The sequence below is a fragment of the Poecilia mexicana genome, unplaced genomic scaffold (genome assembly GCF_051168715.1).
Source record: "Poecilia mexicana isolate PSO_F unplaced genomic scaffold, ASM5116871v1 scaffold_19, whole genome shotgun sequence".
Classification (NCBI taxonomy): Eukaryota; Metazoa; Chordata; class Actinopteri; order Cyprinodontiformes; family Poeciliidae; genus Poecilia; species Poecilia mexicana.
The window spans coordinates 17,289,729-17,361,817 of NW_028263388.1; the positions used below are offsets into that span (position 1 = coordinate 17,289,729).

Genomic DNA, 72,089 nt, shown 5'->3' on the forward strand with positions numbered 1-72,089 from the left:
TTTAGTGTCATTTTTGTGAATATACAATGCTGAAAAACACTGTTAAAAACCTAATTGTGTCATTATATCTGTTTAAAACATTAGCTGGTTCCATTTAATTTTTAGCTAAAGTTATTAAGAGCCACTTTGGAGGGTCCGAACCCCTGGCCTATCCGATAAAATATCTTTAAAATAAATTATTTTTTCTTGTAATGTGAATACTTTTGACTAAAGGAAAATAAAAAGCGCAGTTTCAATTAACCATACAATTTATATTAATGTGTAAGTTTTGTTTTTACTCCGTAATTATTATGGGAGGGTAAAAATGGAGGTCAGGGATTCCCCCCTAGAGGGCGCCAGAGATCTCAGTTTGAAACCGGGACTGTGAGTAAAACAATAACGCATTAAATCAAATATCTTGGTGAATTATTCGAGAGTGATCAACAAATTACAGCAAATTATAATGTGGAATTGATATAACTGATAAATCATCGGACTTGTTCGTGTTTAGATGACATTTGTCTCAATGTATATGTATATGTTGGATCAGTTGAAAGCATAGGCGTAGGAAGCGGGGGGGACGGGGGGGACATGTCCCCCCCAATATTGGAGAGAGTCACATTCGTCCCCCCCAATAATTTCACCGCAGTTGCGAAGAATTTTAAAATCTTCCACTCGCGTGCTTTTATTTTGAAGGCGCACAACAGCACATTCAGCGGAGCGCTTCCTGCCCCTCCCCCCTCTGAACGGCTCAGAGTAAAGGCAACAGCAGAGAAACTCCGTTTGAAGGAGGTAAACTGTCTGTCAGGAATGTTGCCATGAATATCGCTCGTTTATAACGTCTTGTTGTCAGTTTACTTTCATATATAGAACTAAATCTTTTTGGTTAAGCCGTTTTAATTCTGGAATAGTCACATGTCCAAAATTTTACTGCTAACTTTGTTTAACAGTTAGCTAGTCTAGTTACAATGATTTATTTAATCAGAATGAGACTGAAACAGCAGCGAAATTAGCCTTTTTATTATTTAAAGTGAGCAACATCTGATCATACTCTACCAATTAACATGTATTTATATATTATATTATATTATATTATATTATATTATATTATTTAGATATTTAGGAGAACAGCAGTGATAGAATGATGTTGAAAGGTGAAGAAGCTCTGGTGAGGTCTTCATTTAGTTTATTGAAATATGTATTAACTGTTTTTAATTTTTAAATAAACTGTTTTATTATGAGAGGAGCAGGTCAGGGAAGACATAGGAGAGCCAGTTGGAGTTTCAGAGTGTGAAGATATAAAACTTATATTAATTTCAATAAAACCAGAAAGGAGAACAGGAGGAGACTGATGTCAGGTTGATTTCTTTCAAAGTTTCAATATTTTTTTCATTATTTCCACACCATAGGTTAATGGTTAGGAGACAATAAAAAAGTGCTTGAGGAGAGATTTAAAAATAAATTAATGAAAATTTGTGCTACACAGTAAATAGAGTTGAGATGAATAATAATGTATACATCTGAAAATTAAGTTGTGTAAATTCTCATTCTGTATGATAAAAACATACTTTTTATATTTAGTTCACATTCTGACACTGTACATTACTGTAGTGTCTGTTATAAATCCATGAATCCATGCAGGAACATCAGGCTGCAGAGAGTCAGAGGGAGGCAGAGACAGAAACACATATCTGTAGATATTTTAGTTAAATGTTTGCGGGTGAATATGACAGGGAAATAAACATTTAGGCTTTTTGCCTCAGTGTTTTTAATGGATCTTTGGTAAGTTACTGAATGCAGGGATGGAAAGTGAGACTGAGTTAACAGTGAGGAGCTAAGGTGTCTGTTAGACGTGAAAAGTATAATTTTTATTTATTTTGTAGATCAAACTGTTGCACTGATGTAGAGAGATGTTCAAGAAGAACAAAACTTGTTTAGATTTTATTTTTGTTGGTCAAACTGCTGTATTGAGTTTAAAACTGCTGAGTCCTATTTTATGAGCTGTTTTCTACTTTGGTTTTAGAAAGAGCTAGAACCAGTTCAATTACCAGTCAATTTATATCAAATCTGTTAGCCTGTCTGTGCTACCAGAGTATTTAGCTTGCTAGTTGTGAGGCAAATGCTAAAGTGAGTGTTCATCCTGGAATGACGGTCATTATACTGCATAACTTTAATCTGATTATTGGATTGTAAATAGTAACATGTTAGAATACTTGTTACTGAAACAAGGGTCAGATTAGAGTAACGCGTTACTGATATGTTGATGGCATAAATAGTTTGACATTTCTGCTTAAGATATTTACTGATCTGTCAGGTTTCCGATATGCGTCCCCCCCAATGACAGACTCGTTCCTACGCCCTTGGTTGAAAGTATCAGTGCTTAGTTTATCTCTCCAGATTGAGTCACAGTGCGGCGTCAGAACTGTAATGATCTAGCTCCACCTAGTGGTCAGATGTAGCCACTGAAAGCTGCATTTGTCGAGATTCACAAATTCTGGAAACCCGGATGCAGAATAAACAAAGTGTTCATCTGATGAGCTTCATCTGGCTCCTCTTGGACAGCAAAGGTACTATTTATTTAAAGATTTGTCTAAAAAAAATTGAATTTGCTAATTTGATTTGATTCTTGTAATAAATCTGTGTGAATTAAATTACTGGAGTAAAGAAACCTGTTTCTGATATTCCAGTTTATGAAGATGCACCTGTAGTAAATAAATGTATTCTATTTTCTGCTATATTTTGCCATCTTTTTTCAAATTAACAATGCTTTTATTTGTAGAGATGAATGATTTATCATCTGCACAGTTATTGACAGAATACTATGACACATTAGAAACGTGTGGCGGTAATCTCCTCGCCCTTTGGCTTCTGCTGCTCAGCAGGTAATTCTGCAACGTAAAGCCATAAAATTAAACATATGGCCTTCTTTTAAAAAAATATGAAATAGAAGTTGTATTGAGTAGAAACGGCATCTAGGAATAAGTTTAAAACAACAAAAGTCTGGTCCTTTAATTATTTAGAGGAAGGGTGTCCAAAGTGTGGCTTGGGGGCCATTTGTGGCCCTTGAATTAAATTTTGTGGCCCCAACTGCAACTCAAAAATGATACACATTTACTTGTTGAACTTTAAATTTTTATTCCGGGTGTAATTATTGTTGACATAATTTACTTGCAATGGAAAATGTTAATTATAACACAAATCATTTGTCTTTTCTCAACAATTTTTTTTATAAAAGCTTTTATCCAGACACTTTTACTGAAAACCAACTTTCTAGTACCGAAGTCAGCTTTTATTTCATTTATTAAACTAGGCTAAATATAGCAAATGCTTTGAAAGAAAGTGATTTGAATTTATTTTTTATAACAGAGTTTGAAAATTATAACTTTTATTTTGTGTAACAAAATGTCCAAAATCCTTTTTAAGTGTATGATCTGTCATAACATCCCTTTCTTACAAAAAAAAAGTACAATTTCAGTGATTTCAGTTTTTTTAATTATTTTCCCATGATTATTTTTGACTAAATGATTTTGAGACTAAACGTTTGGACACGCCTACTTTGGAGGCTTTGGACTCATTTGCAAATTTGTGCAGAATCATCAAGTGTGACTTTTTTATTTAGGAAAAACTTACAGGACCTTAATCTGATCCAGATTTTATTGTGCAGTTATTTCTGTGCATTTAAATGATCTCAAACCTCTTGTTGTGTTTTCTCTGAAATAACTAAAATTGTCAAACAATTATTGCAGGTTTTGTGCATGAAAAGGCCTGATGAGCACAAGGACGGGGTGCACAACAGATGAGGAAGCAGCGGTTACTCTGACAGCTTCAGGATGTAAAACTGAAAGAATAAAATGCCAACATGAGCAGATTGTGAGGCAAAAACCATTATTAAGCAAGCAGGAAGACACTTTCTGTTCCACTTTAAACATGCATGTAATTCTGCTGAGCAGGCCTTTATTTTATCATTCACACCACCCATCACCTGTTTTTATGCTGACCCCTTCCCTCTCCGTCACGCCCCTCCGGCTGGGTGGGAGTTGTCCGGCTGTCGGCCAATCAGAGGACGGTGTTCACCCTTTAACGTGAACCCTGATAAATTAAAGTGTGTCAGTGAGAGAAAAACAGAGAGAGGAAACGAGCAATAAGATTAAAACCAGAGCAGACAAGGAGGGGGCTCTTGTTCTGACTGGAGTGATTTTTCTAGGAGTTTGTTTTTGTTTGCTTTACATTTCAGAAGCGTCTTTTGAAATATGGTTGCATATTTATAGAAACCTTTAAGCCACTTTAGTTCATGCTCAGCAGTCAGAGTCTTCATGAGTTCAAACTTTCTGCTAGTTATATTGAGTTGTGATTAACATAAATAATTTCAGCTTGTATGACAGCCTCTCACAACCATCAGTGTGTGAATGTCGTGTAAGTCGCTTTGGAGTCCACTGACTTGATAAATCACTATATAAATGGAAATTGTTTATTTATATAGAGCCAATGCATAGCACATGTCATCTCACTTAGTAAAAGAAAGTCATTTTAATCTATGGGTGGGGGACATGGTCTTAAAATGTCATCACGATATTTTGTGAGATTATTATTATTATATCAATAAAAATGATTATATCAACTATTTATTAATTGTTTTTTAGGCAAATGACCACAAACACAAATGTTGCTCTTGAGAAACATTCCCATTTGTAATATGCTGCATAAAAATATGATTTGCCTCACTAAGCTGCACGCAGTAACAGCATTTGATCCTATTTTTCAATTTATTAATATTTATTGATATTCTCGTTGAGCAAACAGTGGAGAAAATAATAAATATTTAGACGGATTTGGGGTTAAGATTTTTTTTAGTCCTCCTGATGTCACAGCTAAACAGAACGCCTAACCAGATGTAGCTTCTACGAAGGGTGAGGATTTATAAACTGTACACTTCTGAGAGCCAGTGTGTGCATATATTTGGGGCTGTATGAATAATTATGACCCTTTGTGAAGGCTTGTGAATGCAAACTTGAATAAAACCATACAGGTTGTTATAAACTCCTGCTCTCAGTGAATGCATTTAAACGTCTCGCGTCTTCCTGACGACTTTCTACATCATTGCATCTTTTTGCATCTCTGCAGGATGCGCTCACCCCTCGTTCCCTTTACATGCTGTTTGTCAGGCCTCACTTTATCTTTACTGCTGTTTACTTATCTGCTTGGAAGAACAAAGAGAACAAACACATGAATGTCTGAAATCTATGTGCTTTCTCTCTTGGTTTTCATAAGAAAAGTAAATTGTGTGGTTGTTTCATCTCCGTCTAAAGTCAGGTTATCAGCTTTTAGAGCCGATAACGTTTATGATCACTTGGACGGGAGATAAGCATTATTGCATTAATTTAATGAAAGACTCGTTTGTACATGAATGACTGGACATAAAAGATGAACTTCAAACAGATCTGAAGCCTGCATGTAAAAGTCCCAGCTGAGCCATGAAGCCTCTTGTGTTTCATACAGTGTTGTGTAATTGTGCACTTGTTCTGCTGTTTAGCCACATGGGCTGATATTTGCACTTGCATCCCAGGAAATGAATCTAATCTTATCGCGTGTGCAGAGTCCACAGGTGCAGGTCTGGGGTCAGGGCCTCATGCCGTCGCGCTCAGCACTCAGCGCCATGTTGACCAGTTGACGACTTATCCACAGGGTTGTGCTTCAGCCTGAATGAATAACTCCATGTTCAGCAGCATGCATGCACTGTCTGTTACGCTGTTGCTCAGTCGGTGTCTTTGTGAAGCTTGTTTTTATTTCTGGATGATTACAGGCAGGCCGAAACAGATAACACTGATCTACCAGCATCTGCAATTATATGTAAAAATAATCTGCACCTACAATTCTCCAGAGCCAATTAAAAAGCTTACTGACTGATCTACTGAACTACTGCAAAGATCAACTTTGCTTTATCGCTGTAAAAATGGCATGTATCATCAATCGCTTCTCTTATTCACACAAGGAACCCAATTTCTTGCTTTTGTTGCTGTAATGTTTCTTGTGCGATTATTTTTTAAAGGATTTTACATAAAATCAAGAAAATTATGGACCACCCTCTTCACCAGATTGTCTTAGAAAAACTGTGTCTTTAGTCAGAGGCTTCTTCAAATTTGCTGTAATACAGACTGCTACAGGAAATCTTTCCTACCCAGATCCATCACCATCAGCTCATGGACTAGTTGTCCCTCAAGCAGGTTTTGGATAGAAATCAACACTAATGCGTGTTAGGAAAAATATCTATATGCGAGTAGCCTTTTCCAATGAACATTTATGGTTTCAAGTCCAACATTTAATTAACTTTAGGACTCCCACGGTTATAATAATTGAAGTGTTTGACCCGAACTAACAGTGTGTCCCCAATGTAGTCACAACGGACAGAAAGCTTCATGCCATCACAACAATCAGATATCAGTTTAGCTCCTTCAATAATCATTTGTGCTAAATAGAAAGTTAATGACTGATGAGTGAAATCTGGACCTCTGCAGATCCAATCTAGCTGTGCCATTCACCCAACAAATCAAGGAAGTGCTGATGACAGCAGGCCTCACAGAGACCCTTTGATCAAACCACAAAGTACAAAACTTTTACCCTGTTGTTGCTCTAAGTAAGCTAATGAATGACCTGGCTACGGTACAAATAACAGCAGAAGGCCTTTGCCCTCAAACGCAGTATCTTGATCCAAATCCATATTCATCATTCATTGAAACATGAGTAATATTCAATAATTTGATGGTTTATGGCCTTCATGTCTTTTAAGGGAGACTTACTGCATCTATTGATCCCCCTCTAATCAACAATCATGTAATATAAAGGCCACGTCAATATGGAGTGCCTTTTTGTAAAGTTACAGACAAAAAGCTGTCATTTTGGCTATTTAGTCATAAAAGCAAAACATTGAGGTGTATTTTTAAAATCTTATTTATTAATTTATTGATATCAACATTTCAAACTAAGTATTAGCAATTAAATTGCTAATAATTGCTAATATAAAAGTTACTAAGATATTAAAATTTGAGATAAATATTTAGTTAGCAAGCTAAATATTAAACTTAAAACAAAATATGTAGTTAATAAGTTAAACATTTAACTTCAAATTAAATATTTATCTGCTTTTAGTTCTTTTTTATTATTATTAATTTTATCACTGGGTAAGAGGATTTTCGTTGAAAATGTTTTGTTTTGGAAAACGTCGATCATGACTGCTTGAATGTTATTGGTCCAAATTTGACGCATCTTACGTATGGGGGCGGGGCATCAGTCAATATTTTCTTGTTATGGCGGACAACAGAAAGTTTGACAGGGAAGCGCAGAAAAGAAAGGAAAGGGGAAGAAAAAAAAAGACAAACGCGGCAAAGATGGTGATGAAGAAAATGCCCGAGCTTACGGGCTTTTTTAAACCTCTTAGCGGAGATGAAACAGAACCATCGTCCTCAAAACGTTAGCATTGCTAACAGCGGCACTACGATCCCGCCAGATCCTGGAACTGTGGCTGATCTGGCAGTGGAAACGTGATCTTCTTCGTAAGCTGCGGGCTTATTTGGGCTGAACAAGGACCGGGGATCTGTCAAAATATGGATGTTAACTTTCAAGCATCTGAACGGGTGTGCAACTCTTCTCCAACTCGCACTTCAAACATAGGCTCGCAAAACGCGCGTACATCCAAAGTCAGTGGCTGCTAGTCATCATTCATGATTTCAAACGGGTATCAGCGTCCTGGCGCCGTTCAGTTTGTCACCTACTGCCGAAATCGACCCAAAATCTTCTGCGATCGACGTATTGAGCACCCCTGCTCTAGCATAACACGAATGGTTCAGAAACAATATGAAATGGGACGGGGGAGAGCTATTTATTAACTAATTAAGTCGCGTTTGACTTAATCAAACACGATTAAGTGTTTGATTAAGTGCTAGAACTGATTAGTTCTAGAAAAACTAATCAGTCACGGCTAATTCGTGGGTGCACCCACTGATTTTTTTTTACAGCAGAGAGCCGCTCCCCTGTACCCGCTTACTTTTACCCCTGATCTTATATAAACAAAAATTGTTTTAATTTGATTGATAAAATAATATCTAAGTACACAACTGTTATCTTAAAGTTAATTTTATGTGGCCGTATAGAATAGAGTTACAGCAGGCATGATTTGACCCGCAGACCTTATTTTGACATCTGTGTAATAAATAATGAAATATTATTTTGTTTTGGATTCTTTTGTTTTGTTCACTCATTAAAAAAATGCTTCCGCCCTGGTAGATTTGGTGTAAGCCGTTGGGTGATTGGGGCATTTTTGGGCTGTTTAAAAGCGGGAGCGCGCGCTGTCAGTGGACGCGTGCCTGCGCTCCGCGTGCGTCTGTCTCGCGGTGCCCTCTCTCCCCTGGCTCGCGCTTCCTTTTAAAGCAAACTCTCACAGCATGCTATTTTCCCACTCGGCCAGACGAAGGGACACGGTGCGGAGCTGCTGTGTGTTTCATTCAACGCCCCCTTCCTCTCGTCACCCCCATCGTCCTGTTGTTTAGTTTAATTCTTTAGCAGTTTGTTTACACAGTTAGCTTGTTTCAGTCATGTATCGCTATTTCGGAGAGCTGTTGAGCCGCTCTGCGGGAAGTGCCCTGGCCTCGGGATGCGTTGACTCCGCTCTCCCGGTGTCGTCCTCCCTGATGCGGGTCCGCCGTTATGCCGACGCGGCCGAGCAGCCCGACGACCCGAACTTCTTCAAGATGGTCGAAGGGTTCTTTGACCGCGGTGCCACTATCGTTGAGGACAAGTTGGTGGAGGACCTGAAGACCAGGGAGAGCTCCGAGCAGAAAAGGCACCGTGTTCGCGGCATCCTGCGCATCATCAAGCCGTGCAATCACGTCCTGAGCGTGTCTTTCCCGATCAAGAGGGATAACGGAGAGTGGGAGGTGGTGGAGGGGTACCGCGCCCAACACAGCCAGCACAGGACACCATGCAAAGGAGGTAAGAACCGAGTCAGAACCTGCTCTTCTTCTGGCGCTGCTAGCTTTAGCAGGCTATGTAGCATTAGTTAGCAGTGACGTTAGCTTTTTCAACAAACTTCAACACAATCCAGCAGGTGTTTATGGTGCTTCACAAATTCATATATTTTATTTGTTTTAAGTGAACACAACAGTGGTTTTTAGAATAATTAGCAGTGTTTTCGTTCTAGTGTCATAGTTTACAGTGACCTTACAGTGCTTGTATGTAGCTACAACAAGCTGTGAATGAGTTTGAACTTTAACTCTTATTATAAAGATATTCGAAGGAAAAAAAAAATCCAAAGTTGTAGGATCTGTTTGAAAGAGCATTAAAGACATTTCAGGCGATGCCAAGATCATTTAAGTAGATTAAACATAAACATTGTTTGCACATTTATAAATTTGACATTCTTGGGTAATTTATACTCTTCACTTAATATTAAAATGTGTTAAAAGCTGTGTCCCACAACTGAATCACTAAAAACTAGCATAATGTCTACATTTATTTACATGTTGCCATGACAATTGTAGCCAGAGGTGGGTAGAGTAGCCAAAAAATATACTGAAGCAAGAGTGGCAGTATATTTTTACTCAAAGTAAAAAGTAGTCTTCCAAACATTTACTCAAGTAAAAGTAAAAAAATATATTTTGGGAAAAGCTTTTCAAGTACCGAGTAAATATTTGATTTGAACATCTTATTTAATTTGTGAAAATTGTCATCAGAAACAAAAATATAACATAATGTGCAACTTCTATCATTTTGAAGATTAAAATAAAAAAGTTTTTTTTAATTTTTTTTGCAACATGAAGCAAATGTTGAAGCAAATTTTGATTTTTAGAGCAGATTTCATACAGTCAGTTCAGAAGTAATGCCTTCTAATAGGTAACATATATCTTGGAGGAACAGCGCAAAGTATTTCCAGTGACTATCTACCATTTACTGTATATTCACTTGACCTTCAAATGGTACAAGGGGGTGAATTGAATGACAATGACAGAACAACTATGTTTATTGACATGTGTAAGAAAACTCTCTGTAAGTTGTGTATCTGATGGATTTTCGACTAAAACAAGAAACTTTATGTGGGTAAAGTATGCAGGAAGTGCACTCAATTAAAGTCTTTTTTTGAAATAGAGTTAAAAAAGGTATGTTGCTGTAAAACTACTTATGTACAGAGGGTGGAATAAATATTAATAATGTTACTAATAATTACCTTTTTAGAGCCAGAAAGTTGACTTTGCAGCAATTGAACAGTGAGAATATCAACCGTTGGCATCAATGCATTATGCGGGGGATTAATTGTTGCTTTCATTTTGACTTTTACTACATTTTTAGCATGTCGGATTCCAGTTTTTCAGGTTGACAAAGCATGTGCTCTTATGTCAGATCAGGACGTACATTAATTTCTGCTCCAGATAAATCAGACATTCCTAATTTGTCAGATCAGAATTTGACTTTGAGGCTATGTCTACAACACAAAGTAAATAAAACGGATTACAAAGTGAATTCTGGGCATGTTGTAACTCAAACAATGGGGATTTTTAAAACTTCCACCCACATCAGCAAATAAGAAGCTGGTCGTGAATAAATTGTTCCGCCCTTACTGTAGTTATAAATCCAACAACTGGAACAAAAATGTGAGCTACAGAAACAAAGGTAGTAACATACTTATTCATAATGTCTTCAAAATAACGCTTTTCATAAATGAATGCAAATATACTGTTAACCTGATAAAATATCTTTAAAATACTAACTTACCAAAGCAACTTTATTTGAAGCCGATTTTAAGTAAGCACATTAAGATGCCAAAATCTTCTCCTGAATCCTTTCATGCATGTTAAGGTTGTGAGCAATTATGAGTTATATGTATCAAAGAGTAATGAGGTTTTAAAAACTTGTTTTAAAAATCTTTTTAACAAAATGCCAGTGTCTCTGGAGTTTTATCCTGCTGCATGGAGCATAAAGTAATGCTGCTCTGCTGGTTTAAAGAGGGCTCATACATGTTTGTGTTTCTGACTAGAAAGACAAAATTGGCTGTCTGGAAATTTTTCCACTTGCAAAAACACAGAGGGTCATGCTGTGGAAACTAAAGCGCCTCCATTTTTAAGCTAACATTGTTTGAAAATACAGTTGCCAAGCTACAAGCAGCCCTTGTGTTTTAGCTGCAGGCTTGATGCAGGAACAGATAGCCTGATTAATAAACCAGCCAATATCAGCTTGTTGTACCACAATGCTTTATGAAGAGTCAAAATAATCTAATGTGATACACTGAAAGCTAAACTAAATGTAGGTGTTTGTTTTATATTCTTGCTTCATGCATCCTGGATTATTGTGCCAGTATGTTTTGTTGCTATCACCAGCTTACAGTGTTGCATATTTTTATGCTGGCCCATGATTTCACTCATCAGGCACATCATTGTTAACACATGACTCACTGAGAAGTACTGCTAGTGATCAAAGTGGCTCTGTTTGTAGGTTTTGCCTCATGGATGCTTTGTGGTTTGAATTTTGAGTTTCAAAGCAGCAGTAATTTGAGCTGGACTAAATGAAAAAAGAGACGTGACGTATGAGGGTGGGTGTTTATATAGGCACTACTATTTGTCAGCAGAGTTGCTGGAGGGGAGGCAGGGAAAAGGGACACACCTTTGTGTTTGTTGGCCTTTCAGAGTAGAAGTTTCATTGCTGCGGAGAGAACCTAAAGTGGTGTAAATTTCTAGGTTTACTCTATAAAGCATTAGTATCAAAGCTGTTCTAAATTGCCAATTAACTATTAATGCCACAAGGCAGAAATCTAATGTTTTTCTCTACTAAATGACTGAGTAGTAATGGGCGATCCTTTTGAATAGCTACCACTTCAATTGTCTGTCTGTGTCTCAAGGTAGTCTATAAAAATCAGTGGTGTTAGAATAAATCTGTCTGTATTGTGAAAACCTACAGTGAGCTGGTTGTGATCCTGGTTTACATTAGAAAACCCGTTTTAAAGCAAAATATGTGGTTTTCTGTATCCCATGTTTTTCTGTTTTTCTGTTTTCTGTATTCTGTATCCCAGTAAGCTAAAGGTTAATGGTTGCAGAGGCAGGTCGAACCAATCCCCATAAGTTTTAACTTTCCTTTCTCACCAATTTGCTAGAGATGTAGAGAATTTGGTGACTGATCGGCCGGGAACTCAAAAATGCGTAATCTGATCAGTGAAAATCCCATACAGAGTGTCACCGGGTCACACTGACGCTGCTTAGCATTGGGAGACCCGAAGTTAGACATGTTCAGCATCAGTGCGATGTATAAAAATGAAGCTTGAGGAAGTACTAAAATGTGATGATCTCATGTTGACACATTTCTGTGGTCTATTCAGGCTGTTTCTCATAGAGTGAGTCTTTACAGGAAAGATAATAATTATTTATTGAGGAAGTTTGATTAAAAACTTGGTTTACCATTTTTGATAACCAAAAAGTGTTCAGAAATAAAGTTGAAGGAACTATGGAGATGTAAGAATACATTTTAAACAGTTTTTTTCTACAACCAGTTGACATTTCTGGGGTTCTTTCAGGCTGAGAGAGAGTGAGAGAGAGCAAGACGTTTAGTGAACAGAAAATCTGGACAGTGTAGAAAATTTCCTCTGTATTTCTTTTGAACTATCAAAGCCTAATTTCTGTAGTAATACTTAATTGCTAATAAAAAACACTAAAGCTAGCTTTGTAGTGCCAACCGAGTAAATTTGTATTTGTTTTAAATCTCTAAGATTTACAAAATGACCTAAAACAGGAGAAGTGAGGTGTCAGATAATCACTTTCTTTTACAGAACATTGGTTCCTGCACTCATTAAACCATTATTACTGGAAATAAATCCTGTACTTTATGTAGGACTGCATCGTCTAAACAAATTTTTTTTTTTTACTCCCCTGAAGTAGCCGACAGTTTGTTTCTGGTTCGCCCAACTATCAAATTGAGATGCAATAGCATGACTTTCATAGCAGATCTGTTGATAATAAGAACATAAGCAGCAGTTGTTATCTTTCATATGGTTTAATGATTGATGCATTGTGCAGACCCTTGGCTAAGTTCAGAGCAAACTGCAAAGTGCAGAGGTTGTTTTTGCATTTCAGTGCAGGTGTATGCGTGCAGTCACCCGTCCCTTTAAGATCCAAGGTGACTGATGGATGTCAAACTGGACAAAGCCACTTTTTACCAGACCTGTAGGGATCTGGATGCATGTTCAGTTTTACATGGGCTGGAAAATAATATAATATATAATATAATAATCAATAAATCTGTGGGATGTTTTACATTTGTCGCTCAAGAGGAGTGGGTTTATTCTAGTTTGCTAGAAAAACATAGAAAGTAGATCTAGATGGGCATCAAAGATCAGAATTGGATCAGCAGGTCGGTCCTGCAAAATCTGAATTAGTTTTCTGACCAGCAAATGCTAAAGCTGGAAAAACTCCCACAGTATCTATGTAGTTTATTCCAGGTATTTCAATTAATTTGAAAAAATTGGCGATATATATTCGTTAAATATTTTTTCTCCCGTTTTCTTCACTATTTAGAAGACGACAAATCAAAAAGAGCCATAAAATCCTGATAAAGTTCCTCTTGACTTCCAATTTAATCAAAGTTTGTCTAGAAGAAGCATTACCCTTTTAAAATAAGTTATTATATCAGCATTTTAGCTTTATCTGGGTGAATTATGCACCCAGATAAAGCCAATAAAATATCCCTTCATTCTTTTTGTACCACAGCTATGAGCAACACCTAAAGTTGTAGACAATATAAAAAGGAAGACCTTTAACCTCTCAACAGGGACTTAATAAAAAACAACCCAAAGAACAGAATCAATGTGAAATGACACCAAAAATACAAAACAATCCCTCTGAAACCTAAACTTTAATGTACCAAAGATTAAATTATTTTTTTCATAATCATTGCGGGGATATAAAATTTATTATTTAATAATTAAATTTGGTAAAAGTGTTGCTGCAAGAATATGATGATGAAAGTGAAGCAGTAGTGATAAATAAAACCCCACAGCAAGTAACACTGGATACAGAAATTATGTTTAATTAAAAAATACTGCATTAATCCCAGAGGAAAACTAAAAGTTGTAACTCATAGAGATTATAGAGAAGTGAATTTGTTTCATGTGGGTTTGAAGTTCTTATTTCCTCTATTTGCAATCTGTGAGTTTTGGTTTCTTTGTCGAATCTCCGTCTGCAGAACCAAATACTGGAAGATATTTCAGTCTGACTTGGTTAGATTTCGACCTTCATAAATTTCTATTGCTTTCATTTATGAAGGATCTCCGGTAGCACTCTGTGTTGCATCATATCTGAAGAAGCCTCTGACTGAAGTCAGCCTGTTGTTGCATGACACCTTGATGAAGAGGATATTTAGGTTTAGGTTTGTCTGTAATTTTCTTTTTTTTATGAAGAATCCTTCTTTGCACAATAATAATCCGTAGATAAACTGTTGGAGTCAGCACATCCATAGGCTGAGCTGTCAGAGTCTAGCTATAGAAATTAATTTAATCAAAGTACTGAAAGTACTTTCGATTCTGATATGAGAGATTTTTTTAACAGCCAGATTCTGTTCTTTATTTTAGAAGAATGTTTTCAGATCTGTTTTGGTTTCTGTTGCTATGGTGGGCTGCATGTTAGGTGGATAAACGGATGGTTGGATGTGTGGGACCCATGTTTTTTTTCTTCTTCTGCCATTTAATTTGATCAGCGATCTCTAAACTGTCCTCTGGCCTCAGTCTGATCTGCTGATCTTTGGATGAAAGGAAAAGAAGAAGGAGGGAGAGCTGCAGCTGCTGTGCTCTGAGAGATGGTGCTTTGTTTCTGATGCTTTTCATTCTTAAGCTTACAACTTTAAACTGTTTTCCAGTAATGGCACACAAGGAAAGAGGCTCCTACAGCAGCAACGCATAAATATGTAATTACTTGAAGCCTTTTCTGGTTCTGAACGCACATAATCAACTCTTGTAATCCTGATAAAACGACGCGCTGTCTCCTGTCCGTGCAGGACGTCCTTGGATTTCGCTCTGGTTGTGCTATTTTTGTATCTGCTGTTAAATTACACTCACACAGGCAATGTGCCAGTAAGATGGAGTAGTTCGAAACATCCACCCTGGTTTTTTTATGATCTCATTACAGGGCATTTGTTTCCATAGTAACAGTAGTAAACGCCAGACAACAGGAAGCGACGAGTGTAGCTTGAGGGATGGGTTTGGAACGGAGGGCAGTGATTGGTTCCCTCAATCTCCACCCGTGCAGCAAAGTACACCCAAGTGTCGACTGATTTCTGACCCCTATATGTTGTTGTGTAATCATTGGCACCGCAGGGTCCTCATTCTGCCTTCACAGCTTCCTGTCAAGTCTGTTTGCCCTTTTTTTTTAAGGAAAGTTTCAGGAAAAAAAGTAAAATAATTTTCTTGTTTTAGAGCTTTGAAACAGTTTCATCTCATTAAGCACAAGAACTGATATTGATCTCCTCTACCGATGGTCTGTGTTGTCGTCAGGTTTTCCCTTTATGGTGGCTCTTTCTGTAACTCCCTCCTTGTTGTTTTTACCTCAGGTATCCGTTACAGCACCGACGTGTCTGTGGACGAGGTGAAAGCCTTGGCCTCTTTGATGACCTACAAGTGCGCTGTCGTTGGTAAGAGTTCAAGATTAACCTCTGCTGATCATCACCTACAGCTCCATATGTTACATATGTTTCATCACTACTATTTTACATCACTGGTTGTACCAATTATGCTGCTCCGTACGTAGTTTCCCTGCTTTGTTTCTTGCTCTTTACACTTTCTTTGGTTTTCCAGATGTGCCATTTGGAGGTGCCAAAGCTGGAGTAAAGATCAACACCAGGAATTATTCTGTAAGGCAGCCAACACTTCCTTTTCTTATGTCTGTAGAAATAAAAGTGTTCAAATGGCAGGTTTTACAACTTTTTGTATGCAACTCTGCTGGGGTTGTAACTGATAAAGGATGAAGTAATTTCAATGTAGTTGAGAAATTTGTCAAAGAACAAATGGAGACAGGAGTGAAGGGCATAAAACTGTCAAACATGTGGGACAAACCTGCCAAAGAGTTATGATGTTACATTAGAAACATGAAAGTCAAAGTTCAAAGCATAACACGATGTGAAACAAAAGTGAAAATCTTCATCAGGTGAAGACTCAAGACTATTTGTCTTAAAGCAGTGTCTTGGTGACCTAACAAACCAGCACCCTTTGTAGGAATATAAAAAGTAGTGATGCCCCGATCCGATCACAGAAATCGACCCTGATCACGTGGTTTCAGACTCAATTGGAATTGGGCGTTATATATATTTTACTGACTCTTTTTTTCCAAAAAAGAGACAAATCTAGCAGGTTTCTCTAGTTTATTAGAGACTTTGGCGACATAAAGATGTAAATGTAACTTTTTACTGCAGGATAATGAGCTGGAGAAGATTACCAGGAGGTTCACCATTGAACTGGCCAAAAAGGGTTTTATTGGTAAGTTTTTGAAATCTTTTGCTCTGGAATAAGATTTGCTGGGTTCAAATCTTAGTGTGAAGGATGTGAATAATATTTCCATTTTCTTCTGGCTCTCTGCTCATTCACGATAAAATCTAAGTTTGAATGAAAACTTCAATTAGATTTTCAGGAAATTTACAGGATCTCATCCTTAAAGATTTTTAGTAAAGAAGCGTGAGCCTGCTGAAAAGTGCTGCCTAGTAAATTCACCTCTTTTTGCATGAATTGCTGCATCAGTGTGTCGTGGCTTTGCGGAAAAGCGTCTCTGTCTCTGCTGCGTCATTGAGTCTGGTGTCTCATCTTTCCTTTGACTCCATAGATTCTCTGTTGGGGTTTATATCGGGTCCATTTGCTGGTCCATCAAGCACATTAAACCGGTCATAAAAGTTTAAAGTGTTTGCTGTCAAAAGGATGTTAAATCCTGCTGATAAATAAAACCATCGTCTCCACCTGGAAGGAGGATCTTTGTGCTCTGGGCTGAAGTTTAGTTCAGATGTTTTGCATCTTCTTTTATTCATTTAACTTTTCAATAATCAGTCCCTCCAGGAAGTTGTGATAGAAACTATTATTGCAAATTCACTCATCATTCGCCAATTTTCCGTAAACTTAGGCCGTTCACGATAACATATTTTGCTGGATGATAAATTGTTCCAGTAATTATTTCAATAAACAATAACATTGCTGTTTAGAGACCATTTACAAGTAATATTTTGATACAAATTCACTCTCTGATAAACTTTAATTTCTTTAGAGAACACTTTAACTAGAATACATTTTAAATATCCAAAATAAAACAATAAATGAAACAGAAATAAACTATTTCTTGAAAGCTGGACCTGCAAGATGAAAGCATGTGTGCAAAAATGGTAACATTTGCCTGGTTAAATGCTGCACAGTTAATCAATCTCAGTGCATCATACTGAGCTTCTTAACAAGATCATTACCTATTTCACATCCCTTGCTAGCTAATTAATAGCAGAAATAAACCCAATCATCATTAATTTTTGTGCAGAAGTTGTGCTCACTTTTGCTTTCCACATATTTAAAGTAAATCTTTGTCACGATAGAAAGAGCAGAGAGGAGACATTAGACCAGAGGCCAGCAGCAGGACGATGGTGGAGGGGCTTCTCAGGTACGGAGGGATTATAACATGCTGAGAAAAAGAGAAGGAAAGGAAAAGTTATGTGGAGCAATTTTAACTTTTTTGTAAAAACCAAAAATAAAGCTGGAAAAAATCACAACTTGGATTGTAACTTTTTGAAAAATGTGCTTAACATCAGTAATTTTAGGTCTCAACAATCATAAACATTGCAAACACCCTGGAGAGACTGAATGATATTTAACTTTTTAAATAAAATTACTAAAAAGAATCGACTTTTCATTGATGATCAGATTTAATGAGGTGGGCCTGTATGGTAAATAAATTTACTTGGTCAAAGTGGAGAAAATCAAAAACCTGTGAGACGGAGATTCAAACGTGAAAAACAAATAGAAAGGAACATGCCTTCGTTTTTCTTCTCCTTAAATGTTCTTTGCTCCAACATATACAAACAAATCTGGTGCGCCGGTTCAGCCTGGGGATTGCTTCTACGCAGCTTCACTGAATACAGGCAAATATTTGCTGTGTTCAGTTCAAACACAGTGGAGTGTTTTGTTGTTGGTTGTTTGCATCCATTTTGAAATGTGATCATTTTCACTGCAGTTTAAAGCATGCAGGCCATCTTTTCTCCACTCTGCTATGAATCAAAGCCTTCCTGCACCATTTACTGAAGCTCCACTCCTCCTTCCCTCCCTTCTTTTCTTCCTTCCTCTTCATTCCTCAGGGCCTGGCATCGATGTCCCGGCGCCAGACATGAGCACCGGAGAAAGGGAAATGTCCTGGATCGCCGACACTTACGCCAACACCATCGCACACACTGTGAGTTCTCCAACATGCACAACTGACCCTGTCTGACTTGGATGGAGAGTGTGGTGGAAACCTTTTAAAAATAGGCTAAATTAAAAACAAGAAATGAGTCACATGTAAACCACGAGCGCTAATTTCCTGCCCCTCCCTTCCCAGCTCACCAAACAAGTCATTCCTCCTCTTTCTTTCTCCCTTACAGCAGCTTCTGAAACCGAAGCCAGAGCCTTTTTCTGTTCCCCGTTTATCACAGTTTCCCTAGAAATAATCAAAGAAAATCTGATTTCACTTCTTTGTTTTCCTTTTCTTTCTTAAATACTTTTAAGCAATAGTGCATTAGATAGTTTTTGAACTCTCCTAGTATTGAACTTGTTTATGTATGATGGGAATTTCTGCATGTTAGGAGCTGCAAGCAGCAGCATTTCAGGTCAGAGGTCAAATACTTGAATCCACCCAAACTTCTTCTGTTTGTAGCTCTAAAATAATAATTTGCTGCTTTTATCTTTAACTATGCATGCTTTATTTTTTTTAAATGATGTATTCATGATTCAACATTACGGGAAAGTTCGAGTTTCAAACCTCATAACACTGTTCCTGAATTATGACGTATTTTTCTAATAAGTTGCAAAAATAAAACCAGAGTGATTGGAGGCAACTGGCTGAAAGAAGGTTACTACACTTTCTTCTCTCTAACATTTCAATTTGCAAAACTTAGACCTTTATAGCATGGAGAGTTTATAGAAATCACTCTCTCTTTTTATTAATATGTCAAAAATAATTGTAAATGGCAATAAGCAGGCAAAATCTTTTAAACTTTGAATTATGAATAACTGTTTAACTTTTCTCTCCTTTAAGCCAGTGCACTCCTGCCCCCTTTGGCCTAGTTTCCCCCTGACTGAGTTTGTAAAGGTGACAGATTCTTGGGCAGGATAGCTGAGAGCAGAGGATTGTGGGTAGCTTGTATTGATGTTTGTTGAGCTTTCTGCACAGATGGCAGTGCATTAAATAGAGCAGCAGCCTCTGTATGCCTAGCGTGCGGCACCCGAGTCAGAGCTAATCCACAAACTGCAGAAAAGTCCTTAAAACTGAACAGTTTCCACCAGTTGTTCTAACTTCTGTAACATTTGGTCCATATCTGTATTTATGTAAAGAGGGAAATGTAATTGGATCTTCCTTGTGTGTTCGCAGGACATAAACGCCCATGCGTGTGTGACAGGAAAACCCATCAGTCAGGGAGGAATCCACGGCCGCATCTCTGCCACCGGGCGTGGAGTTTTCCACGGGATCGAGAACTTCATCAACGAGGCGTCCTACATGAGCATGGTGGGCCTCACGCCGGGCTTCCAGGACAAGACCTTCGTCATCCAGGTACGCCGACGTTTAGGGTTTTTATTGCTGCAAGTTAGTGTGGGGACATGGACTTATAGTTTTATTGTGACGTTTGGTGGTGCTGGTGAGATAACTATAAACATTATGATTTAGCAAAAAAGCATATTTGTAGGTAACTATATGGAATGAAAGAATTAAATTTTATCATATAGGAAGCCGTTGTTGAAATAAAATTCATAAGTCTGCTACTATGAAATCTGTGAACATGCTTGAATTTCAATTTGGTGTTTTCAAGGTTTTGAAAATGTTTGATATTCAGTTTTGCAATAAATTGAAATGTAACGTTTGATTAAAAGCCTAAATTTGGAAAACATTGTTTGATGTTGAAACCAGATATTTTCATACACCTAATAAAAAGATGCACATTTTTTTTCTCCTTATTTGAAATTAAGAAGTCAGACGAAATTTTTCTTGTTTTAGATTACTTAGAATTACCAAACTTATTTATAGTTGCTAAATACCAGAAAACGTAACTGGAACATTTTTTTTTTTAGTTTTTTTGTGTGACTTCATTTTTATTTTTTAACACCAAAGTGCTACCAGAAAAGTTTTTGAAAGCTTACCTTCAAACATCCATCTGTGTGTAATTAATCTATATAACGTGTTTCACTTAGTGATAGTTTTTGAATTGGTCTGTTTTTATGCGTTAAACGGGTCTAGTCAAAGTAAAGTCCTAAATCTAAAGGAGATGCTGCAGCATGACTGATGTTCTCCATCCAGTCTGAGCTGGAGTTTGGTTCAGTACCGACTGGGGAAAAGTTTCAGTCTCTAGTTGCAAACAGCTGGTAGATGCTTGTAGCTAACAGTGTTTCTACAAAGTTTTGTTGGCTGATTGAATCAGACCATCCAGGATTTCATTAGTGAAAAGATTTAGAAACGAACACATTCTTTACTTCCTTCTCTACAGCATCGTGCTACTTCCTGTTATATAAAATTTCCCTTAAGCACATTGGACTTTCTGGTTGTGATGAATGCCTGTGCAGGGCAGTGAAGGCAATGGATTGCTGAAAACCACAGTCAGACGTTTCCCTTCTCTGCTCATGGAAAACGATGACTCAGTAAGAGAGGAATGAGTAAACAGAAGGAAGAGCCTCCCTCTTCAGCTTTCTGCAATTTGAGCCAAAATCTGTTCTTTGGTTGAAAAGCCATCCAGTTTAAAATGCATTCAGTAAACTCACCGCTCTGTCTGAAACAGACACACCATTGTATCAGGTGTGAAAGGAGGAGTTTCTGCAGATTCAAACAGTGAAAGAGCAGCGTTCTCCATGAATCCCAATTTTATTCGTCTAATGAGGGTTTCTCACACACAGACCTGCTAAACATCAACACGTGGGTAGAAAACCCCTCAGCAGTGGCCTCTGCTGTTTTCCCAGAATGCTTTCTATAATGATCGGCTCTCTAGAAAACAATGCAACACGATACGCCGCCCTGATGCATTTCACTCAGTAAAATGCCTGCTGGGTGGCTGCAGCTTTACTTTGTCCATACAGACTTCTGGATTCAATCAAATATCAGTTATCTGGTTGATGGATTCTACAGTTTTTACACTTTTATTTTTACAACATCAGTGAGGAGGGATGAGGTTTGCAGACAGGCTGTTTCAGTGAGGAATAACGGACAGGAAGTAAAGTCGGGGAGACCACAGCTGAATCCTAATGTGGATTTTTTAAAACCTAATCCTCTTGTTTGTGTCTGAGGATTACGTCGCTCTTAGATTAGTTTTCCTAGAGATTTAACATGAGAATTAACAGAGCAGATCTCTTGTACTGTTAAGTGAATCTTTTTCTCATTCTTTTTCTTTTTTAAAATAATTTTGGAATTATATGCCTCCTTTTACTGTATGCACAGTATACAGTATTTCTCAAATAAAAATAATGTTAATATTATTTCGGGCTGCAACAATTAATCTGGTTAATCGTAATAAGTCAATTATTGAAATGACTGTCAACTAATTTAGTAAGTGATTAATAAGTAAAGTGTATAGACTTTAAAAAAGCCCATTTGCTAAAAGAAAACGTACTCGGATTAGTAATTAAGCCAAAACTGCCATAAAATACAAATTTTTTCTATTTGAGGTAAAAACACCTTTTTCTGTAAATATGTTTGACCTAAAACTCCTCAAGTGGCATAACTTTAGATTCATCTGATTCAAGTTCATTAAAGGAATGCCAATGTTTTGGATTTTGGCAAATAAAACATTTATTTTCTTATTTAAAAAAGGAATTGAACTGTTTATTTTCATCTTTAAGTGTATTTCTAATATAGCATAAAAATATTTAGTTGGTTAAATGGAAAATCTGCAGATTGTGTCAAATTTTTTTTATTCTATTAATGGTCAGAATAATTGATTACTAAAATAAAAATGGTTGCAGCCTTAGTGTTTTGCAGCGTTGCAGCAAGTCGATGCATTCTGGCATCACTGATGCTTTAAGTGGGTGCAGGTTGCTTTGATAGGGGCCTTCATCTGCATGACTGGGTGTGGCGTCTCTCCTCTTCCTCATGACGAGTCGCCATACCGGTACCTTTGGCAGTGCAGGAATGTGCCAAATACTGCAGGAAAATGAGATCAGGATTTCTGTAAAGGAAGCATGAAGTGCTCTAAACCGTCCTCAGTGGTTACATAACTGATCCAAAGCTGAGAAAAAGTAACATCTGGCTGAACAGCATCCAGAGAGGCTGGATGGACAACAAACGCCTCGTTCTGTTCCCAACAGAAGAAAAGGGCACAAAAGTTGTAATTTTATGAAAACAGTTGATTGAAAACCGATGACCAGCACACAATCTATTCAGAATGACTGAAATAGATTCTGGACGTTACGAGTCATTTGTTATCTGTTATCTGTGGCTCTTTGAATGGAGTTGAGCCGGATGATTGCTACGTTTGAAAATAAATTTATTGAAACAACTCTTCACTGATATTCTAGCAGTTTGAAATGCACCTTTTTTATTAAGCTGGTGTTGTCAAATTATTTATGTTGTAGCTGGAAGCTAAATTAAAAAAAAAAACATTTAAGTCTCAGTACTTAAAAGCACTGTGTTAACTGTATTAAGCAGTAGAAGAATGTGGAACCAACTTTGGCCACAAGAGGGCACCAAAGTATTTGAATTTAGTTAGGCTGATTCAAGCTTCAGTGATGTGAACTTGTTTTCTGTAGAAGGGAATTGAATTTTTTTAAAAATGTCTTACCTCTGTATCCATCAGCTATTTATTTATTTTCTCCTCAGGGTTTCGGTAATGTGGGTCTCCACTCCATGAGGTACCTGCACCGTTTCGGTGCCAAGTGTGTGGGCGTTGGAGAGATTGATGGAGCCATCTACAACCCAGACGGCATCGACCCAAAGCAGCTGGAGGATTACAAACTGGTGCCAGCACCGCCGCCTTACCTTCCTTTACTTTAGATCTACCTTTTATTGTGAATAAACATCACAAAATATCTGTTCTCCCCTCTTTGCAGCAACACGGCACCATTGTGGGCTTCCCGGGAGCCAAGCCCTACGATGGGAACATCCTGGAGGCGGACTGCCACATCCTGATTCCTGCTGCTGGAGAAAAGCAGCTCACACGCAACAACGCCCGCAGGATCAAGGCGAAGGTGAACACTCGTTTCCACTAACAGAAGGTGGCTGATAGTTTATGTTTCCTTTTGAATTTACATTAAAGATGAACTTTTGTTTCTGTCAGATCATTGCTGAGGGAGCCAACGGACCCACCACTCCAGAGGCAGACAAGATCTTCCTGGAGAACAACGTCATGGTTATTCCTGTGAGCAGGCTTCAAATTCACAGATATGTTATTTAAATTAAACAAAAAAAACAAACTTCATATATGAATTTAAATTTAACTGGTTCATCACCTGTTGAGGTTTTACCCTGATGAGTTCATTCATGTTTCCCTGTTCAAATATTCAAACAAACCACAAACCGCTGCCTGCATCAGACATGAATTTATCTCGACTCAGATCAACTGTGATTTAGCTGAAAATAAAATGAAAAGACATAAAAACTTAAACGTTAAAGTAAAAACTCTGCATGAACTGAAAGTTCCCTGAAGGTGTTTTCTTTAAATGGAAAACTTAAATACGTCTTTTTGTCACTGGTTTACATAAACATATATTAACCCTGTTAATGTTGAGAGTTGCTGTGAAAGCAAAGATATTTAGACACAAATTTTTTTGTGCTCTGGATTTTGATTTATTATTATTTATCTAAGAATATGCAGGATATTGAGCCCAAGAAATGTTTTTGTATTCACTTTAATTGCTTCTTTTTATGTCTTTAAAATGCATTTACATTGTTTTATAACAGCAGGTGACTTTTTCGAGTGTTTGTTTTATTTTTAATGCCAACTTTATTATTTATATATGCATATAAACAGAGACAAACTCATGAAGAAGTGACTTTTTTATTGTATTTATTTCTCTTTAAAGCAGAGTGTTTTTGTTTTAAGCTCCTGTTTGTAGTTTTAAATAATTTACAGACAAAAATTTCACAGGAAAATTTTTATTGAACAGAAATCAAATCAAATTTTGAAGCACAGTTTTGGTTGCAGGAGACATTTTGTTCTCAACAAGTAGCAACGATCAGGACTACATGATGTTGTTCTTCCTTGCAGGACATGTACCTGAACGCTGGTGGTGTGACTGTGTCGTACTTCGAGTGGCTCAAGAATCTCAATCATGTCAGTTATGGGAGACTGACCTTCAAGTACGAGAGAGACTCAAACTACCACCTTCTCAGTGAGTACAAAACGCTCTGCAGTCCTAACATGACCTCCAGAATATGGTTTGGGGAAGAGGGTGAAGGGAAGGAAGGGTCAGGAGACGGAGAGAAACGATCTCAGAAACAATTGAATTAATCCTCTATAGGTGATTGTTTTCAAACCATTCTAAAAATCTTTGCCTTGTTTGCTCATCACCATGTATCACACACATCCCAGTTGTCTCATATAACATAATGGCACCTGGCTCTGTATCCCATTTGTAACAGATTATTTTTTCAGGTCCTTTGCTATATTTATTATGTATGCGTTTACGCATTGCTTCAGGTTTTTCTGTGTAAAACATGTACTTGTCTTCCTGTCCATCTCTCTCAGAGACAAACAGAACCTCTGGCTTAGCTTTCATTTGTTTTTCCCGTTCTGTTTTTCTACGCCATGCTGTTTCACCATTTTGAGTAAATCTTTGCGGCATCTGCATAAAAAAGAAAATCCAAAAGAGACGTATTAATAAAAATTTACTTAGGACGTTGACATGATAAAAAATCAATCGGGGTGTGATTTCTGTTAACATATTACGCATTTGGAGGGAAAGTTCACATAAAAACTACCTTAAAAGGGATTTTATCTGTTTCTTATTTTTCATCAACTGATCCTTCAGACAGATCACAGTAAAAGTTAGTTTGTTTACCTCTTCGGCCATCTTTCACTGGTTTTATGCTTCAAACAGTAACTGGTGGTGAAAACAAACAGGCTGACTGGTGTACCAGTTGTTTCCTAAAAACACAGAATAACAACGGTTGTTAAATATTTTACTGCTGCTTCGCTGGTCGTATGAAAAGTTCTGCTGTAAACACATCTTTATAATTTTCTGGCAAAATGTGAAGCATTTGTGTTATTTTTTTATTTCTTTAAAACAGAAGATGGTCTGTTTTGATCTGCACTTGTGTCATGAAGAAAAGAAATAAAAGTAATGATAATGTGATTAAAAAATGTGAAGGCAAATAGAAATCTTACCCGGTTTAGTGGCTGAGGCGGCACTGATGTGGTTCTGCTAGCAGCTTCCAACAGTGTTTGTGTTTCTTTCCTGCCTTTTCCTGCTTATTTATACCTTCTCTGTATTTCACAGCAGCCAATCATATAGGGGTAAATTTATTTTTCACTATGTGTGATGGAGAAGAATAAAATGTACTTTGTAGAACCAGTTTGCCTTGAACTTCCAGATTTAAAGTACCGACGTTTTGCTGATATGTTTTCGTTGAGAAGACAATGACTGTTATAAAAAAATGCAGTCCTGGGTTGGGTGACCAGATGATCCACTGTGTGTTTCCGTCCTGCATTTTGATTCACATCTGTCATCCCAGAGATGAGTTTACCAACATTAGTACTGATTTTAGGTTTCAAAGTGAGCAATGTGGGACAAATGTTTCTACTGTGAAGCATGTGAGGTACTTTTCTGTTTTATTCAGGGATAAATGCTGCATCTTTGGCCATTTCTACCTTTTAGTCTTTGTTACATGTCTCCTTGTTATGAAAGCATCTTAAAAAGCTCTAAACGAATCCACACGTCTGTCTTCTTTCCCTGTTGCCTCCTTCCAGTGTCTGTGCAGGAGAGTCTAGAGAGGAAGTTTGGGAAGCAGGGAGGACCCATCCCCATCGTTCCCACCGCCGACTTCCAGGCCAGAATTGCTGTGAGTATCGTCTGCTCTCCTCAGCTAAAGCAAAATCGATACAAGATCTGTACCAGAAAGCACTGCCTCCAGAAAATAGCCACGTTTTCTACAGGATAAACATCATTCATTACGATGTTTTAGGTTTAGAAAACTGATGCATCTCCATGATTTGGTGTTTAATAATCCTCATTTGCAGGGCGCCTCGGAGAAGGACATTGTTCACTCTGGTCTGGCCTACACCATGGAGCGCTCCGCCCGGGTGAGTTTGGCACCAAGTTAGGAAGGCAGAAGTTATGAACTAAAAGCTGCTCAGTTAATGCACCAATTTAAAAAACAGTTTTTAAATTAAACGCTTTATTGCAGCTTCACATTGCAGTAAGATGTTTTTTCCTTCTTCTGGTATTTCTTTCCTCCTTCCTTTGTCTTTGTGTTTGTGTGTTTCTTTCCCAGCTTGCACAAGAAGTTCTAGTTGTAAATTTTTGGTGAATTTGAGTGTTTTCTGTTTTGAAATGAGTCCAGATGAGTCGAGGACTCTGGAGATTTGAGTCTGTTTCATTTTTGTTAGACGTGTCCAAACTTTTCGTCACATGGGCCAAAATCGTTGAGTCAGAAGTGGGCCAAGAAAATAAAAATAAAATCAAACAAGTAAAGTTGTCCAGTTTTTGCTGTAGACCCAAAACTTAAAAATATTTTTTTTATTTATTTATTCAAATCTTCTGAAATAAAAGAAAGTTAATCTAGTTTTCTTTTTTTTTGGGAGTGGGGGGCTGATTGAACAAATTTATTCTGTTTATAAAAAAAATAAAAATTTGGTCACCATCTTTCAAAACACTTGCTTTATTTAACCACGTTTAATAAATTAAATAAAAGCTGATATGGTGCAGCAAAGTCTTTGTGTTATACTTGACATTTCCCAATATTAGAAAATTATATTGGTAATAATTTCACCCTGAATAAAATTAAAGTTTGCACAGATCAGATTTATTTCCTTCTTGAATTACAGTTGGGGCCACACAAAATCACTCAAAGGGCCACAAATGGCCCCCGAGCCGCACTTTGGACACCCCTGATTTATGAAGTAGAAATGTTCTAGCAAATCATTTCTGCTGTTTCGCAGTACAAGAGAGTAACATTTCTGAAGCTGCTTATTAGTTGATTTTGCACCAATTAAATCAATAGAAACATTATATACTGTAGGCGATTCTGTTTTTCCCATTTTAAAAATAAATAAGTTTTCTATCATCTGCCTTTGCAGCAAATCATGCGCACAGCAAGCAAGTACAACCTGGGTCTGGACCTGCGGACGGCCGCCTACGTCAACGCCATCGAGAAGGTCTTCAAGGTCTACAACGAAGCTGGGCTGACCTTCACATAAACGCCAACCTGCACTGCTCTCCGTTCCTCCGCTCTCCCTGCTAGTCATCCCTCTCTCCGGCTCCCCTCTACCTCCTCAGACAGCCTTCTGAACATATCACCGTTTACCGCAGCTCCCCACACGCGCAGCCACAACCTCACAATTTCCTCTGCGATATCTGTGCAGCCGTCGACACGCCGCCCTGACCTCGGAGTTGGAGCAGACATCGGTGTTTGTGAAGAGAGAGAAGACTCTTTCCCTCCCTCTGCAGCCCTGTAGGTGTTTGTGTTGTGGCAGCCATGTTTCACGGCGCTCCTATCGTAGTAGCTGAATGCATGTGTAGCCGTTTCTGATGCCTTATTTCGGGATGAGGTGGCGCCTCGAAGGGAGCCGGCCACTTCAGTCTAACGTTGATTAAAAGGGATTTAGATTTAACTCCATGTGAATTAGTCGGATTAGTTGTTTTTAATCTTTCTGGTGAAAAGATTAGCGATTCTAAATTTCAAGGACTCAAGTGTCTTTACTGTCCTCTTCATATTTCTGCTTCCCTTGTTGCTTTAGCTTAACGCAGCTTCTCTAGACGCCGCCGGCCTCTAGAGAGGAGCAGAGGTTTGGCGAGCGCGTTGTGATCACCTTGTTAATTCTCGTCTGTTTAACCGTCCTATTGCTGCATTGAAACAAGTTTTTTTTGGAGGAAACTGCTTTTTATTTTTATTGTATTCAATGTTTTTTTTTTTGAAACGACAAATAAAATGTTCTTAAAAAGGCAAGTGATTTCTTTAAACTTCTTTACGACATCTTTACAGGAAACCAGCATAACGTGTACAAACGATGAGGTTTTCATGTGGATACTCTGAGTTTTATCTAGGGGTTAATTGATAAATCAACCCAGATTTTCTTAATTTTAGGGGATTGAGGATCAGTCGATACATCTGAAGTCGATCTTATTGATCGTTGTCCTCTTTTGTTCTGCTCTGAGAGATTTTGACTGACAAACGCACCAAGTCATGTCGGCACGTTCAGTTAGTAAACCCTCTGTTGTCAACTCTGACTTTCTTGCTATATTTAGCAACATTTCAGACTTAGGCGATTTCAGTTGACCTCAAATCGCCTAAGTCTGGAAAAAATATTTGCTATTTCTACACTCCATTTTCCAGTTATCAAGAATCAAAAATTGGGATTTTTGAGTAAATTCCAAAAATCTGATTTTGGAGTGAGAAATGAGTTTCCCTCACAGTAGAATCCTTTTTATTGGTTTCTATTTCTTGGACACCAAAGCTGCTTGTGAAACCAAGTTGATCCAATGATGTTGCCTTTGATTCCCATTGACAGTTGTAGGCACTGTGTAAGATACTGATTGCACATAAGCTCTCCACATGACTCCACTTGAAATAATGTGCCTATCCCTTTACAGGAAACGATTACTCCAGAGTTACCAGTTTGCTGCATTTCTGCTTGCAGCTCCAAATTAAATTTACTTTAAGTCTGTTGACTTTATTATTCCTCCACAACAAATAAAGACATAAACACCATAGTTGGATTCAACAAAACCTTTTTTATTTTCACATTTACGGTTTATAAAATCAGCGAATTTGATGTGATGCCAACTTAAACACAGTGCGTGACTCAGGTTGGTTGTGTGTGTGTGTGTGTCGTGTTGGTTTGTGTTTCTTTTTCTCTGAAGTGTGTGTGATTACATGGGTGTGTCGTTCTGTAAGGAAACATGCAGTCGTCGGTTTCAGTTGACCTCAAAGTAAAACGTAAAAAAAAAGAAAATGCACACACACTCTTCTGGTTGAACCTCCTCTACTTGAACACACGTACACACACTCTTAAAGCGATGGCTGATGGCGTGATGCTCGGCGGCAGGGGAAGGGACTATCCGACCGGCCCAGACGGCAGAGAGGGAACACGTTCAGCGTAGATAACCACACAGAGCTTAGCTAAAAACGAAACATAAAGCCTTCATTCCTCTCCTTTTCATCAAACTGGACTCACTGGTACATCTGTGGTTTAGATGAACCCAGAAACTCAGCTGGATGTTTCCCGTAATTGCACGCAAACCGGTTTCCCAAAGCTCGACTCGCACACGAGGGGAAAAGATGAATATTTCTTTTTTTCTTTAATTTTTAGCATTTTCTGTTAAGTATTTTCTGTTGAAACAAGCACATCTATGTCTAGAAGTGAGCATTTTTTCCTTCTTCTGCCAAAGGGATTTTAACACCAACCTGAAAATATCCTGACAAAAATTTAATTTGTCTGTAAAGGAGATTAACACGAAAAACCAGCCATCTCGCTACTAATACAACTGTTTAGTTGTTTTAGCTTTGAAATAATTTTATTTTGCAGAAACAGAGGACAGATGTAATCTGCAATCTGATTCAGTGATAGGTTTTGTTTTTACTTCTTCTTGTTGCTTTTGGTGCACAGAATTTAAAATCCAATTGTTCATCATTGGTGCAAATTTGTAAGTGTTGAATCAAAAGGCAACTGGACTTCTTGTCTTTTCCAAGAATTTCTCACCCCTCATCCAAAAGGCTTCTTCAGTTCATTGGAAGCAGCTTTTATTGCCTTTACATTGCAGCCAAAGGCAATAACAACCACACGACTTTCTGACCTGAACCTCCATCCGGGTCAAATATTTGGGTTGTTCTGGTCACGTTTCAAGGTGTGAAACTGGTTCAAGAGGGAAGTGAAAACTGTAAAACAGTTACTTTGTTCAGGCGGTTAATTGTTTCACACTTGCTGGTTTTCGTTTTCACATTAAAGGTGAGACAGAGATTGTCCGGTTGTTGTTGGTACGAACTGTAGGGACTCTTCCTCTTCACCCAAATCCAGCCAAACGAGCAATAACTGATTGTTGAACGCTCTTTCTTCCTACCCCGACTTTGCGGACACAAACACGTCACGGCATAGTACAGACATCTGAAAACGCTCATGCATAACGTCACGTTGCACTTGCTCACCACTTCTACTGCGCTAACCCTGTTTCTAAATGCTGAAGCGAACACACACACACGAAGCCGGCGTTTTTGCAACACATAACAGCCGCCCTATAGAGAGAGAAAACACCACGGGGAACGTCAGCTCATGCATCCTACTGCCACAAACTGAAGCACAGGTCTTTAATGCGTGGGTCCCTGCTGACAACACATGCACACAAGCTTGGACACGGACACACGGCCTGCAGCACACGCACAACCTCTCATGCAGCTCCTTCGGTTTCACGATGACTTCTGTTTCTTCTATTAAGACAGGTTTCTCTGTTATCTCCTACGGCTACTTGTTTGCCCTGTGTGTGGTCTGCTGGTTTTCATGGTATGTTCTGTATGTGCGTGTGTCATGCTGGCACCTTCTTGAGGTGTGTCTTTTTTGTGTTTGGGTGATTTTTGAAATTTCTCAGTCGGGTGGCAATGACACGGGAGCCGGGGGGGCGGCGGAGGGAGGGTTTATCTACACGAACACACAGGTGAGGCCGGGGAAGCAGAGGGGGCGCTACAGGCTGCAGGGGGGGTTAGACGGTGAGGGGAAAGCCGAGGTGCGGCGTCTGGAAGAGTCTGTTCTGATTTTGGTTCCGAAAAGTCACAAAAAAATATGCTGAACATCTGGAGTCGGGTACGGCGAGGCGAGGAAGGCAAGGGGCAGCTGGAGGGTCTGGAAGGAGACTAGTACCCCTAGAAATGAGAACAACGGATTTAGAGCATCACATGACTGCTAGAACTGGTTGACCTGTTGACCTTTAAACTTTCAAAGCCAAAGCAGCACAAACAAAAAAAAATTGCTGCACAAAAACCAGCCCAATCAGTTGATTGCCACCAATTTTGATTTGCACAATGTGGGGCGGCTGGTTGACCTTTCATGACCTCTGGAAACATTTCTTAATATCTTTAAAATGAGAGCAGCACAAACAAAAATGTTGCTGCACAAACATTTAACAAAAAATTGTCTGATTTGAAGAATGTGTTTCTAGTGCAAATATCTTATTTCACTTCAATTAATTACTTAACATTGATTAAAAAGTGTTAATTCCAGATAAATTTACTCATAATAAGACAATTTCCCCATAATAGCACTTTTTCATCAATATCAAGGAAATATTCACTTAAATTTCTACAACTGCAGAAAAGTTGCTTGTAAGTTAGTTTTCTTATTTCAAGTATATTTCCACTAGACTTAAAATACTTTGTAAGATTGTGTTTTTGCAGTGATCCTCTTTTTCTTCTCAATCCTGTCAATTTTTGTCCTAAGAAAAACTTCCATAGTTGATGATACTGATGGGGAAAAATATGTAAAATACATACAAAAAGCTGTGCAACTTGTTTATCTCTATCAATAAGTCAGTACATTGTTTAAATATTACAGAAGGAGCACAGAAAAAAAGAGAGATCTTAGACCAGGGGTGTCCAAACTTTTTGTCACATTAATCAAAACATTTCCTTCAAACAAACTTCTTTTAATTATTTAAAATTGTTTGTCTCAATCAGAAATAAAACTTTTTCCAAGAAAGCATCTGGCTATTCTATGTTCATCATAAAGTTGTTGACCTTGGAGCAGGTTTTCTTTTTTTTTTTTTGATTGCAGTGTAAAACCGGTTCTACTGTTCAGTCATATCAGCGATTCAGATATTTCCAGTTCATTGTGGTGGCCTGCAGCTGGATTTCCTTTCATTTTACTGATTTTGTCTTCTTCCTCAAGTTGTTTATCTTATACTTAAAGATATTAAACCAAGAAAATAAGAATCTGCAGTATTTTTAAAATTGCTTTAAACCTCCTAGAACTACAGTTCTCCATTTTAGATCTTCATTGATCAGTCTGATTAGTGACACTTTGATGACCGCAAAGAGAAAAATGACCTGCTGTAGGCAGTTCAGGTGTTTAATTAAACAACTGATATTAATATTACAGATGCAGAATCGATTCAAATACTCAAAAATGTTTTTTTTAAATAAGTCTTTGGCTCTCCTATTTGCGAGCATATATTGCATCACACGTCCACAGCTGAAGGGCGTCTCGTCCGCTGTGAATGTTTAGAATAATTCTTTGATATATTTTTATTTAAGAGGAAGCCATGCAGCTAAGCTAACCTAAAGCTGGTAATTTAAGTTGCAGAATTTGATGCTCAAACATGCTTTTGTTTAAATATAAGCTGAAGGAATAGTCTTGTACAAAATTTCTCAAAAACTGTTATTGAATCAGAAATTGTTTCTGAAATGAATTGTGACATAAAAATCGTAATCGAATTGTTAGATACTGAAAGATTCACATCTCTAATTAATAAAGTAACTTCAAATAAATTAAAATTAAATCAAAACCTGAATATCTGGGAAATTTTTATTTATTCTAGATTTTAAAATCCCCCAGATTTTTAAGTTTTTGTTTAATTTTGATCTTCTTTTATCTGCAGGCACTTTATTAATATGCAGTTATTTTTATTTTATATATTTTTATATTAAATGGGGATACCTTGTTGCTCTGCTGCTGTAACAAGTTAATTTCCCCACTTAATGCAGGACTATTCTATTCTATTCTATAAACTGGACCTTACAATAACCAACCAAATAATTTATTATGTTATATGTAACTGAATTAACTCTGGCTTCCTGTCGAGGCTGAAGCGTTGCTCATCGTTTGATGGTTTGTTTTCTTACCTCTCCTCCTTCCCCTCCTTGCTCCATTCCTCCATACTCTCCCTGCAGAGGAGAAAACAGCATAAATGGTTCAAAAACATAAAAAAAACAACATTTGGAGTCGATTATTACTGTCTGTCACAATGAGATAGTGACAGTGAGAGGATCTCGGCATCAACAAATGTTTAAGTTTTGATTTCACTAAGACATCATTTTACAAACTGGTTTGAATGGAAAACATGCTGGGAGGAACAAATCAACATGCTGAGGGATTTTTAGGCTGTTAGTTTGTTATAGTTCTTAAGTTTGCAAACCAAAAGGGGGGATAAAAATATCAATAAATACTTTCTGCGTCGTTAACTACCTGATCTGGTAAGCTGGAGGAGAAATAATGATTAGAAATGAAAAGATTTAGTATAATTTAGTAAAGTGTTGCCTTACACCAAAGTGAGCAGCAGAAAAGAAGGTGAAAGAAGCAGAATACAATACCTTGTGAAAGTATTTATGCATTTTCCCCTGTATAAAGAAGAATCTGAAAAGTGTGGCGTATATTTCTCTATAGCCTAAAGGTCAGTAATCTTTTAGAACCATAAGCAGAGTTCATGGGTTTGAATACTTTCATAAGGCACTTTAAAAAAAAATAAAATGTCAAACTTTCTCCTCTTTTCTTTGTAATTTGCTTCCAATTAATCTGAATATTTTGGAATCCTTACAAATTAAGAGCATCAATATGCTTTCAAACCTTCAAAAGGCTTTACTGTTATTTTATTATTTTACATTATTTGTTGTTTTAAACTCAAAATGCTGTAATGTGACCAGCAGCTTTCCAACCATCCCTCCTGATGCTCACCTGCTGCAATAAACCTTAGATTTAAATTGATGGATTAGACCCGCAGCTATCAGTTAGCATGCAAGGCTTCGCCTCTTTATCTCCCAAAGCCAAACCAAACCCAAACCAGGTAGAGCTAAAACCCCCATGTTGCTGTCCAGTAGGTACCTCATATATGGGCTCCTCCTATCAGAGAAACACAAATGAGACACAAACAGCATAAAAAAGAAAAACAAATAAAACAAACAATGAGAACAACAAAACAACAACAACAAATTCTGGTCATTTCGCCCTTTCACCATTTTGAATGTTTGTCTTTTTGTTCGCAGAATTTCAGGTACAAAATGTTTCCATTGATTATTTCAAGTAATTTTCTATAATACTGTAAACTGGTAGATACTAGAAGATTTTCAAAAGATCCTAAAATGTTTGGTGAAACACAAACTGTTACAGTTTTTGTGTGTCCTCCTGATCTTTCCTAATTCAGAAAGGTGTCCCTCAGGGGTCCATATTTGGCTCCTTTTTTATTTATTATTTAAGTAAACTGTATTAAAATGTAGCAGACACAAGTTTCACTTTTATGTGGATTTTGTAAACTTCTGCTTCATCTTTTGCCTTTGATTAGGCAAATATCTGCCTACAAATATTTTTGGATTTTTCTAAAAAGAAGTGTAGTTTGTAACTTCAGAAACAAACTTTCTTCGTGTGAGAAAAAGATTTATAAATCTTTAATCAACAAATGACTACAGTTACAGTTTAAACACCTAATTCGTGGTTGAAAATATTAGGCTCAGTGTATCTGCAGGAATATGATTCGTAAATAATTCTGGGTTTAGTTCTTATTTTTGGAGCTTATAAAGCTCTAATCTTGCTATTAATCCAATTAATCCATATTTCAACTTGTGTTTTCAAAGTGGAACGATTATGTTGCTGTTTTGGCCAATAAGACATTTTAGATCTTATTGAGATTATTCTGGGTAAAATAAAGAATAAATAAAATCCTCTACTTATAGTATATTTGGATTATTAAAATTCATTCAATTCATTTCAATAGTTCAGAACCAAATAAGCCTGATACTAAGTGGTTTAGTACATGAGTACGAAACATCTATGAATGTAGATGGGAAGAAATGGTAAAGGGGCGAATTGACCTGAAGTACAACAACAACAACAACAACAACAACGCACAAGACAGGAGACATTTATACCACAATAAAATAAAATAAAATAAAATAAAATAAAATAAAATAAAATTAAACAACTTCTTGCATTCAAGCTCAAAAGTCACAACAAGAGTTAAATGTGAGAACATTTAACGTCTGTCAGATAAGTTAACATAAAAGCCAGAGAAAGGGTGAACAGATGTCAGGAGTTCACAAGTTAAGTAAATAACTGCACAGATTTATATTCAGAAATGCAAAATTGCTCCTAAAATGCAATGTGTGGATTGTGCAATAATGAACATAAACAATAAATATAAAGGAATGGAGTCTGAATAAAGAAAAATCACTAGACCCTGATCCTCGTCTAATCACAATAATTATTACTGAAAAACATTTTTCATTTCAGTAATTAAGTTCCAAAAGTTTGTGTCCCTGCTGCAAAATTTTCCTTCCACTTAACTTTCCTTCAACGTGCTTGGATCCAGGCCTCTGTGAACAACCAGTTTTCTGAAATGTAACCTTTTCTGCCTCCAGTAACTCTCTACTGGACGACTGTAAAGTCAGTAACATTCAGCATAATTGTGCGGATCATAACTTAATATTTTGCATTACGAAGAACTTTTTGAATTGGTCTTATGTAATATTAATTACATTTTTGGACATAATAATTTAAATTACCCCGAATAAACACTTGAAATATATTGCACTTCTTGTAAAAATAACATCTGGGTTTCACCTTTTGAAGGGAAAAAAAAAATCCGTAAAGTTTTTATGTTTAAGATGGATTCAAATTTACAGTCGGAAAAAAATAAACTGCTATAAAATCTGGAGAAATTTAGATCAGAATAAGTCTTTCTTTAAAAATAAATAAAAAAATAAAAACTAAAAATTCAACACCACGTTTAGAAATCGATTTAAGTAGTTATGTAATAAACGACACATTTCCAGTGTCGCAGCGTTACAATGATGTAAATAGCTCCATCTAGTGGCTACAAACCAAACAGCAGTTAATATTGTTTCTTCAGTTTGATCCAGGCTGCTGTCGCCATAGACATCAATACGTATTAATGTCTATTTGAGGTAAAAACACCTTTTTCTGTAAATATGTTTGACCTAAAACTCCTCAAGTGGCATAACTTTAGATTCATCTGATTCAAGTTCATTAAAGGAATGCCAATGTTTTGGATTTTGGCAAATAAAACATTTATTTTCTTATTTAAAAAAGGAATTGAACTGTTTATTTTCATCTTTAAGTATATTTCCAATATAGCATAAAAATATTTAGTTGGTTAAATGGAAAATCTGCAGATTGTGTTAAATTTTTTTAATCTATTAATGGTCAGAATAATTGATTACTAAAATAAAAATGGTTGCAGCCTTAGTGTTTTGCAGCGTTGCAGCAAGTCGATGCATTCTGGCATCACTGATGCTTTAAGTGGGTGCAGGTTGCTTTGATAGGGGCCTTCATCTGCATGACTGGGTGTGGCGTCTCTCCTCTTCCTCATGACGAGTCGCCATACCGGTACCTTTGGCAGTGCAGGAATGTGCCAAGTGCTGCAGGAAAACGAGATCAGGATTTCTGTAAAGGAAGCATGAAGTGCTCTAAACCGTCCTCAGTGGTTGCATAACTGATCCAAAGCTGAGAAAAAGTAACATCTGGCTGAACAGCATCCAGAGAGGCTGGATGGACAACAAACGCCTCGTTCTGTTCCCAACAGAAGAAAAGGGCACAAAAGTTGTAATTTTATGAAAACAGTTGATTGAAAACCGATGACCAGCACACAATCTATTCAGAATGACTGAAATGGATTCTGGACGTTACGAGTCATTTGTTATCTGTTATCTGTGGCTCTTTGAATGGAGTTGAGCCGGATGATTGCTATGTTTGAAAATAAATTTATTGAAACACTTTTCACTGATATTCTAGCAGTTTGAAATGCACCTTTTTTATTAAGCTGGTGTTGTCAAATTATTTATGTTGTATCTGGAAGCTAAATTTAAAAAAAACATTTAAGTCTCAGTACTTAAAAGCACTGAGTGTTAATTGTATTAAGCAGTAGAAGAATGTGGAACCAACTTTGGCCACAAGAGGGCACCAAAGTATTTGAATTTAGTTAGACTGATTCAAGCTTCAGTGATGTGAACTTGTTTTCTGTAGAAGGGAATTGAATTTTTTTTAAAAATGTCTTACCTCTGTATCCATCAGCTATTTATTTATTTTCTCCTCAGGGTTTCGGTAATGTGGGTCTCCACTCCATGAGGTACCTGCACCGTTTCGGTGCCAAGTGTGTGGGCGTTGGAGAGATTGATGGAGCCATCTACAACCCAGACGGCATCAACCCAAAGCAGCTGGAGGATTACAAACTGGTGCCAGCACCGCCGCCTTATCTTCCTTTACATTAGATTTACGTTTTATTGTGAATAAACATTACAAAATATCTGTTCTCCCCTCCTTGCAGCAACACGGCACCATTGTGGGCTTCCCGGGAGCCAAGCCCTACGATGGGAACATCCTGGAGGCGGACTGCCACATCCTGATTCCTGCTGCTGGAGAAAAGCAGCTCACACGCAACAACGCCCGCAGGATCAAGGCGAAGGTGAACACTCGTTTCCACTAACAGAAGGTGGCTGATAGTTTATGTTTCCTTTTGAATTTACATTAAAGATGAACTTTTGTTTCTGTCAGATCATTGCTGAGGGAGCCAACGGACCCACCACTCCAGAGGCAGACAAGATCTTTCTGGAGAACTTCCGGTAGAGCGAATGGCGGGGTAGGACGCGTGTAGCTGAGCTCCCGCAACTATTAGATATAATTGTTATTTTAGGCACATTTTTGTTAGCTTTTTACTCCTTCTCGGTGTGTTTTTTGTTCACTCGTCTCAAGTCCTTGCTTTTTTTTCCTCAATTAAAATGCCTCCAAAAGTCAAACCGTCTGCACAGCAACAGAGGCCTGCTTCTCATGCTACATCCTCGCCTCGTGGTGACTCTCCTACCTACACGGATGAACTTGCTGACATTTCTCCTTCCTCGGCCTTTAAGTCTGAGCTGCTATCGGCTCTTCGGGTTGAAATGGCACTTATCTTCAAGACTGAACTCCAAGCAGCTCTCACTGAAAATTTGTCGAGTATAAAGGCTGAGCTCCTAGCAGTGAAGTCGGAATTGACTAGCAAAATTACAACTGTTCAGCTGGATGTGCGCGCCCTGAAGGACACCGTGGGCGAGTTGGAGACATCATGCTCTACGTGCGCCGACGATATCACTACTCTACAGGCTAAGGTGCAGCAGTTGTCCACGGATTTGAAAAAATTGGACAATAAATGTGATGACCTGGAGGCCAGATCTCGTCGCAACAATTTGCGTCTGATAGGCATTTCAGAGGATTTTTCCACCACATCTATAGCCATTTCCACTTTGCTTAAGGAGGCTTTTCAGCTGGAGAAGGAGCCCTTGGTGGACCGTGCCCATCGTACTCTCCAACCGAAGACGAAACCTGGAGAGCGACCTCGTCCTATAGTTGTTCGTATGCACTATCATTCGGACTGTGTGGACATTTTGCGCCGAGCTAGGACCCAACAGCGGATCACGGTTAGAGACATGCGCGTCTCTGTTTTCCCTGACCACACGCCGAGGACCGCCCGGGCCCGTGCTGCCTTCACTGAGGTCCGCCGTCAGCTTCGCGAGATCCCCGGGATCCGTTTCGGTCTGCTCTATCCAGCACGACTCCGGGTCACACACAATGGTATGGAGAAGGAGTTTAATTCACCAGATGAGGCCAGCGTCTTCATCAAGTCCCTCAAAGCATAAGAGAACTTTGCAAAGGTACACGGCTTTGATTAAGCAGCTACGTGTCACATTTACTGACTATTATTATTATTCTCTTTGCCTTACAGAGCTTATGTTCTCTTTTTGTAGTTTGTTATATTTTAGTCTCAACTAGATGTGCCATAATGACGAATATTGTTGAGCTTGCGGGAGCTCGGACTGCAGCTTTTCTGCTACTACGTTGCTAAAAACCGTAAGCATCCAATTTAGGGATCTGACTCCTTTTGGGGTCTGCACTGGGTTCCCCATCGTTTGGGGATGGGGTCGTTGTAAGTGCTGCGGGGGTGGGGTGTGGGGGGGGGAGTCGTTGTTCTATTTGTCAGGGTTCCCTTTTTTTTGGGTTTTTTTTTTTTTTTGTTCTTTTTTTTTGTTTTTTTGTGGTGGTGGGGGTCGGTACACCATACTCAGTTTTCCTGTCTCTACCGTTGCAATTGTCTTGAAACATGTCTACTAAAGATAACAATGTGATCATCCCACAAACGGGGTCTTCTGTGAGATTTTTGAGCTGGAACATCAAAGGTATGGGGAGCCCACTGAAGAGATCAAGGATTTTTGCCCATTTGAAACATCTTAAAGCTGACCTAGTGTTTTTACAGGAAACCCATATGCGCACCAAAGATCAGGTCAGACTAAAATGTCCCTGGGTTTCTGATGTATTTCATTCAAATTTCAACTCTAAAGCCAGGGGGGTTGCTATTTTAGTTAGCAAATCAATTCAGTTTTCAGCTTCTAAAATTATTTCGGATAAAAATGGCAGATACTTAATTGTTATTGGTAAATTATTATTTATCAATTATTGTATTTATTGTTTGCTCTGGCTATAGAGCCTCTCTCAGTCTTTTTAAGGTCCTCTAACACTTTCACCGGAATTTCCCGATTAGGTACAGAATTCAAACTATCTCTTTATGCTGACAATTTATTGCTGTACGTTTCAAACCCTAGTCTTTCCATCTCGTCAATTTTATCTGCTTTTCGAAGATTTGGATCTTTTTCTGGTTACAGAGTAAATATTGCTAAAAGTGAATGCTATCCTATCAACGCGGCTGCATTAAAGCTTTCACACTCTGACATTCCGTTTAAGTTGAGCTGCTCTGGTTTTAAGTACCTGGGTGTCAGTGTAACAAGATCATTAAGCTCTCTTTTCGCTGCTAACTTTTTGCCTTTAATTTCTAAAATTAAATTGGACCTCCAAAGATGGAATAGTTTACCTCTTTCACTCATAGGTAGAATCAATGCAATTAAAATGAATGTTTTACCTAAATTCTTATTTTTGTTCAATAGTCTTCCACTGTTTCTGCCGAAACATTTCTTTAAAATGTTGGATCAGGTTATCTCTGGCTTCCTATGGTGTGGTAAATCACCCAGAATCCGCAAATCCACTCTTCATAGATGCAAATTCAGCGGTGGTTTGTCACTTCCAAACTTCCAGCTGTATTATTGGGCGGCCCATATCCACAAAATTTCATTTTGGTTTGGATCCCTGAACTTCCCATGGTGCAAGTTGGAAGCACAATCATGCTCCCAATCCTCACTAATTGCTCTTCTCACTTCCCCCATTACATCCAACCCCTCTGGCTTTACGAACAATCCAGTAGTTCGCTCTGTCTTAAAAGTTTGGTGCCAGTTTAGGAGGCATTTCAAACTCTACTCGGCATCTACACTAGCTCCTTTAATGAGGAACCACTTGTTTCAACCAGCACTCACAGATCCTGCCTTTTTGTTATGGGCTAATAAAGGGCTGTCATGTTTTAAGGATTTTTACAAAGGAGGTATTTTTCGCAGCTTTACAGACCTTGCATCAGAATTTCATCTTCCCCCTTCTCATTTATTCCGGTACTTTCAAATTAGACACTGTGCCAGGGCTCTGTTTCCCGGTTTTCCTGCTAGGCCACCAAACCTGTTCTGGGAGTTGTTTCTGAGTTGGGATCCTCTCCAAAGGTCATATATCTCTAAAGTTTACAATCAACTTCTGTCTTTTAATTCTTCACCCATTACTAAGATTAAGGCTGCTTGGGAACTCGAACTTGGTCTAAATTTGGGAGAGGATTGGTGGAATAATGCTCTTAAGAAAATTCATTCAAGCTCAATCTGTGCTCGACTTTCTCTTATACAGTTTAAAGTTCTCTTCAGAGTTCATCTCTCTAAAAATCGATTGTTGCAATTTTTCTCTGTTTCTGACATTTGTGAGAAATGTCGTGCGCCTACCTGTAATTTAACTCATATGTTTTATTCCTGTTCATCACTTCATAGTTTTTGGCAGACCTACTTTGTTACAATGTCAAAGATACTCTCAGTGGTTATTAAACCTTCTCCCCATGTTGCCATATTTGGGCTTCCAGTTAACTACAAACAGTTCACTTCCAATCAATTGGACGTCTTAGCATTTACTTCCTTATTGGCAAGACGCCGTCTTCTTTTCCACTGGAAACTAACTAAACCACCCTCTAGCAATCAGTGGCTAAAAGACACCATGTCTTTTCTAAAATTGGAGAGAATTAGATATTCAGTGAAAGGCAACTCTGCAAAATTTTATAACTTATGGCGCCCTTTCATGACATTTTTTCACTCTCTTCAGTCTCTTCCCTCAGATTGAGTGCTACACCCCATTCCACCCTCCCCCTCCCTCCCTTTTTTTTTTTTTTTTTTTCCCTCTGTTTTCATTATTTATTATTATAATTTTTTTTTTTTTTACTAGGTTTGTTCTTGTGTCTTGTTCACTTAAGAAAGAAAAATACTCATAGGAGGTAAATTGTATGCCTTTTGTCAGTTATGTACTGTTTACCTCTTCTACACCTGTATCCTGTTCGTTTCTATCGTTGCCACAAAGAAGGTGTGTATCACGGCATACTATGTTAAGAGTAAAAATTTTGCCTGTAATGTCTCCTTCCCTTCTAATAAAAATATTAATAAAAAAAAAAAAAAAAAAAAAATCTTTCTGGAGAACAACGTCATGGTTATTCCTGTGAGCAGGCTTCAAATTCACAGATATTTTATTTAAATTAAACACAAAAACTAATTTTTCCTTCATATATGAAGTCAAATTTAACTGGTTCATCACCTGTTGAGGTTTTACCCTGATGAGCTCATTCATGTTTCCCTGTTCAAATATTCAAACAAACCACAAACCGCTGCCTGCATCAGACATGAATTTATCTCGACTCAGATCAACTGTGATTTAGCTGAAAATAAAATGAAAAGACATAAAAACTTAAACGTTAAAGTAAAAACTCTGCATGAACTGAAAGTTCCCTGAAGGTGTTTTCTTTAAATGGAAAACTTAAATATGTCTTTTTGTCACTGGTTTACATAAACATATATTAACCCTGTTAATGTTGAGAGTTGCTGTGAAAGCAAAGATATTTAGACACAAATTTTTTTGTGCTCTGGATTTTGATTTCTTATTATTTATCTAAGAATATGCAGGATATTGAGCCCAAGAAATGTTTTTGTATTCACTTTAATTGCTTCTTTTTATTTCTTTAAAATGCATTTACATTGTTTTATAACAGCAGGTGACTTTTTCAAGTGTTTGTTTTATTTTTAATGCCAACTTTATTATTTATATATGCATATAAACAGAGACAAACTCATGAAGAAGTGACTTTTTTATTGTATTTATTTCTCTTTAAAGCAGAGTGTTTTTGTTTTAAGCTCCTGTTTGTAGTTTTAAATAATTTACAGACAAAAATTTCACAGGAAAATTTTTATTGAACAGAAATCAAATCAAATTTTGAAGCACAGTTTTGGTTGCAGGCAGTGTTGTGGTACTCGAGATCGGTCTTGGTCTCGAGTCCGGTCTTAAGACCGTTTTCTGATAGTCTCGGTCTCGTCTCGGACTCGACCGCATTTGGTCTCGGTCTTGTCTCGGTCTCGGGCTCTGAGGACTCGGCAATTTATTTCAAGACCAGTCGAGACCGCAACTGTGAAAATATCACTAAACGTACAGCATACTGTCCTGTTTATTTGTTAACATCTTTCTTTTCAGTGGATGCAAAACGCACCGATTAAAATCCAGGCGACTACTGTTTCTGTTACTCCCCCCTCCCTCCTCCGCTCCCCTCCCCCTCCCCACCTTCCACTCACGCGCGGCGCTCCAGGACATGCGCAGTGGTTTCCTCTCAGCGGCAGAAAATGTTTGTCTAATCGTCAGTAATATAATAGCGCTACATAAATAGTAAGAAATCCGATAGCCACAGCTAACTCAGCAGCGCTTCGCTTTCACAGACGGTGGGAACAACGTCTAACTTTTTTCGTCACTTAGAAAAGAAGCTCAAAGAAGGTAAGCTCTGCTAACGTGATGTTAGCAAAGCTAGCTGTACAGAGACACATAAGAATTTGTGATGAAAAAAAGTCACTCACTGTCTGAGTTATTGTGCGGAGGTGTTGATTGCCTTGTCGCACATATAGGACAACGCTGTGTCCAAAAGTCTGCAATATAGTGATGTGACATTCAGAAACAGTCGATTCTTCTCCACGGCTCTTTATTTATTAGATAGGACTGGAGTGTCACTCACTGAGAGCCGTTGTTCTATCAGGTAGCCATACGCTGTCAGAATAGCATACGTGCAGAGTACCATGCCTGCGCATGCGCATTAAGAAGTCCGATCGTCAGAGGAGTTGTCAGTTCACCATATGCAGCAAGTTATGACGAAAATAAGTCATTAAATTGTTTATAATATGACATAATATGATAACTAGATGGATATACATGCGTTGTCATGGTTTCAAAGTGTATTTAAAGCAGGTCTGGCTTTAGCTGGATGTCATACAACTGTTAATAACCAAGTGTATGATGATCTACGTCATGATTCTATGTTGCTGATTAAATAAAATCATATGGTAATGACAGCGTATGCATGTCTGAGCTAAGCATACCACTATCTGACAACGTATGCTGATCTGACAGAACACCGTGAGTTCGTGTTAAACCCGTTTTTTGTTCTAGTAATGCTCTGTGTACACTGCATCATTATTTAATTTAATTATGTACGTTGATATTTAAATTAACAAATAACTAAAACACAAGAAAGAAAGAGCATGCAGAGCATGCACATTGCTCTTTGATTGTTTTTGTTCAAAGTGGCAGCTGTAATGTCTGCCATGGTGTCAGACTACCTGGCTTCATGTACTGGGATAGAGAGTGAAAACAGTCACGATGAGCGCCTTCTGTTTGGTTACTTATTGCTTGTTGCTCCTTGGTCAGTGTTCATAGTTGAGCGTTATTTACCATCAGGGCATTTCCTCAATTGCTATGTTTAATGGTGCAACAGTGGTGGTTTCTTACATGAGCAATATGGGCAAATGTCCAGGGTGTTATGTTTTTAGGGATGGCACGAGACCATCACACATTGTAACACAGAAATGGAATATTTAATATTGGTAAAATGTATTAAGTATTTAATATCTAGTTGTTTTTATGGGAATATGGATCTTTCAGATTATTTTGAGAAGCAATTTTGATCATATTTCACATTTTATCATATCATGTAGAGCGCGGTGCTGGTCTTGGTCTTGACTCGGTCTCGACTTTCCTCGGTCTTGGTCTTGACTTGGTCTCGGACCCTAAAAGTCTTGGTCTTGTCTCGGTCTCGATACACTCTGGTCTTGGTCTTGTCTTGGTCTCGGGTTAGGTGGTCTTGAACACAACACTGGTTGCAGGAGACATTTTGTTCTCAACAAGTAGCAACGATCAGGACTACATGATGATGTTGTTCTTCCTTGCAGGACATGTACCTGAACGCTGGTGGTGTGACTGTGTCGTACTTCGAGTGGCTCAAGAATCTCAATCATGTCAGTTATGGGAGACTGACCTTCAAGTACGAGAGAGACTCAAACTACCACCTTCTCAGTGAGTACAAAACGCTCCGCAGTCCTAACATGACCTCCAGAATATGGTTTGGGGAAGAGGGTGAAGGGAAGGAAGGGTCAGGAGACGGAGAGAAACGATCTCAGAAACAATTGAATTAATCCTCTAAATGCGATTTTTTTTAAACCAATTAAAAAATTTTTTCCTTTTTGTCTTACAACCATGTATCACACACATCTGAGTTGTCGGATAAAACATAATGACACCTGCATCTGTGTCCCATTTGTAACAGATTTCTTCAGGTCCTTTTCCATATGTATTCTCTATGCGTTCAAGCATTTCTTCAGGATGTTCTGTGTAAAACATGTACTTGTCTTCCTTTCCATCTCTCTCAGAGACAAACAGAACCGCTGGGTTAGCTGTCATTTGACTTTCCCGTTGTTTTTTTTTATTCCATGGTGATGTTCCAGTCAAATGAAATTCAAAAGGCATCTACATAAAAAAAAAAAATCAAACAGAGACGTATTAATAAAAATTTACTTATTGCGTTGACATGATAAAAAAAACAATCGGGGTGAGATTTCTGTTAACATAACATATTACGCATTTGGAGGGAAAGTTTACATTAAAAGCTGCCTTAAAAGGGATTTTATCTGTTTCTTATTTTTCATCAACTGATCCTTCAGACAGATCACAGTAAAAGTTGGTTTGTTTACCTCTTGGGCCATCTTTCACTGTTTTTATGCTTCAAACAGTAACTGGTGGTGAAAACAAACAGGCTGACTGGTGTACCAGTTGTTTCCTAAAAACACAGAATAACAACGGTTGTTAAATATTTTACTGCTGCTTCACTGGTCGTATGAAAAGTTCTGCTGTAAACACATCTTTATAATTTTCTGGCAAAATGTGAAGCATTTGTGTTATTTTTTTATTTCTTTAAAACAGAAGATGGTCTGTTTTGATCTGCACTTGTGTCATGAAGAAAAGAAATAAAAGTAATGATAATGTGATTAAAAAATGTGAAGGCAAATAGAAATCTTACCCGGTTTAGTGGCTGAGGCGGCACTGATGTGGTTCTGCTAGCAGCTTCCAACAGTGTTTGTGTTTCTTTCCTGCCTTTTCCTGCTTATTTATACCCTCTCTGTATTTCACAGCAGCCAATCATATAGGGGTACATTTATTTTTCACTATGTGTGATGGAGAAGAATAAAATGTACTTTATAGAACCAGTTTGCCTTGAACTTCCAGATTTAAAGTACCGACGTTTTGCTGATATGTTTTCGTTGAGAAGACAATGACTGTTATAAAAAAATGCAGTCCTGGGTTGGGTGACCAGATGATCCACTTTGAGTCATCGCCCCACATTTTGATTCACATCTGTCATCCCAGAGATGAGTTTACCAACATTAGTATTGATTTTAGGTTTCAAAGTGAGCAATGTGGGACAAATGTTTCTACTGTGAAGCATGTGAGGTACTTTTCTGTTTTTTTCAGGGATAAATGCTGCATCTTTGGCCATTTCTACCTTTTAGTCTTTGTTACATGTCTCCTTGTTATGAAAGCATCTTAAAAAGCTCTAAACGAATCCACACGTCTGTCTTCTTTCCCTGTTGCCTCCTTCCAGTGTCTGTGCAGGAGAGTCTAGAGAGGAAGTTTGGGAAGCAGGGAGGACCCATCCCCATCGTTCCCACCGCCGACTTCCAGGCCAGAATTGCTGTGAGTATCGTCTGCTCTCCTCAGCTAAAGCAAAATCGATACAAGATCTGTACCAGAAAGCACTGCCTCCAGAAAATAGCCACATCATTCATTATGATATTTTAGGTTTAGAAAACTGATGCATCTCCATGATTTGGTGTTTAATAATCCTCATTTGCAGGGCGCCTCTGAGAAGGACATTGTTCACTCTGGTCTGGCCTACACCATGGAGCGCTCCGCCCGGGTGAGTTTGGCACCAAGTTAGGAAGGCAGAAGTTATGAACCAAAAGCTGCTCAGTTAATGCACCAATTTAAAAAACAGTTTTTAAATTAAACGCTTTATTGCAGCTTCACATTGCAGTAAGATGTTTTTTCCTTCTTCCGGTATTTCTTTCCTCCTTCCTTTGTCTTTGTGTTTGTGTGTTTCTTTCCCAGCTTGCACAAGAAGTTCTAGTTGTAAATTTTTGGTGAATTTGAGTGTTTTCTGTTTTGAAATGAGTCCAGATGAGTGGAGGACTCTGGAGATTTGAGTCTGTTTCATTTTTGTTAGACGTGTCCAAACTTTTCGTCACATGGGCCAAAATCGTTGAGTCAGAAGTGGGCCAAGAAAATAAAAATAAAATCAAACAAGTAAAGTTGTCCAGTTTTTGCTGTAGACCCAAAACTTAAAAATATTTTTTTTATTTATTTATTCAAATCTTCTGAAATAAAAGAAAGTTAATCTAGTTTTCTTTTTTTTTTGGGAGTGGGGGGCTGATTGAACAAATTTATTCTGTTTATAAAAAAAATAAAAATTTGGTCACCATCTTTCAAAACACTTGCTTTATTTAACCACGTTTAATAAATGAAATAAAAGCTGATATGGTGCAGCAAAGTCTTTGTGTTAAACTTGACATTTCCCAATATTAGAAAATTATATTGGTAATAATTTCACCCTGAATAAAATTAAAGTTTGCACAGATCAAATTTGTTTCCTTCTTGAATTACAGTTGGGGCCACACAAAATCACTCAAAGGGCCACAAATGGCCCCCGAGCCGCACTTTGGACACCCCTGATTTATGAAGTAGAAATGTTCTAGCAAATCATTTCTGCTGTTTCGCAGTACAAGAGAGTAACATTTCTGAAGCTGCTTATTAGTTGATTTTGCACCAATTAAATCAATAGAAACATTATATACTGTAGGCGATTCTGTTTTTCCCATTTTAAAAATAAATAAGTTTTCTATCATCTGCCTTTGCAGCAAATCATGCGCACAGCAAGCAAGTACAACCTGGGTCTGGACCTGCGGACGGCCGCCTACGTCAACGCCATCGAGAAGGTCTTCAAGGTCTACAACGAAGCTGGGCTGACCTTCACATAAACGCCAACCTGCACTGCTCTCCGTTCCTCCGCTCTCCCTGCTAGTCATCCCTCTCTCCGGCTCCCCTCTACCTCCTCAGACAGCCTTCTGAACATATCACCGTTTACCGCAGCTCCCCACACGCGCAGCCACAACCTCACAATTTCCTCTGCGATATCTGTGCAGCCGTCGACACGCCGCCCTGACCTCGGAGTTGGAGCAGACATCGGTGTTTGTGAAGAGAGAGAAGACTCTTTCCCTCCCTCTGCAGCCCTGTAGGTGTTTGTGTTGTGGCAGCCATGTTTCACGGCGCTCCTATCGTAGTAGCTGAATGCATGTGTAGCCGTTTCTGATGCCTTATTTCGGGATGAGGTGGCGCCTCGAAGGGAGCCGGCCACTTCAGTCTAACGTTGATTAAAAGGGATTTAGATTTAACTCCATGTGAATTAGTCGGATTAGTTGTTTTTAATCTTTCTGGTGAAAAGATTAGCGATTCTAAATTTCAAGGATTCAAGTGTTTTTACTGTCCTCTTCATATTTCTGCTTCCCTTGTTGCTTTAGCTTAACGCAGCTTCTCTAGACGCCGCCGGCCTCTAGAGAGGAGCAGAGGTTTGGCGAGCGCGTTGTGATCACCTTGTTAATTCTCGTCTGTTTAACCGTCCTATTGCTGCATTGAAACAAGTTTTTTTTTTGGAGGAAACTGCTTTTTATTTTTATTGTATTCAATTTTTTTCTTTTTTTGAAACGACAAATAAAATGTTCTTAAAAAGGCGAGTGATTTCTTTAAACTTCTTTACGGCACCTTTACAGGAAATCAGCATAACGTGTACAAACGATGAGGTCTTCATGTGGATACTCTGATTTTTATCTAGGGGTGAATTGATAAATCAACCCAGATTTTCTTAATTTAAGGAGATTGAGGATCAGTCGATACATCTGAAGTGGATCTTATTGATCGTTGTCCTCTTGTTCTGCTGTGAGAGATTTTGACTGACAAACGCACCAAGTCATGTCGGCACGTTCAGTTAGTAACCCCTCTGTTGTCAACTCTGTGTCTTTCTTGCTATATTTAGCAACATTTCAGACAAATTGGGGAAAATCGGAATCAGCAGGTCAGACTTTTTAAAAATCTGTAATCGGTCAGAAAACTAGTTTTATCACAAAAGTTGGAAAATCCCCAAAGAAAAGGTCTAGGTCTGGAAAAAATATTTGATATTTCTACACTTTTATTCATTTTCCAGTTATCAAGAATCAAAAATTGGGATTTTTCTGAGTAAATTCCAAAAATCTGATTTTGGTGTGAGAAATGAGTTTCCCTCACAGTAGAATCCTTTTTATTGGTTTCTATTTCTTGGACACCAAAGCTGCTTGTGAAACCAAGTTGATCCAATGATGTTGCCTTTGATTCCCATTGACAGTTGTAGGCACTGTGTAAGATACTGATTGCACATAAGCTCTCCACATGACTCCACTTGAGATAACGTGCCTATCCCTTTACAGGAAACGATTACTCCAGAGTTACCAGTTTGCTGCATTTCTGCTTGCAGCTCCAAATTAAATTTACTTTAAGTCTGTTGACTTTATTATTCCTCCACAACAAATAAAGACATAAACACCATAGTTGGATTCAACAAAACCTTTTTTATTTTCACATTTACGGTTTATAAAATCAGCGAATTTGATGTGATGCCAACTTAAACACAGTGCGTGACTCAGGTTGGTTGTGTGTGTGTGTGTGTCGTGTTGGTTTGTGTTTCTTTTTCTCTGAAGTGTGTGTGATTACATGGGTGTGTCATTCTGTAAGGAAACATGCAGTCGTCGGTTTCAGTTGACCTCAAAGTAAAACGTAAAAAAAAAGAAAATGCACACACACTCTTCTGGCTGAACCTCCTCTACTTGAACACACGTACACACACTCTTAAAGCGATGGCTGATGGCGTGATGCTCGGCGGCAGGGGAAGGGACTATCCGACCGGCCCAGACGGCAGAGAGGGAACACGTTCAGCGTAGATAACCACACAGAGCTTAGCTAAAAACGAAACATAAAGCCTTCATTCCTCTCCTTTTCATCAAACTGGACTCACTGGTACATCTGTGGTTTAGATGAACCCAGAAACTCAGCTGGATGTTTCCCGTAATTGCACGCAAACCGGTTTCCCAAAGCTCGACTCGCACACGAGGGGAAAAGATGAATATTTCTTTTTTTCTTTAATTTTTAGCATTTTCCGTTACGTATTTTCTGTTGAAACAAGCACATCTATGTCTAGAAGTGAGCATTTTTTCCTTCTTCTGCCAAAGGGATTTTAACACCAACCCGAAAATATCCTGACAAAAATGTAATTTGTCTGTAAAGGAGATTAACACAAAAAACCAGCCATCTTGCTACTAATATAACTGTTTAGTTGTTTTGTTTTAGCTTTGAAATAATTTTATTTTGCAGAAACAGTGGACAGATGTAATCTGCTATCTGATTCAGTGATAGGTTTTGTTTTTACTTATTGTTGCTTTTGGTGCATAGAATTTAAAATCCAATTGTTCATCATTGGTGCAAATTTGTAAGTGTTGAATCAAAAGGCAACTGGACTTCTTGTCTTTTCCAAGAATTTCTCACCCCTCATCCAAAAGGCTCCTTCAGTTCATTGGAAGCAGCTTTTATTGCCTTTACGTTGCAGCCAGAACAACCACACGACTTTCTGACCTGAACCTCCATCCGGGTCAAATATTTGGGTTGTTCTGGTCACGTTTCGGAGGCGGAGGGAGGGTTTATCTACACGAACACACAGGTGAGGCCGGGGAAGCAGAGGGGGCGCTACAGGCTGCAGTGGGGGTTAGGCGGTGAGGGGAAAGCCGAGGTGCGGCGTCTGGAAGAGTCTGTTCTGATTTTGGTTCCGAAAATTCACAAAAAAATATGCTGAACATCTGGAGTCGGGTACGGCGAGGCGAGGAAGGCGAGGGGCAGCTGGAGGGTCCGGAAGGAGACTAGTACCCCTAGAAATGAGAACAACGGATTTAGAGCAACACATGACTGCTAGAAATAAATTAATAACAGTGTTTGAAGCCTAAACACTGATTTTAACAAAGGTCGTCCTTATCGATGGTAGATGTCTTCAAAAATCAGACAGAATTGGTGCTAAAATTTTTGTTTGTGCTGCTATCATTTTAAAGATATCAAGAAATGTTTCCAGAGGTCATGAAAGGTCAACCAGCCGCCCCACCTTCAATAAGACAAAGTTGGTGTCAATCAACTCAACTACGTTTGTGCTGCTTTGGCTTTGAAGATGTATGTTAAAGTTTGAAGGTCATCTTGATTTAGTAAAAGTGTGTGTGTGTGTGTGGGGGGGCGTCTGGTTGACCTGTTGACCTTTAAACTTTCAAAGCCAAAGCAGCACAAACAAAAAAAATTGCTGCATAAAAACCAGCCCAATCAGTTGATTGCCACCAATTTTGATTTGCACAATGTGGGGCGGCTGGTTGACCTTTCATGACCTCTGGAAACATTTCTTAATATCTTTAAAATGAGAGCAGCACAAACAAAAATGTTGCTGCACAAACATTTAACAAAAAATTGTCTGATCTGAAGAATGTGTTTCTAGTGCAAATATCTTATTGCACTTCAAAACACACAAAACTAACTTACAGGTAACTTTTCAGCAGTTGTAGAAACTCATTTTAAGTAAATAATTACTTAATATTGATTAAAAAGTGTTAATTCCAGATAAATTTACTCATAATAAGACAATTTCCCCATAATAGCACTTTTTCATCAATATCAAGGAAATATTCACTTAAATTTCTACAACTGCAGAAAAGTTACTTGTAAGTTAGTTTTCTTATTTCAAGTATATTTCCACTAGACTTAAAATACTTTGTAAGATTGTGTTTTTGCAGTGATCCTCTTTTTCTTCTCAATCCTGTCAATTTTTGTCCTAAGAAAAACTTCCATAGTTGATGATACTGATGGGGAAAATTATGTAAAATACATATAATAAGCTGTGCAACTTGTTTATCTCTATCAATAAGTCAGTACACAGTTCACAGGAAAATTTTTATTGAACAGAAATCAAATCAAATTTTGAAGCACAGTTTTGGTTGCAGGAGACATTTTGTTCTCAACAAGTAGCAACGATCAGGACTACATGATGTTGTTCTTCCTTGCAGGACATGTACCTGAACGCTGGTGGTGTGACTGTGTCGTACTTCGAGTGGCTCAAGAATCTCAATCATGTCAGTTATGGGAGACTGACCTTCAAGTACGAGAGAGACTCAAACTACCACCTTCTCAGTGAGTACAAAACGCTCCGCAGTCCTAACATGACCTCCAGAATATGGTTTGGGGAAGAGGGTGAAGGGAAGGAAGGGTCAGGAGACGGAGAGAAACGATCTCAGAAACAATTGAATTAATCCTCTAAATGCGATTTTTTTTAAACCAATTAAAAAATTTTTTCCTTTTTGTCTTACAACCATGTATCACACACATCTGAGTTGTCGGATAAAACATAATGACACCTGCATCTGTGTCCCATTTGTAACAGATTTCTTCAGGTCCTTTTCCATATGTATTCTCTATGCGTTCAAGCATCTTTCCAGGTTCTTTTGTGTAAAACATGTACTTGTCTTCCTGTCCATCTCTCTCAGAGACAAACAGAACCTCTGGGTTATCTCTCATTTGTTTTTCCCGTTCTGTTTTTCTACGCCATGCTGTTTCACCATTTTGAGTAAATCTTTGCGGCATCTGCATAAAAAAGAAAATCCAAAAGAGACGTATTAATAAAAATTTACTTAGGACGTTGACATGATAAAAAAACAATTGGGGTGAGATTTCTGTTAACATATTACGCATTTGGAGGGAAAGTTTACATTAAAAGCTGCCTTAAAAGGGATTTTATCTGTTTCTTATTTTTCATCAACTGATCCTTCAGACAGATCACAGTAAAAGTTAGTTTGTTTACCTCTTCGGCCATCTTTCACTGGTTTTATGCTTCAAACAGTAACTGGTGGTGAAAACAAACAGGCTGACTGGTGTACCAGTTGTTTCCTAAAAACACAGAATAACAACGGTTGTTAAATATTTTACTGCTGCTTCGCTGGTCGTATGAAAAGTTCTGCTGTAAACACATCTTTATAATTTTCTGGCAAAATGTGAAGCATTTGTGTTATTTTTTTATTTCTTTAAAACAGAAGATGGTCTGTTTTGATCTGCACTTGTGTCATGAAGAAAAGAAATAAAAGTAATGATAATGTGATTAAAAAATGTGAAGGCAAATAGAAATCTTACCCGGTTTAGTGGCTGAGGCGGCACTGATGTGGTTCTGCTAGCAGCTTCCAACAGTGTTTGTGTTTCTTTCCTGCCTTTTCCTGCTTATTTATACCTTCTCTGTATTTCACAGCAGCCAATCATATAGGGGTAAATTTATTTTTCACTATGTGTGATGGAGAAGAATAAAATGTACTTTGTAGAACCAGTTTGCCTTGAACTTCCAGATTTAAAGTACCGACGTTTTGCTGATATGTTTTCGTTGAGAAGACAATGACTGTTATAAAAAAATGCAGTCCTGGGTTGGGTGACCAGATGATCCACTGTGTGTTTCCGTCCTGCATTTTGATTCACATCTGTCATCCCAGAGATGAGTTTACCAACATTAGTATTGATTTTAGGTTTCAAAGTGAGCAATGTGGGACAAATGTTTCTACTGTGAAGCATGTGAGGTACTTTTCTGTTTTATTCAGGGATAAATGCTGCATCTTTGGCCATTTCTACCTTTTAGTCTTTGTTACATGTCTCCTTGTTATGAAAGCATCTTAAAAAGCTCTAAACGAATCCACACGTCTGTCTTCTTTCCCTGTTGCCTCCTTCCAGTGTCTGTGCAGGAGAGTCTAGAGAGGAAGTTTGGGAAGCAGGGAGGACCCATCCCCATCGTTCCCACCGCCGACTTCCAGGCCAGAATTGCTGTGAGTATCGTCTGCTCTCCTCAGCTAAAGCAAAATCGATACAAGATCTGTACCAGAAAGCACTGCCTCCAGAAAATAGCCACGTTTTCTACAGGATAAACATAATTCATTATGATGTTTTAGGTTTAGAAAACTGATGCATCTCCATGATTTGGTGTTTAATAATCCTCATTTGCAGGGCGCCTCTGAGAAGGACATTGTTCACTCTGGTCTGGCCTACACCATGGAGCGCTCCGCCCGGGTGAGTTTGGCACCAAGTTAGGAAGGCAGAAGTTATGAACTAAAAGCTGCTCAGTTAATGCACCAATTTAAAAAACAGTTTTTAAATTAAACGCTTTATTGCAGCTTCACATTGCAGTAAGATGTTTTTTCCTTCTTCCGGTATTTCTTTCCTCCTTCCTTTGTCTTTGTGTTTGTGTGTTTCTTTCCCACCTTGCACAAGAAGTACTAGTTGTAAATTTTTGGTGAATTTGAGTGTTTTCTGTTTTGAAATGAGTCCAAATGAGTGGAGGACTCTGGAGATTTGAGTCCGTTTCATTACTGTTAGGGGTGTCCAAACTTTTCGTCATGGCCCATGTGACGTTTATAAAAATAAATAAAAAAAAATTTGGTCACCATCTTTCAAAACACTTGCTTTATTTAACCACGTTTAATAAATTAAATAAAAGCTGATATGGTGCAGCAAAGTCTTTGTGTTAAACTTGACATTTCCCAGTATTAGAAAACTATATTGGTAATAATTTCACCGTGAATAAAATTAAAGTTTGCACCTGCATCCACCGGGACAGATCAGATTTATTTCCATCTTGAATTACAGTTGGGGCCACACAAAATCACTCAAAGGGCCACAAATGGTCCCCAAGCCGCACTTTGGACACCCCTGATTTATGAAGTAGAAATGTTCTAATGAATCATTTCTGCTGTTTCGCAGTACAAGAGAGCAACATTTCCAAATAAATTTTCTTTTCTGAAGCTGCTTATTAGTTGATTTTGCACTAATTAAATCAATAGAAACATTATATACTGTAGGCAATTCTGTTTTTCTCATTTTAAAAATAAATAAGTTTTCTATCATCTGCCTTTGCAGCAAATCATGCGCACAGCAAGCAAGTACAACCTGGGTCTGGACCTGCGGACGGCCGCCTACGTCAACGCCATCGAGAAGGTCTTCAAGGTCTACAACGAAGCTGGGCTGACCTTCACATAAACGCCAACCTGCACTGCTCTCCGTTCCTCCGCTCTCCCTGCTAGTCATCCCTCTCTCCGGCTCCCCTCTACCTCCTCAGACAGCCTTCTGAACATATCACCGTTTACCGCAGCTCCCCACACGCGCAGCCACAACCTCACAATTTCCTCTGCGATATCTGTGCAGCCGTCGACACGCCGCCCTGACCTCGGAGTTGGAGCAGACATCGGTGTTTGTGAAGAGAGAGAAGACTCTTTCCCTCCCTCTGCAGCCCTGTAGGTGTTTGTGTTGTGGCAGCCATGTTTCACGGCGCTCCTATCGTAGTAGCTGAATGCATGTGTAGCCGTTTCTGATGCCTTATTTCGGGATGAGGTGGCGCCTCGAAGGGAGCCGGCCACTTCAGTCTAACGTTGATTAAAAGGGATTTAGATTTAACTCCATGTGAATTAGTCGGATTAGTTGTTTTTAATCTTTCTGGTGAAAAGATTAGCGATTCTAAATTTCAAGGATTCAAGTGTCTTTACTGTCCTCTTCATATTTCTGCTTCCCTTGTTGCTTTAGCTTAACGCAGCTTCTCTAGACGCCGCCGGCCTCTAGAGAGGAGCAGAGGTTTGGCGAGCGCGTTGTGATCACCTTGTTAATTCTCGTCTGTTTAACCGTCCTATTGCTGCATTGAAACAAGTTTTTTTTTGGAGGAAACTGCTTTTTATTTTTATTGTATTCAATTTTTTTTTTTTTTTGAAACGACAAATAAAATGTTCTTAAAAAGGCGAGTGATTTCTTTAAACTTCTTTACGACACCTTTACAGGAAATCGGCATAACGTGTACAAACGATGAGGTTTTCATGTGGATACTCTGATTTTTATCTAGGGGTGAATTGATAAATCAACCCAGATTTTCTTAATTTTAGGGGATTGAGGATCAGTCGATACATCTGAAGTCGATCTTATTGATCGTTGTCCTCTTTTGTTCTGCTGTGAGAGATTTTGACTGACAAACGCACCAAGTCATGTCGGCACGTTCAGTTAGTAACCCCTCTGTTGTCAACTCTGTGTCTTTCTTGCTATATTTAGCAACATTTCAGACAAATTGGGGAAAATCGGAATCAGCAGGTCAGACTTTTTAAAAATCTGTAATCGGTCAGAAAACTAGTTTTATCACAAAAGTTGGAAAATCCCCAAAGAAAAGGTCTAGGTCTGGAAAAAATATTTGATATTTCTACACTTTTATTCATTTTCCAGTTATCAAGAATCAAAAATTGGGATTTTTCTGAGTAAATTCCAAAAATCTGATTTTGGTGTGAGAAATGAGTTTCCCTCACAGTAGAATCCTTTTTATTGGTTTCTATTTCTTGGACACCAAAGCTGCTTGTGAAACCAAGTTGATCCAATGATGTTGCCTTTGATTCCCATTGACAGTTGTAGGCACTGTGTAAGATACTGATTGCACATAAGCTCTCCACATGACTCCACTTGAAATAATGTGCCTATCCCTTTACAGGAAACGATTACTCCAGAGTTACCAGTTTGCTGCATTTCTGCTTGCAGCTCCAAATTAAATTTACTTTAAGTCTGTTGACTTTATTATTCCTCCACAACAAATAAAGACATAAACACCATAGTTGGATTCAACAAAACCTTTTTTATTTTCACATTTACGGTTTATAAAATCAGCGAATTTGATGTGATGCCAACTTAAACACAGTGCGTGACTCAGGTTGGTTGTGTGTGTGTGTGTGTCGTGTTGGTTTGTGTTTCTTTTTCTCTGAAGTGTGTGTGATTACATGGGTGTGTCGTTCTGTAAGGAAACATGCAGTCGTCGGTTTCAGTTGACCTCAAAGTAAAACGTAAAAAAAAAGAAAATGCACACACACTCTTCTGGTTGAACCTCCTCTACTTGAACACACGTACACACACTCTTAAAGCGATGGCTGATGGCGTGATGCTCGGCGGCAGGGGAAGGGACTATCCGACCGGCCCAGACGGCAGAGAGGGAACACGTTCAGCGTAGATAACCACACAGAGCTTAGCTAAAAACGAAACATAAAGCCTTCATTCCTCTCCTTTTCATCAAACTGGACTCACTGGTACATCTGTGGTTTAGATGAACCCAGAAACTCAACTGGATGTTTCCCGTAATTGCACGCAAACCGGTTTCCCAAAGCTCGACTCGCACACGAGGGGAAAAGATGAATATTTCTTTTTTTCTTTAATTTTTAGCATTTTCCGTTACGTATTTTCTGTTGAAACAAGCACATCTATGTCTAGAAGTGAGCATTTTTTCCTTCTTCTGCCAAAGGGATTTTAACACCAACCCGAAAATATCCTGACAAAAATGTAATTTGTCTGTAAAGGAGATTAACACAAAAAACCAGCCATCTTGCTACTAATATAACTGTTTAGTTGTTTTGTTTTAGCTTTGAAATAATTTTATTTTGCAGAAACAGTGGACAGATGTAATCTGCTATCTGATTCAGTGATAGGTTTTGTTTTTACTTATTGTTGCTTTTGGTGCATAGAATTTAAAATCCAATTGTTCATCATTGGTGCAAATTTGTAAGTGTTGAATCAAAAGGCAACTGGACTTCTTGTCTTTTCCAAGAATTTCTCACCCCTCATCCAAAAGGCTCCTTCAGTTCATTGGAAGCAGCTTTTATTGCCTTTACGTTGCAGCCAGAACAACCACACGACTTTCTGACCTGAACCTCCATCCGGGTCAAATATTTGGGTTGTTCTGGTCACGTTTCGGAGGCGGAGGGAGGGTTTATCTACACGAACACACAGGTGAGGCCGGGGAAGCAGAGGGGGCGCTACAGGCTGCAGTGGGGGTTAGGCGGTGAGGGGAAAGCCGAGGTGCGGCGTCTGGAAGAGTCTGTTCTGATTTTGGTTCCGAAAATTCACAAAAAAATATGCTGAACATCTGGAGTCGGGTACGGCGAGGCGAGGAAGGCGAGGGGCAGCTGGAGGGTCCGGAAGGAGACTAGTACCCCTAGAAATGAGAACAACGGATTTAGAGCAACACATGACTGCTAGAAATAAATTAATAACAGTGTTTGAAGCCTAAACACTGATTTTAACAAAGGTCGTCCTTATCGATGGTAGATGTCTTCAAAAATCAGACAGAATTGGTGCTAAAATTTTTGTTTGTGCTGCTATCATTTTAAAGATATCAAGAAATGTTTCCAGAGGTCATGAAAGGTCAACCAGCCGCCCCACCTTCAATAAGACAAAGTTGGTGTCAATCAACTCAACTACGTTTGTGCTGCTTTGGCTTTGAAGATGTATGTTAAAGTTTGAAGGTCATCTTGATTTAGTAAAAGTGTGTGTGTGTGTGTGGGGGGGCGTCTGGTTGACCTGTTGACCTTTAAACTTTCAAAGCCAAAGCAGCACAAACAAAAAAAATTGCTGCATAAAAACCAGCCCAATCAGTTGATTGCCACCAATTTTGATTTGCACAATGTGGGGCGGCTGGTTGACCTTTCATGACCTCTGGAAACATTTCTTAATATCTTTAAAATGAGAGCAGCACAAACAAAAATGTTGCTGCACAAACATTTAACAAAAAATTGTCTGATCTGAAGAATGTGTTTCTAGTGCAAATATCTTATTGCACTTCAAAACACACAAAACTAACTTACAGGTAACTTTTCAGCAGTTGTAGAAACTCATTTTAAGTAAATAATTACTTAATATTGATTAAAAAGTGTTAATTCCAGATAAATTTACTCATAATAAGACAATTTCCCCATAATAGCACTTTTTCATCAATATCAAGGAAATATTCACTTAAATTTCTACAACTGCAGAAAAGTTACTTGTAAGTTAGTTTTCTTATTTCAAGTATATTTCCACTAGACTTAAAATACTTTGTAAGATTGTGTTTTTGCAGTGATCCTCTTTTTCTTCTCAATCCTGTCAATTTTTGTCCTAAGAAAAACTTCCATAGTTGATGATACTGATGGGGAAAATTATGTAAAATACATATAATAAGCTGTGCAACTTGTTTATCTCTATCAATAAGTCAGTACACAGTTCACAGGAAAATTTTTATTGAACAGAAATCAAATCAAATTTTGAAGCACAGTTTTGGTTGCAGGAGACATTTTGTTCTCAACAAGTAGCAACGATCAGGACTACATGATGTTGTTCTTCCTTGCAGGACATGTACCTGAACGCTGGTGGTGTGACTGTGTCGTACTTCGAGTGGCTCAAGAATCTCAATCATGTCAGTTATGGGAGACTGACCTTCAAGTACGAGAGAGACTCAAACTACCACCTTCTCAGTGAGTACAAAACGCTCCGCAGTCCTAACATGACCTCCAGAATATGGTTTGGGGAAGAGGGTGAAGGGAAGGAAGGGTCAGGAGACGGAGAGAAACGATCTCAGAAACAATTGAATTAATCCTCTAAATGCGATTTTTTTTAAACCAATTAAAAAATTTTTTCCTTTTTGTCTTACAACCATGTATCACACACATCTGAGTTGTCGGATAAAACATAATGACACCTGCATCTGTGTCCCATTTGTAACAGATTTCTTCAGGTCCTTTTCCATATGTATTCTCTATGCGTTCAAGCATCTTTCCAGGTTCTTTTGTGTAAAACATGTACTTGTCTTCCTGTCCATCTCTCTCAGAGACAAACAGAACCTCTGGGTTATCTCTCATTTGTTTTTCCCGTTCTGTTTTTCTACGCCATGCTGTTTCACCATTTTGAGTAAATCTTTGCGGCATCTGCATAAAAAAGAAAATCCAAAAGAGACGTATTAATAAAAATTTACTTAGGACGTTGACATGATAAAAAAACAATTGGGGTGAGATTTCTGTTAACATATTACGCATTTGGAGGGAAAGTTTACATTAAAAGCTGCCTTAAAAGGGATTTTATCTGTTTCTTATTTTTCATCAACTGATCCTTCAGACAGATCACAGTAAAAGTTAGTTTGTTTACCTCTTCGGCCATCTTTCACTGGTTTTATGCTTCAAACAGTAACTGGTGGTGAAAACAAACAGGCTGACTGGTGTACCAGTTGTTTCCTAAAAACACAGAATAACAACGGTTGTTAAATATTTTACTGCTGCTTCGCTGGTCGTATGAAAAGTTCTGCTGTAAACACATCTTTATAATTTTCTGGCAAAATGTGAAGCATTTGTGTTATTTTTTTATTTCTTTAAAACAGAAGATGGTCTGTTTTGATCTGCACTTGTGTCATGAAGAAAAGAAATAAAAGTAATGATAATGTGATTAAAAAATGTGAAGGCAAATAGAAATCTTACCCGGTTTAGTGGCTGAGGCGGCACTGATGTGGTTCTGCTAGCAGCTTCCAACAGTGTTTGTGTTTCTTTCCTGCCTTTTCCTGCTTATTTATACCTTCTCTGTATTTCACAGCAGCCAATCATATAGGGGTAAATTTATTTTTCACTATGTGTGATGGAGAAGAATAAAATGTACTTTGTAGAACCAGTTTGCCTTGAACTTCCAGATTTAAAGTACCGACGTTTTGCTGATATGTTTTCGTTGAGAAGACAATGACTGTTATAAAAAAATGCAGTCCTGGGTTGGGTGACCAGATGATCCACTGTGTGTTTCCGTCCTGCATTTTGATTCACATCTGTCATCCCAGAGATGAGTTTACCAACATTAGTATTGATTTTAGGTTTCAAAGTGAGCAATGTGGGACAAATGTTTCTACTGTGAAGCATGTGAGGTACTTTTCTGTTTTATTCAGGGATAAATGCTGCATCTTTGGCCATTTCTACCTTTTAGTCTTTGTTACATGTCTCCTTGTTATGAAAGCATCTTAAAAAGCTCTAAACGAATCCACACGTCTGTCTTCTTTCCCTGTTGCCTCCTTCCAGTGTCTGTGCAGGAGAGTCTAGAGAGGAAGTTTGGGAAGCAGGGAGGACCCATCCCCATCGTTCCCACCGCCGACTTCCAGGCCAGAATTGCTGTGAGTATCGTCTGCTCTCCTCAGCTAAAGCAAAATCGATACAAGATCTGTACCAGAAAGCACTGCCTCCAGAAAATAGCCACGTTTTCTACAGGATAAACATCATTCATTATGATGTTTTAGGTTTAGAAAACTGATGCATCTCCATGATTTGGTGTTTAATAATCCTCATTTGCAGGGCGCCTCGGAGAAGGACATTGTTCACTCTGGTCTGGCCTACACCATGGAGCGCTCCGCCCGGGTGAGTTTGGCACCAAGTTAGGAAGGCAGAAGTTATGAACTAAAAGCTGCTCAGTTAATGCACCAATTTAAAAAACAGTTTTTAAATTAAACGCTTTATTGCAGCTTCACATTGCAGTAAGATGTTTTTTCCTTCTTCCGGTATTTCTTTCCTCCTTCCTTTGTCTTTGTGTTTGTGTGTTTCTTTCCCACCTTGCACAAGAAGTACTAGTTGTAAATTTTTGGTGAATTTGAGTGTTTTCTGTTTTGAAATGAGTCCAAATGAGTGGAGGACTCTGGAGATTTGAGTCCGTTTCATTACTGTTAGGGGTGTCCAAACTTTTCGTCATGGCCCATGTGACGTTTATAAAAATAAATAAAAAAAAATTTGGTCACCATCTTTCAAAACACTTGCTTTATTTAACCACGTTTAATAAATTAAATAAAAGCTGATATGGTGCAGCAAAGTCTTTGTGTTAAACTTGACATTTCCCAGTATTAGAAAACTATATTGGTAATAATTTCACCGTGAATAAAATTAAAGTTTGCACCTGCATCCACCGGGACAGATCAGATTTATTTCCATCTTGAATTACAGTTGGGGCCACACAAAATCACTCAAAGGGCCACAAATGGTCCCCAAGCCGCACTTTGGACACCCCTGATTTATGAAGTAGAAATGTTCTAATGAATCATTTCTGCTGTTTCGCAGTACAAGAGAGCAACATTTCCAAATAAATTTTCTTTTCTGAAGCTGCTTATTAGTTGATTTTGCACTAATTAAATCAATAGAAACATTATATACTGTAGGCAATTCTGTTTTTCTCATTTTAAAAATAAATAAGTTTTCTATCATCTGCCTTTGCAGCAAATCATGCGCACAGCAAGCAAGTACAACCTGGGTCTGGACCTGCGGACGGCCGCCTACGTCAACGCCATCGAGAAGGTCTTCAAGGTCTACAACGAAGCTGGGCTGACCTTCACATAAACGCCAACCTGCACTGCTCTCCGTTCCTCCGCTCTCCCTGCTAGTCATCCCTCTCTCCGGCTCCCCTCTACCTCCTCAGACAGCCTTCTGAACATATCACCGTTTACCGCAGCTCCCCACACGCGCAGCCACAACCTCACAATTTCCTCTGCGATATCTGTGCAGCCGTCGACACGCCGCCCTGACCTCGGAGTTGGAGCAGACATCGGTGTTTGTGAAGAGAGAGAAGACTCTTTCCCTCCCTCTGCAGCCCTGTAGGTGTTTGTGTTGTGGCAGCCATGTTTCACGGCGCTCCTATCGTAGTAGCTGAATGCATGTGTAGCCGTTTCTGATGCCTTATTTCGGGATGAGGTGGCGCCTCGAAGGGAGCCGGCCACTTCAGTCTAACGTTGATTAAAAGGGATTTAGATTTAACTCCATGTGAATTAGTCGGATTAGTTGTTTTTAATCTTTCTGGTGAAAAGATTAGCGATTCTAAATTTCAAGGATTCAAGTGTCTTTACTGTCCTCTTCATATTTCTGCTTCCCTTGTTGCTTTAGCTTAACGCAGCTTCTCTAGACGCCGCCGGCCTCTAGAGAGGAGCAGAGGTTTGGCGAGCGCGTTGTGATCACCTTGTTAATTCTCGTCTGTTTAACCGTCCTATTGCTGCATTGAAACAAGTTTTTTTTTGGAGGAAACTGCTTTTTATTTTTATTGTATTCAATTTTTTTTTTTTTTTTTGAAACGACAAATAAAATGTTCTTAAAAAGGCGAGTGATTTCTTTAAACTTCTTTACGACACCTTTACAGGAAATCGGCATAACGTGTACAAACGATGAGGTTTTCATGTGGATACTCTGATTTTTATCTAGGGGTGAATTGATAAATCAACCCAGATTTTCTTAATTTTAGGGGATTGAGGATCAGTCGATACATCTGAAGTCGATCTTATTGATCGTTGTCCTCTTTTGTTCTGCTGTGAGAGATTTTGACTGACAAACGCACCAAGTCATGTCGGCACGTTCAGTTAGTAACCCCTCTGTTGTCAACTCTGTGTCTTTCTTGCTATATTTAGCAACATTTCAGACAAATTGGGGAAAATCGGAATCAGCAGGTCAGACTTTTTAAAAATCTGTAATCGGTCAGAAAACTAGTTTTATCACAAAAGTTGGAAAATCCCCAAAGAAAAGGTCTAGGTCTGGAAAAAATATTTGATATTTCTACACTTTTATTCATTTTCCAGTTATCAAGAATCAAAAATTGGGATTTTTCTGAGTAAATTCCAAAAATCTGATTTTGGTGTGAGAAATGAGTTTCCCTCACAGTAGAATCCTTTTTATTGGTTTCTATTTCTTGGACACCAAAGCTGCTTGTGAAACCAAGTTGATCCAATGATGTTGCCTTTGATTCCCATTGACAGTTGTAGGCACTGTGTAAGATACTGATTGCACATAAGCTCTCCACATGACTCCACTTGAAATAATGTGCCTATCCCTTTACAGGAAACGATTACTCCAGAGTTACCAGTTTGCTGCATTTCTGCTTGCAGCTCCAAATTAAATTTACTTTAAGTCTGTTGACTTTATTATTCCTCCACAACAAATAAAGACATAAACACCATAGTTGGATTCAACAAAACCTTTTTTATTTTCACATTTACGGTTTATAAAATCAGCGAATTTGATGTGATGCCAACTTAAACACAGTGCGTGACTCAGGTTGGTTGTGTGTGTGTGTGTGTCGTGTTGGTTTGTGTTTCTTTTTCTCTGAAGTGTGTGTGATTACATGGGTGTGTCGTTCTGTAAGGAAACATGCAGTCGTCGGTTTCAGTTGACCTCAAAGTAAAACGTAAAAAAAAAGAAAATGCACACACACTCTTCTGGTTGAACCTCCTCTACTTGAACACACGTACACACACTCTTAAAGCGATGGCTGATGGCGTGATGCTCGGCGGCAGGGGAAGGGACTATCCGACCGGCCCAGACGGCAGAGAGGGAACACGTTCAGCGTAGATAACCACACAGAGCTTAGCTAAAAACGAAACATAAAGCCTTCATTCCTCTCCTTTTCATCAAACTGGACTCACTGGTACATCTGTGGTTTAGATGAACCCAGAAACTCAACTGGATGTTTCCCGTAATTGCACGCAAACCGGTTTCCCAAAGCTCGACTCGCACACGAGGGGAAAAGATGAATATTTCTTTTTTTCTTTAATTTTTAGCATTTTCCGTTACGTATTTTCTGTTGAAACAAGCACATCTATGTCTAGAAGTGAGCATTTTTTCCTTCTTCTGCCAAAGGGATTTTAACACCAATCCGAAAATATCCTGACAAAAATGTAATTTGTCTGTAAAGGAGATTAACACAAAAAACCAGCCATCTTGCTACTAATATAACTGTTTAGTTGTTTTGTTTTAGCTTTGAAATAATTTTATTTTGCAGAAACAGTGGACAGATGTAATCTGCTATCTGATTCAGTGATAGGTTTTGTTTTTACTTATTGTTGCTTTTGGTGCATAGAATTTAAAATCCAATTGTTCATCATTGGTGCAAATTTGTAAGTGTTGAATCAAAAGGCAACTGGACTTCTTGTCTTTTCCAAGAATTTCTCACCCCTCATCCAAAAGGCTCCTTCAGTTCATTGGAAGCAGCTTTTATTGCCTTTACGTTGCAGCCAGAACAACCACACGACTTTCTGACCTGAACCTCCATCCGGGTCAAATATTTGGGTTGTTCTGGTCACGTTTCGGAGGCGGAGGGAGGGTTTATCTACACGAACACACAGGTGAGGCCGGGGAAGCAGAGGGGGCGCTACAGGCTGCAGGGGGGGTTAGGCGGTGAGGGGAAAGCCGAGGTGCGGCGTCTGGAAGAGTCTGTTCTGATTTTGGTTCCGAAAATTCACAAAAAAATATGCTGAACATCTGGAGTCGGGTACGGCGAGGCGAGGAAGGCGAGGGGCAGCTGGAGGGTCCGGAAGGAGACTAGTACCCCTAGAAATGAGAACAACGGATTTAGAGCAACACATGACTGCTAGAAATAAATTAATAACAGTGTTTGAAGCCTAAACACTGATTTTAACAAAGGTCGTCCTTATCGATGGTAGATGTCTTCAAAAATCAGACAGAATTGGTGCTAAAATTTTTGTTTGTGCTGCTATCATTTTAAAGATATCAAGAAATGTTTCCAGAGGTCATGAAAGGTCAACCAGCCGCCCCACCTTCAATAAGACAAAGTTGGTGTCAATCAACTCAACTACGTTTGTGCTGCTTTGGCTTTGAAGATGTATGTTAAAGTTTGAAGGTCATCTTGATTTAGTAAAAGTGTGTGTGTGTGTGGGGGGGGGCGTCTGGTTGACCTGTTGACCTTTAAACTTTCAAAGCCAAAGCAGCACAAACAAAAAAAATTGCTGCATAAAAACCAGCCCAATCAGTTGATTGCCACCAATTTTGATTTGCACAATGTGGGGCGGCTGGTTGACCTTGCATGACCTCTGGAAACATTTCTTAATATCTTTAAAATGAGAGCAGCACAAACAAAAATGTTGCTGCACAAACATTTAACAAAAAATTGTCTGATCTGAAGAATGTGTTTCTAGTGCAAATATCTTATTGCACTTCAAAACACACAAAACTAACTTACAGGTAACTTTTCAGCAGTTGTAGAAACTCATTTTAAGTAAATAATTACTTAATATTGATTAAAAAGTGTTAATTCCAGATAAATTTACTCATAATAAGACAATTTCCCCATAATAGCACTTTTTCATCAATATCAAGGAAATATTCACTTAAATTTCTACAACTGCAGAAAAGTTACTTGTAAGTTAGTTTTCTTATTTCAAGTATATTTCCACTAGACTTAAAATACTTTGTAAGATTGTGTTTTTGCAGTGATCCTCTTTTTCTTCTCAATCCTGTCAATTTTTGTCCTAAGAAAAACTTCCATAGTTGATGATACTGATGGGGAAAATTATGTAAAATACATATAATAAGCTGTGCAACTTGTTTATCTCTATCAATAAGTCAGTACACAGTTCACAGGAAAATTTTTATTGAACAGAAATCAAATCAAATTTTGAAGCACAGTTTTGGTTGCAGGAGACATTTTGTTCTCAACAAGTAGCAACGATCAGGACTACATGATGTTGTTCTTCCTTGCAGGACATGTACCTGAACGCTGGTGGTGTGACTGTGTCGTACTTCGAGTGGCTCAAGAATCTCAATCATGTCAGTTATGGGAGACTGACCTTCAAGTACGAGAGAGACTCAAACTACCACCTTCTCAGTGAGTACAAAACGCTCCGCAGTCCTAACATGACCTCCAGAATATGGTTTGGGGAAGAGGGTGAAGGGAAGGAAGGGTCAGGAGACGGAGAGAAACGATCTCAGAAACAATTGAATTAATCCTCTAAATGCGATTTTTTTTAAACCAATTAAAAAATTTTTTCCTTTTTGTCTTACAACCATGTATCACACACATCTGAGTTGTCGGATAAAACATAATGACACCTGCATCTGTGTCCCATTTGTAACAGATTTCTTCAGGTCCTTTTCCATATGTATTCTCTATGCGTTCAAGCATCTTTCCAGGTTCTTTTGTGTAAAACATGTACTTGTCTTCCTGTCCATCTCTCTCAGAGACAAACAGAACCTCTGGGTTATCTCTCATTTGTTTTTCCCGTTCTGTTTTTCTACGCCATGCTGTTTCACCATTTTGAGTAAATCTTTGCGGCATCTGCATAAAAAAGAAAATCCAAAAGAGACGTATTAATAAAAATTTACTTAGGACGTTGACATGATAAAAAAACAATTGGGGTGAGATTTCTGTTAACATATTACGCATTTGGAGGGAAAGTTTACATTAAAAGCTGCCTTAAAAGGGATTTTATCTGCTTCTTATTTTTCATCAACTGATCCTTCAGACAGATCACAGTAAAAGTTAGTTTGTTTACCTCTTCGGCCATCTTTCACTGGTTTTATGCTTCAAACAGTAACTGGTGGTGAAAACAAACAGGCTGACTGGTGTACCAGTTGTTTCCTAAAAACACAGAATAACAACGGTTGTTAAATATTTTACTGCTGCTTCGCTGGTCGTATGAAAAGTTCTGCTGTAAACACATCTTTATAATTTTCTGGCAAAATGTGAAGCATTTGTGTTATTTTTTTATTTCTTTAAAACAGAAGATGGTCTGTTTTGATCTGCACTTGTGTCATGAAGAAAAGAAATAAAAGTAATGATAATGTGATTAAAAAATGTGAAGGCAAATAGAAATCTTACCCGGTTTAGTGGCTGAGGCGGCACTGATGTGGTTCTGCTACCACATCAGTGTTTCTTTCCTGCCTTTTCCTGCTTATTTATACCTTCTCTGTATTTCACAGCAGCCAATCATATAGGGGTAAATTTATTTTTCACTATGTGTGATGGAGAAGAATAAAATGTACTTTGTAGAACCAGTTTGCCTTGAACTTCCAGATTTAAAGTACCGACGTTTTGCTGATATGTTTTCGTTGAGAAGACAATGACTGTTATAAAAAAATGCAGTCCTGGGTTGGGTGACCAGATGATCCACTGTGTGTTTCCGTCCTGCATTTTGATTCACATCTGTCATCCCAGAGATGAGTTTACCAACATTAGTATTGATTTTAGGTTTCAAAGTGAGCAATGTGGGACAAATGTTTCTACTGTGAAGCATGTGAGGTACTTTTCTGTTTTATTCAGGGATAAATGCTGCATCTTTGGCCATTTCTACCTTTTAGTCTTTGTTACATGTCTCCTTGTTATGAAAGCATCTTAAAAAGCTCTAAACGAATCCACACGTCTGTCTTCTTTCCCTGTTGCCTCCTTCCAGTGTCTGTGCAGGAGAGTCTAGAGAGGAAGTTTGGGAAGCAGGGAGGACCCATCCCCATCGTTCCCACCGCCGACTTCCAGGCCAGAATTGCTGTGAGTATCGTCTGCTCTCCTCAGCTAAAGCAAAATCGATACAAGATCTGTACCAGAAAGCACTGCCTCCAGAAAATAGCCACGTTTTCTACAGGATAAACATCATTCATTATGATGTTTTAGGTTTAGAAAACTGATGCATCTCCATGATTTGGTGTTTAATAATCCTCATTTGCAGGGCGCCTCGGAGAAGGACATTGTTCACTCTGGTCTGGCCTACACCATGGAGCGCTCCGCCCGGGTGAGTTTGGCACCAAGTTAGGAAGGCAGAAGTTATGAACTAAAAGCTGCTCAGTTAATGCACCAATTTAAAAAACAGTTTTTAAATTAAACGCTTTATTGCAGCTTCACATTGCAGTAAGATGTTTTTTCCTTCTTCCGGTATTTCTTTCCTCCTTCCTTTGTCTTTGTGTTTGTGTGTTTCTTTCCCACCTTGCACAAGAAGTACTAGTTGTAAATTTTTGGTGAATTTGAGTGTTTTCTGTTTTGAAATGAGTCCAAATGAGTGGAGGACTCTGGAGATTTGAGTCCGTTTCATTACTGTTAGGGGTGTCCAAACTTTTCGTCATGGCCCATGTGACGTTTATAAAAATAAATAAAAAAAAATTTGGTCACCATCTTTCAAAACACTTGCTTTATTTAACCACGTTTAATAAATTAAATAAAAGCTGATATGGTGCAGCAAAGTCTTTGTGTTAAACTTGACATTTCCCAGTATTAGAAAACTATATTGGTAATAATTTCACCGTGAATAAAATTAAAGTTTGCACCTGCATCCACCGGGACAGATCAGATTTATTTCCATCTTGAATTACAGTTGGGGCCACACAAAATCACTCAAAGGGCCACAAATGGTCCCCAAGCCGCACTTTGGACACCCCTGATTTATGAAGTAGAAATGTTCTAATGAATCATTTCTGCTGTTTCGCAGTACAAGAGAGCAACATTTCCAAATAAATTTTCTTTTCTGAAGCTGCTTATTAGTTGATTTTGCACTAATTAAATCAATAGAAACATTATATACTGTAGGCAATTCTGTTTTTCTCATTTTAAAAATAAATAAGTTTTCTATCATCTGCCTTTGCAGCAAATCATGCGCACAGCAAGCAAGTACAACCTGGGTCTGGACCTGCGGACGGCCGCCTACGTCAACGCCATCGAGAAGGTCTTCAAGGTCTACAACGAAGCTGGGCTGACCTTCACATAAACGCCAACCTGCACTGCTCTCCGTTCCTCCGCTCTCCCTGCTAGTCATCCCTCTCTCCGGCTCCCCTCTACCTCCTCAGACAGCCTTCTGAACATATCACCGTTTACCGCAGCTCCCCACACGCGCAGCCACAACCTCACAATTTCCTCTGCGATATCTGTGCAGCCGTCGACACGCCGCCCTGACCTCGGAGTTGGAGCAGACATCGGTGTTTGTGAAGAGAGAGAAGACTCTTTCCCTCCCTCTGCAGCCCTGTAGGTGTTTGTGTTGTGGCAGCCATGTTTCACGGCGCTCCTATCGTAGTAGCTGAATGCATGTGTAGCCGTTTCTGATGCCTTATTTCGGGATGAGGTGGCGCCTCGAAGGGAGCCGGCCACTTCAGTCTAACGTTGATTAAAAGGGATTTAGATTTAACTCCATGTGAATTAGTCGGATTAGTTGTTTTTAATCTTTCTGGTGAAAAGATTAGCGATTCTAAATTTCAAGGACTCAAGTGTCTTTACTGTCCTCTTCATATTTCTGCTTCCCTTGTTGCTTTAGCTTAACGCAGCTTCTCTAGACGCCGCCGGCCTCTAGAGAGGAGCAGAGGTTTGGCGAGCGCGTTGTGATCACCTTGTTAATTCTCGTCTGTTTAACCGTCCTATTGCTGCATTGAAACAAGTTTTTTTTTTGGAGGAAACTGCTTTTTATTTTTATTGTATTCAATTTTTTTTTTTTTTTTGAAACGACAAATAAAATGTTCTTAAAAAGGCGAGTGATTTCTTTAAACTTCTTTACGACATCTTTACAGGAAACCAGCATAACGTGTACAAACGATGAGGTTTTCATGTGGATACTCTGATTTTTATCTAGGTTTTCTTAATTTTAGGGGATTGAGGATCAGTCGATACATCTGAAGTCGATCTTATTGATCGTTGTCCTCTTTTGTTCTGCTCTGAGAGATTTTGACTGACAAACGCACCAAGTCATGTCGGCACGTTCAGTTAGTAACCCCTCTGTTGTCAACTCTGACTTTCTTGCTATATTTAGCAACATTTCAGACTTAGGCGATTTCAGTTGACCTCAAATCGCCTAAGTCTGGAAAAAATATTTGCTATTTCTACACTCCATTTTCCAGTTATCAAGAATCAAAAATAGGGATTTTTCTGAGTAAATTCCAAAAATCTGATTTTGGAGTGAGAAATGAGTTTCCCTCACAGTAGAATCCTTTTTATTGGTTTCTATTTCTTGGACACCAAAGCTGCTTGTGAAACCAAGTTGATCCAATGATGTTGCCTTTGATTCCCATTGACAGTTGTAGGCACTGTGTAAGATACTGATTGCACATAAGCTCTCCACATGACTCCACTTGAGATAACGTGCCTATCCCTTTACAGGAAACGATTACTCCAGAGTTACCAGTTTGCTGCATTTCTGCTTGCAGCTCCAAATTAAATTTACTTTAAGTCTGTTGACTTTATTATTCCTCCACAACAAATAAAGACATAAACACCATAGTTGGATTCAACAAAACCTTTTTTATTTTCACATTTACGGTTTATAAAATCAGCAAATTTGATGTGATGCCAACTTAAACACAGTGCGTGACTCAGGTTGGTTGTGTGTGTGTGTGTGTGTGTCGTGTTGGTTTGTGTTTCTTTTTCTCTGAAGTGTGTGTGTTTTCATGGGTGTGTCGTTCTGTAAGGCAACATGCAGTCGTCGGTGTCAGTTGACCTCAAAGTAAAACGTAAAAAAAAGAAAATGCACACACACTCTTCTGGCTGAACCTCCTCTACTTGAACACACGTACACACACTCTTAAAGCGATGGCTGATGGCGTGACGCTCGGCGACAGGGGAAGGGACTATCCGACCGGCCCAGACAGCAGAGAGGGAACACGTTCAGCGTAGATAACCACACAGAGCTTAGCTAAAAACGAAACATAAAGCCTTCATTCCTCTCCTTTTCATCAAACTGGACTCACTGGTACATCTGTGGTTTAGATGAACCCAGAAACTCAGCTGGATGTTTCCCGTGATTGCACTCAAACCGGTTTCCCAAAGCTCGACTCGCACACGAGGGGAAAAGATGAATATTTCTTTTTTTCTTTAATTTTTAGCATTTTCTGTTAAGTATTTTCTGTTGAAACAAGCACATCTATGTCTAGAAGTGAGCATTTTTTCCTTCTTCTGCCAAAGGGATTTTAACACCAACCTGAAAATATCCTGACAAAAATTTAATTTGTCTGTAAAGGAGATTAACACGAAAAACCAGCCATCTCGCTACTAATACAACTGTTTAGTTGTTTTAGCTTTGAAATAATTTTATTTTGCAGAAACAGAGGACAGATGTAATCTGCAATCTGATTCAGTGATAGGTTTTGTTTTTACTTCTTCTTGTTGCTTTTGGTGCACAGAATTTAAAATCCAATTGTTCATCATTGGTGCAAATTTGTAAGTATTGAATCAAAAGGCAACTGGACTTCTTGTCTTTTCCAAGAATTTCTCACCCCTCATCCAAAAGGCTTCTTCAGTTCATTGGAAGCAGCTTTTATTGCCTTTACATTGCAGCCAAAGGCAATAACAACCACACGACTTTCTGACCTGAACCTCCATCCGGGTCAAATATTTGGGTTGTTCTGGTCACGTTTCAAGGTGTGAAACTGGTTCAAGAGGGAAGTGAAAACTGTAAAACAGTTACTTTGTTCAGGCGGTTAATTGTTTCACACTTGCTGGTTTTCGTTTTCACATTAAAGGTGAGACAGAGATTGTCCGGTTGTTGTTGGTACGAACTGTAGGGACTCTTCCTCTTCACCCAAATCCAGCCAAACGAGCAATAACTGATTGTTGAACGCTCTTTCTTCCTACCCCGACTTTGCGGACAC

At 38.5% G+C, this 72,089-nt stretch overlaps 1 protein-coding gene, 1 long non-coding RNA gene and 1 pseudogene across 2 annotated transcripts; 2 read left to right on the forward strand and 1 right to left on the reverse strand.

The window, feature by feature from the left end:
• The first annotated feature begins 8,354 nt into the window (after nt 1–8,354).
• glud1b (glutamate dehydrogenase 1b) lies at nt 8,355–28,295 on the forward strand. Its single transcript, XM_014968693.2, has 13 exons — nt 8,355–8,961; nt 15,550–15,630; nt 15,794–15,849; nt 16,408–16,471; nt 18,316–18,410; nt 19,584–19,763; nt 23,010–23,147; nt 23,240–23,377; nt 23,467–23,547; nt 24,397–24,520; nt 26,098–26,189; nt 26,368–26,430; nt 27,427–28,295. The coding sequence occupies exons 1-13, from the start codon at nt 8,565–8,567 to the stop codon at nt 27,544–27,546; spliced, it is 1,629 nt and encodes a 542-aa protein (XP_014824179.2). The 5' UTR covers nt 8,355–8,564; the 3' UTR covers nt 27,547–28,295.
• A 9,056-nt stretch (nt 28,296–37,351) lies between these two features.
• LOC148153684 (glutamate dehydrogenase, mitochondrial pseudogene) lies at nt 37,352–37,902 on the forward strand (annotated as a pseudogene).
• Nucleotides 37,903–42,564: 4,662 nt separating this feature from the next.
• On the reverse strand, nt 42,565–45,575 carry LOC148153685 (uncharacterized). The gene is made up of 2 exons (XR_015766399.1): nt 45,489–45,575; nt 42,565–45,264 (listed from the first exon to the last, which is right to left on the reverse strand). It is a non-coding gene; the product is annotated as an uncharacterized LOC148153685 (long non-coding RNA).
• Nucleotides 45,576–72,089: the final 26,514 nt, after the last annotated feature.

Bases quoted from the DNA above. Each gene is read 5' to 3' on its own strand.
- glud1b (XM_014968693.2), top strand. From the start codon at position 8,565: ATGTATCGCTATTTCGGAGAGCTGTTGAGCCGCTCTGCGGGAAGTGCC. The intron at 23,148-23,239 runs GTGCCAGCACCG...CCCTCTTTGCAG, and splicing joins AGCTGGAGGATTACAAACTG to CAACACGGCACCATTGTGGG. The intron at 24,521-26,097 runs GTGAGTACAAAA...GCCTCCTTCCAG, and splicing joins CTCAAACTACCACCTTCTCA to TGTCTGTGCAGGAGAGTCTA.